Source organism: Sorex araneus, chromosome 1, assembly GCF_027595985.1.
Source record: "Sorex araneus isolate mSorAra2 chromosome 1, mSorAra2.pri, whole genome shotgun sequence".
In the NCBI taxonomy this organism is placed as follows: Eukaryota; Metazoa; Chordata; class Mammalia; order Eulipotyphla; family Soricidae; genus Sorex; species Sorex araneus.
Window position 1 is genome coordinate 427,130,252 of NC_073302.1, and position 60,948 is coordinate 427,191,199.

General features: G+C 56.3%; 3 protein-coding genes across 6 annotated transcripts in view; 1 reads left to right on the plus strand and 2 right to left on the minus strand.

Moving 5' to 3' along the window:
- The window catches only part of PRRT4 (proline rich transmembrane protein 4), an 11,708-nt gene extending 4,070 nt beyond the window's left edge, over positions 1 to 7,638 (minus strand). Inside the window, exons 1-4 of the mRNA XM_055123815.1 lie at positions 7,330 to 7,638; positions 5,406 to 6,131; positions 5,228 to 5,323; positions 4,286 to 4,405 (exon numbers count right to left, since the gene is read on the minus strand). Of these exons, the coding sequence (XP_054979790.1) occupies positions 4,286 to 4,405; positions 5,228 to 5,323; positions 5,406 to 6,042 (853 nt within the window). The 5' untranslated portion in view covers positions 6,043 to 6,131; positions 7,330 to 7,638. The remainder of the gene's footprint in view (positions 1 to 4,285; positions 4,406 to 5,227; positions 5,324 to 5,405; positions 6,132 to 7,329) is intronic.
- A 25,283-nt stretch (positions 7,639 to 32,921) lies between these two features.
- LOC129402485 (uncharacterized) lies at positions 32,922 to 38,860 on the plus strand. Its single transcript, XM_055129233.1, has 4 exons — positions 32,922 to 33,646; positions 34,154 to 34,703; positions 37,865 to 38,129; positions 38,839 to 38,860. The coding sequence occupies exons 2-4, from the start codon at positions 34,226 to 34,228 to the stop codon at positions 38,858 to 38,860; spliced, it is 765 nt and encodes a 254-aa protein (XP_054985208.1). The 5' UTR covers positions 32,922 to 33,646; positions 34,154 to 34,225.
- Positions 38,248 to 55,876, minus strand: IMPDH1 (inosine monophosphate dehydrogenase 1). 4 transcript variants are annotated; one of them, XM_055121937.1, is made up of 16 exons: positions 55,634 to 55,876; positions 51,611 to 51,709; positions 47,913 to 47,961; positions 45,002 to 45,103; positions 44,815 to 44,889; positions 44,444 to 44,650; positions 44,228 to 44,315; positions 43,198 to 43,397; positions 42,618 to 42,708; positions 42,319 to 42,414; positions 40,626 to 40,769; positions 40,362 to 40,506; positions 40,053 to 40,196; positions 39,878 to 39,961; positions 39,380 to 39,396; positions 38,248 to 38,990 (listed from the first exon to the last, which is right to left on the minus strand). In XM_055121937.1, the coding sequence occupies exons 1-16, from the start codon at positions 55,804 to 55,806 to the stop codon at positions 38,890 to 38,892; spliced, it is 1,815 nt and encodes a 604-aa protein (XP_054977912.1). In that variant the 5' UTR covers positions 55,807 to 55,876; the 3' UTR covers positions 38,248 to 38,889. The 4 variants fall into 4 exon arrangements, with proteins under 4 accessions (XP_054977912.1, XP_054977916.1, XP_054977922.1 ...); XM_055121941.1 differs by lacking the exon at positions 39,380 to 39,396 and having other exon boundaries at positions 55,634 to 55,874; XM_055121947.1 differs by lacking the exon at positions 55,634 to 55,876 and having other exon boundaries at positions 51,611 to 51,815.
- Between the last annotated feature and the right edge of the window lie 5,072 nt (positions 55,877 to 60,948).

Consider the following 60,948-nt stretch of genomic DNA (forward strand, 5'->3'; position numbering starts at 1 on the left):
CCAACCGTCACCCCGCAGGCTCAGCAGAACCACAGCTGCAAGCAGAGCCAGGATGGAGCGAGAGGAGGGTGGAGGAGGGACGCCTGGTGGGACCAGGCAGGGAGGTGCCCAGGAGGCAGAGGAAGAAAGAGGGGGAATGCTCAGAGGTAACGCGCACCTGGTGGTGCTCAAAGGGCTCCAGCATGCAATGCCTGCACTCCAACACCCCCCCCACCTCACCCTGAGACACACACACACACACACACACACACACACACACACACACACACAGAGTGTCTGTGTCTCCTGACAATCAGACATCTCTTGCCTAGCCCTGCCCTAGCCAGGCCCCATTTGGACAACACAACACAGGGAGCGCCCAGATCATCCTGCCCAGCAGTGCCCACTCATGCTGCGGCCACGTAAAACACATCAGTGCAGAGAACATGGGAAAGGAGGGGCAGAAAGCATTTCTGGAGAGAGGATTGGAAAGAGCTGGGCATTTAGGGAGGGCAAAGTGAGTACAGGCCAAAGCTTCAACATACAGAGCTCCCAGTGTCCCACGAACGGCAGTGAGCATCCTGACCCCGTGCCAGGGACTGCTCCCTGTGAAATGAGCCAGGATGCTTATAGCATAGGTCAGTCTTTGGGATAAATGCACAGTGTGGGCAGGAGATGTGGGGGCGGGGGGTGGTCTGCTGACTGAAGTGCAGGCATTGCACGCTAACCTTAAAGTCAATCCCAGGCAAGTGGGGCGGCGCCAGCCCAGCCTCCAAGTGGTCCCGGCCGCAGGAAGTCACGCCCTTGACCCACCCTCAGCGCCATCTTGCCACATTCAACAGAGAAGCAGCCAGGTATTCTGGTGAGCAACGCGGCCGGAGAATGCTCCGTACCCAAATCGGGGCCAGCAACACCGGGGATCCGGACGGAGGAGGTGCAGCCACCACACCTTCTCCAGATGGAGCCCTGGCGACACTGAGCAGCAACTAACACGGCTCCGGGATGCGGGACTGAGACACATCCGAACCGCGCGGCCGCTAATGCGGCTGCGCGACCTTTTCTAAAAACTGAAAACATACAATCTTTTAATGGAAAACTAATTATCAAATGCTTCCTTAGTAGGGCTGTCTTTCTTGGGGGGATACTCCAACAACAATAGTGAGTTTTGTGTTGAAATATGGAACATAATCAAGGTAAAGAGAAAATGAAGTGAAATTCATCAGTTATACAGTTGGGGGTGGGGGGCGGGGTATACTGGGGATTTTGGTGGTGGAATATGGGCACTGGTGAAGGGATGGTGTTTGAATATTGTATAACTGAGACATAAACCTGAGAACTTTGTAACTTTCCACATGGTGATAAAATAAAAATTTAAAAAAAAAAGTCAATCCCAGGCAGGCACCACACTGTCCTTTGAGTATCACCAGAAATGTATTATCCCTGAGCACTGAACTGGGAGTTGCCCTCCCTTGCCCCACCCTCGCCTAGTATTGCCAGGCGTGGCCATAAAACAATACAGAAAACAAAACTGGGGGCTGGAGGAAATAGTACATTAGATAGGGCACTTACATTGCACCTGGCCAACCTGATCCCCAACACCCCATATGATCCACCAAGCCCATCAGGATTGATCCCTAAACGCAGAGCCAGCAGTAACCCTTGGACACCACAGGGCATGGCCCACAGACAAACAAAAAGGTTGGTGAGAAAGCATGGCACTGCCCAGGTGCCAAAGGAGAGAGCCCCAAACAGGAAGCACCTACTATGCGGCAGAGCACCTAGGGGTACCCATGCTGGGCCAGGCGGTGAAGATCCAGCTTCCTCCTTTGAAAGACCTGCCGGAGCTCCTCCCCAGTCTTCCCCATTTGAGGCACCCAAAAGGAGCCCCAGAATAACTTCCCTGTCCCCCTCTCACACCAGTCTCCCTGATAAGGTGGTCCCTGCAGGCTTCCTGGCCCCTCCTTGACCTCCGAGCTCAGAGGTAAGCTCATCATCTTGAGTCGTGGGCCAGGGGAAGCCAGAGGGGGGCCAGGCTAGATTGATGGCAGAGTCAGGCTTGATTATCCTCCAGCTGCCCAGATCAAAGGGCCGAGGGATCGCCTGCTCAGTGCTCCCTGGCTGCACCCGCCCCACCTCCAGAATTCCTGGATGATCCATCTGGTTTGTAAAGGTGGCATCTGAAATATCTAACAACTGGAAATGTCACGGGTGCCTGCCGGAACCCATGCAAGGGATGCAGGGGGTGGGGGCGGCGGCAGGGAGAGACCCTCCGGGCTAGGGCAGTGGATCCCTAAAGGAGATGTAAGAAAGTCTTTTAGGACCACAAAGATAATGCACGGGCCAACCTGGATTTGATCCCTAGAATCCCATAAGATCCCCTGAGCACTGCTAGGAGTGATTTCTGAGTGCCGAGTCAGGAGTAATCCCTGAGCATCCCCAGCTGTGGCCCAAGAGCAAAAAAGAGAAAGGAAGGAAGGAAGGAAGGAAGGAAGGAAGGAAGGAAGGAAGGAAGGAAGGAAGGAAGGAAGGAAGGAAGGAAGGAAGGAAGGAAGGAAGGAAGGGAGGAAGAGAGGGAGGGAGGGAGGGAGGGAGGGAGGGAGGAAGGGAGGAAGGAAGGAAGGAAGGAAGGAAGGAAGGAAGGAAGGAAGGAAGGAAGGAAGGAAGGAAGGAAGGGAGGGAGGGAGGGAGGGAGGAAGAGAGGGAGGGAGGGAGGGAGGGAGGGAGGGAGAAAGAAAAAGAGAGGAAAGAAAAGAAAGAGAAAGAAAAAAGAAAGAAAGAAAGAAAGAAAGAAAGAAAGAAAGAAAGAAAGAAAGAAAGAAAGAAAGAGAGAGAGAGAGAGAGAGAGAGAGAGAGAGAAAGACCATCTTTCAGCCTGGTGATGACCATACCCCCGCCCTGGTGTATGCAATCTGTCTCAAGCTCTGTCGCCAGTGAAGGGGCCTCATGTAACAGAGGAAACGTCTAGGGTCAAAGGTGAGCCACATAAAGCAAGGGAGACCCTAGAGGAGACCCCAGAGAGACCTCAGCTGTCCCCAGACTGCCTGACACCTCTGCCTAGGTCAGAGCCAGGCCCTGTGCCTTCTCTCCAGGAGGCCTGTAGTTTCCTTGCATTATACCCCCCACACACACCCCACCCCAGGGAACAGCCAGGAAGAGGCTGGGTTCCTGCCATCAGAGCAGAGCCAGGCAGGGTTTCTCCTGACACTGTCCAGACTCATTAGCCTCCCAGCCCGCCCTCCAGCATCCTGCCTGAGCCCCGCCCACCCTCCAGAGCACCCAGGGCCACGGGAAGGAGAGGGCCGGTGGGTGAGTGAAAGCTGAGCCAGGTAAAGAGGGAGCACAGATAGCTAGAGGCCCCGCGGTTGCCAGTTGGTCCCAATGTGGGGGTGCCAAGAAGGAGGACGCCTCACCACAGGGACACTGTCCCAAACAAAACTGGGTCTGGAGAGTCCCCTCCCTGGCTCCCTGGACCTCACCTACCAGAACCTGGAGCAGCGTGCCCTCTGCTCTGGGACTTACCTGAATCCCACCCTTTCTGGGGTCCAGACTCACAGTATCTGCGCTGCTGCTTCATACCCTGGCCCCCCAGAAGCCCCCGCTATTATCTGGATGCTTCACTGTAACAAAACGGTCTCACGATTCCATTCTAGATACAGGAGAAAATTTAGCCTTGGAGAGTCCATCATGTGCCACTACCACCCAGCGGAGAGGTAAGTAGACTGCCCAGCCTCGGCTGACATAATCCCTGGGCTTTCCTCTGCAACACCAGTTGGCCTGGGTGCTTGTTCTAGAAAGTTCTCTTGAAGGAGGGAGGCGCCTGCCTGCTCCAAGTCTCCCCAGCAGGAGGCCCTGCTCTACCTGTTCTGTCAGATCAGGTGACACAAGAGAGCCCCTGAGGTTGGGGGACCGAGGGGGAGGGTGGGTGGGAAGGCCAAGGAGAATGTGGAGGAGGGGGGTGCCTAGGGGGAGGCTGTGGAAACACGAAGAATTTGTGACTGTCTGTCCCTGGGCCTGGCTCTGGCCTAGGCAGAAGTGTCAGGCAGTCTGGGGACAGCTGAAGTCTCTCTGGGTCTCCTCTAGGTCTCCCTTGCTTGCTGTGGCCCCCTTTGTCCACATCCTGCCCTGCCCATGACCACAAATGGCCCCGAAGACCCCCGGTCATCCACCAGGCAGAGCTGCCACCCTGAGGATAAGGAAGAGACTGAGCTCACAATGATGACAGCAAAACAAAAGCCTCCCAGCATGCCAGGGAGTGGCTGGCAGCGGGCGCCACCCATGACTGGCAGGTGCGAGTGGATCGACTCACCCAGGGCTGCAGCAGGATCCGAGACTGGGCGGGAGGAAGTGGCCAAGTCCAGGGGGCTTCCACTTGGAACCCTTCTCTCCCCGGAGAAAGGGGGCGGGGACAGAGTCGTGCCAAAGAATCCTGCAAAGAGAGCACATGGGGGCTCCACGGTCACCCTATCGGTCTGTTCCAGTGTCTGGGGCTCTGGACAAAACCTTAACCTCCCCCAGAGCACCCCGCAAAGGGAGCCTTGTCCCAGGATCTGCTGCCACAAGTAGCTCCGAGCTAAGCTTCGAGGACCAAACCAGACTCAGTGTGGACAAGAGGGAATCTTCCCACAAAGGCCATAGCCCGTATCCCAGCAGCAGTGCTAACCACCACCACCCCTCCCCCATCAATAAAGCAAGGGAGGGCCAGAGAGATAGCACAGTGGGTAGGGCACTGGCCTTACATGCTAGTAACCCTGGTTCAATCCCTGGCACCCCATATGATCTTCTGAGCCCCACTAGGAGTGATCCCTGAGCACAGAGCCAGGAGTAAGCCCTGAGCATACAAGGTGTGGCCCAAAAAAAAATAAGAAAGCAGGAAAGCAAGCAGGGAAGAAGAGAGAGAGAGAGAGAGAGAGAGAGAGAGAGAGAGAAGGATCAAAGCAATAGAAAGCAATAGTATAGCAGGTAGGGCGTGCTTTCCTTTTTATTTTTTTTTATTTTGGGGGGGGTGTGTGTGCTTTCATTGCACGCAGCCAATCTGGGTCCGATCCCCTGGCATCTCATATGGTCCCCGAGCAGTGCCAGGACTAATTCCTGAGTGCAGAGTAACCCCTGAGCTTCTCTGGGTGTGCCCCACCCCCCCCCCAAAAAAAAAGGAAGGAAAGAAATGGTTGAAGCTCAGACATATGGCCACGTGGCACCTGGCAGGTTGGCATGTGCCACCTGCCCTGGAGACCATGAACCCAACACTCACCTTGAGGATCTGAAACTGCAGAGGTAGAGCTCGGGGCAGTGGCTGGGCTGGGGCCTGGGAAGTCCCTGAGCGGGGACAGCGTGGTGCCAAAGAACCCTGCGAAAAGGAGGCAGATGTGTCCTCGGACCTGCCGGCACTGCCCAGCTCGGGCACTCCTCAAGTCGCGACAGGCACTCACCGAAGGGTCCCAGGCGCCCAGCGATCTCGGCCAGGCTCGCCCGCAGGCTGGGCAACAGGGGCAGCGTCCGGTGGCCCAGCGTGGGGGCTGCGCCTGCTCGCACGGCCACATCCAACTTCAGCTCCAGCTCGCTCTGCGGGGGCCTGGGAGCACTGGAAGGAGGCGCTGTGGCCGCAGCCAGGGCGGTGTCCCAGGGCCCTGTGATCCTCCGGGGCTGGGAGGTCGCGGCTGGCCAGTTGGTGGGCCCAGACAGGGGGGAGGTGGACTCTTGAGGCTGGGAGGGAGCCCCGGGAGTCGAGCTGCCCTCCGCAGAGCCCCACTCTGGGGGCGAGTTCCCAAGGGAACCCACCAGCAGCTCCCAGAAGGGGTCGGTCCGCAGTCCACTGGCCACCCCTTCCTCTGACTCCCAGCTGGGCCCCGGAGGAAGTGGCTGGTTCTCGGTGGCGGGGTTTCCCCAGGCAGCTGCAGGCCCCCGCAGGTGGAATTTGAAGTTCAGGCCCAGGTTGAGGGACAGCACGGAGGCCTCGCTCTGGGGCGGCGGGGTCAGTGTGGTGAGAGAGGCTGGCTGGGGCCCCACGGGCACAGCAAACAGGACCCAGCAGAACAGGCCCAGCCCCAGCCAGCCGGGCCCTGCCATGGCCCCCGCTGGCCTCAGGGAGCCTCCGGGGGCCTGGGGCGGGGTTGGGGCGGGGGTCTGTTCTTCAGCACCTTGTGAGCACAAAGGTCCTGGGGAGAGGAGAGGTGCTATGAGCTTCCGGAGCCACCTCTTTCCCATCTTGGGGGTCACACACCCAGGAGGCCTCGAACCCCAGAGATGCAGAGAAAAAGCAAGCCAGCAAGGAGGTGGCCATTCCATCAGGCCTCTCCCCTGAGGACCCCCTTCTCTGGAATTCCAGCTAAGGCCCACTCTCTCCCCACCGCCAGCTTAAGCTATCCGGGGGACTTGGCATTTGCCTGCAATCAGGCTTAACTGATAGCAGAGGGGCCGTTCTTACTCCCAGACCCCCAAGTCTCCCTCCTTCCCTCCTCTCTTCCATTTATTAAGGCCTGTGTGCCAGGCGCCCCCAGGATTCCACAACCGTGCCCAAGAGCTGAGCCTCACCCACCCGCCCCCGCCCCCAGCAGCCTGCAGCTATGTGGGTACCAGAGAGGGGGAAAGCCCTGGGGTCTGCAGAGATGCCAAAGGCAGCAGTTCCAGCGAGGGAAGCCAGGTGGTCCTGGTCCTGCAGAAACCCTTCAGCCTTTCCCCTCTCCTGGGGTTGGGCCTGCTCCCTTCCCTTTAATCCTACAAATGGGGCGAGGGGGTGGGAGCAGCTGGGCTGCCTCTGGCCTTCTGGGGTTTGGTCAGCAAACAGGGCAAGGGGCTGGCTTGGTAGATTTCTGGCCCCTCCACCACCGCCCCACCCTGCACACACATCTGGAAGGAGGAGGGAGGGCGAGCCCAGGACACACGTGCAGTCGACCCCCCTCTACACACACACACACACACACACACACACACACACACACAGAGTCACACCTCACTCCCGCCTCTGCACGCTCACCCACTCACCCTTCACACAGCCCTGCGCTCGCGGTCACACAGAGCCGTACCCTCGGCGCGCATTGGGTGCCTCCCTCCTCCACCGGCTCAGACCCGCCGATCTGGCACACACGCGCGCGCACACACGCACACGTAGTATACACAATCATACAGAGGCGCACACACACCCCTGCATCCACACATCATACACGATCATGCCCACTCACACCCCTACACACCCACCTACCCCTCGCAGGCGCGCGCACGCATATGCACACATGCACGCGCGTGCGTGCACATCACACACACACACACACACACACACACACACGCACGCACACACCACGCACGCACAAGCACGCCCGCACACACTCCCCCTCCGTCGCCCCAGGCCCCGCAGACCTGCTCCTCTCGCTCCCTCCCTCGGGGCTCTCCACCGCCAAGTGCTGGAGAAGGGGCTGCCCGGGAGCCCAGCGGGCCAACGCTTCGCGGACTCCGGCAGGTTCTCTGGATCGCACCCAACGTCCCCGCGGCTGGTCCCGGCGGCCGCGGCTCGGCCGATGCATGCGTGGCCCCGCAGCGGCGACCCCGGGCGGTCCTGCCCGGCCCGGCTTGGCGCTCTGCGTTCCCGCCCCGCGGCGACGCCTCCCGGCCGCGAACCGCGCTCCCCGGCCCCGCCGCCCGCGCCGGGCTCCGCGGCAACCGCGCACCGACCGCGCAGCGCCCGCCCCTGCGCCCCTCCCTCTTCCCCCCTTCCTCGGCTCCCCACCCAACGGGCCGCCGTCCGCCCCCCACCGCAGAGCCCCGCCGCCTCCGTGCCCGGCGCCCCGCGCGCGCTCATTCACCCCGCGCTGCCAACACGCCTCGTTCCCGGCCAAGCGCCCGCAGACACACGCCCCCAGGGCGGCCTCCGCACACACCCGACACACACATCCTCACGCACGCACGCACGCCTTCCCCGGCAAACAGCCGCCCGCCTGGCACTGCGCGCACACTCGTGGGCTCGCGCGCGCGCACGCACGCGCGCGCACACACACACACACACACACACACACACACACACACACACAAGCAGACACGTGCAGACGCCCCCTCCCCACAGGGGGAACCGCGGCTTTAAGTCCCCAACCCAGTGTAATAAGCATGTCTGCGCCTCTTCTCTCATTAGATCCTACTACAATTCCTGGCTGTCCATTTCACAGATGGGCCAATGAAGGCTTAGAAAAGTAACGGGTTTGGGGCTGGAGCGATAGTACAGCGGGTAGGGCATTTGCCTTGCACGCGGCCGACCCTGGTTCGATTCCCGGCATCCCATATGGTCCCCTGAGCACCGCCAGGGGTAATTCTTGCGCGCAGAGCCAGGAGTGACCCCTGTGCATCGCCGGGTGTGACCCAAAAAGCAAAATAAAAAAGAAAAGAAAAGTAACGGGTTTGCCCAAGACCACATACCTGAGCTCACATGAACCCAGTCTCTTCAACTGTCCTCTGCACAGTCTGTTGGGTTTTACCAGTTCAATGCCATGACCACTTCCCAGGGAACTGCGCTGTCAGCCTGTCTGTGCCATGTCCTTTCGCTACCACTGGTTTCTCTGAGAGATGGAATGCAACTTGTTTCCAACACTGAGAGCGAAGTTCCCGGTTCCTGGGTTGTGCCTGCTGGAGGCCTAGGTTTGACCCCCAGCACATGTGCTTCCCCAGAGCACCACAGAGAGTCACCACAAAAAGAGCCCCTGAGCACTACCAGCTGTGGCCCCAAATTAAAGAGAAATAGTCTCAGTGCTTAGTACAATAGCAAAGATATGGAAAGAGGGCTGGAGCTGCAGCACAGTGGGTGGGGCCTTTGCCTTGCATGCAGCTGACCTGGGTTTGATTCCCAGCATCCCAAATGGTCCCTTGAGCACCACTAGGAGTAACTCCTGAGTGCAGATCCAGGAGTAATCCCTGTGCATCGACATGTGTGACCCAAAAAGCAAAAACAAAACAAAACAAAACAAAAACAAAGGAAAGAGCTAGATGCCCAATCACTGATGAATGGATCAAAAGTTGTGGTGTACAAGTAAAATGTGGTTGGAGGGCACGCAGGGAAAGGGTGATGCACGTGCTGAGAGTAGACTAGAGACTTAACAGGATGGCCACTCGACACCCCTATTGCAAACCACAATGCCCAGTTGGAGATAGAGAACAAAAAGGGAATACCCTGCCACAGAGGCAGGTGGGGTGAGGGGAGATGGGATTGGGGGGTGGGAGGGATGCTGGGTTTATTGGTGGTGGAGAATGGGCACTGGTGAAGGGATGGGTTCTCGAACATTGTATGAGGGAAACATGAGCACAAAAATGTACACATCTGTAACTGTACCCTCACGGTGATTCACTAATAAATAAATAAATAAATAAATGTTTTTTAAAAGTTGTGGTGTAAAAAGAAAAAAAAAGTTGTGGTGTATATGCCCAACAGGGTGAATACTACGCTGCTCTAAGAAAGAACCAAACCATGCAGGGTGCCGTGAGGTAAATGGAACTAAAGGGTATCACAGTGAGTGAAGTCAGTCAGAAGGAGAGGGATAGATGCAGAATGAGCTCTCTCGTATGTGGGACTTAAAGACACACCGCAAGAGAGCAACAATGAGCCAATAGAAGAGCTGATCCACGGAACTGAGTTGGAGTGGGGGTATGGGAATGTGGGATGGGGGGAGTAGAAAGGGAGGGGCCCTCTGGACCTTGGGGGTGGGAGATGGGTACGGCAGTGATGGGTGTGGTGTTAGAATGATGTACACGCAGAAACCAGCATCAATAGTATTATGCATCATAGTACTTCAATCAATAAAGGTTTTTTTTTAATTAGAAGAAAAAAAATGTACTTCCAATAAGGGGAGTGGAGTGTCAAAGGAGCTTGAAGCCTCAGGACTCGACCCAGGTCCGCCCAGGCAAAGGTGGCCACTGTGACAAAGATGGCAAGCATAGGACAGTCTCTGCACGTGTCTAATGTACTCTGTTATGTTGTGGGAATAACTGATTTCATGAATGGGCTCCTTTACGTCATCTTGAGTCCTTAAACCCTCCCCACTCTTCGTCCCCAGATGCTGGTATTTAGAAGTGTCCGGAGACCATCCAACACAGAAGGTTCCTTGCAAAGCTGTCCCGGGGGGCGGGGCTAGCCGCTTAGTGAGCTGAGCGCAGGCTATCCAGGCTGGGGGTCTGGATTCAAATCCAGCACCACAGGGTCCCCCAAGCATGGCCACAGACCAAAACGAAACTGTCCCTTGACATCTAGGCATCCTAGAGAAACCTAGCAGAGCACTTTGCCCAGGGTAGGTGCTCAGTGAGTATTTAACTTGGTAAGTGAATTACAAATAAATGAATAAAGTCAATAGCTGACTCGCTTTCTTTTTTTTTTCTTTTCTGTTGTTGTTGTTTTAAGGTCACACCCAGCAATGCTCAGGGGTTGGTCCTGGCTCTGCACTCAGGAATTACTCCTGGTGGCACTGGGAGGACCATAAGGGATGTTGGGGACTGAATTCGGGTCAGCCACAAGCAAGGCAAATGCCCCCTCCCCCCGATGGACCTTTTGCTTCAGTCTCTTCTCTTACTTCTTATCACAACTTCCCCCCAACAGATCAAGCCAGAGGGTCCTTTTCTGGGATACGGCAAGCACAAAGTCTGGAAGTTTCTCTGGTTCCCTAAACAAGATACTGAACATAGTATCTTGAGATTCACCCTCAGGGACCATTTACAAGTTCCCTCCTCTTTTAAGAGACGCCCCCCACCCCCAAGTCTTCAGGGAATGCCTACTGGGAAGCCGCCTCTGATTTTCTCTCATATACTTAATAAAAGTTACCCACTAGACACATTTTCCTTGAATCCTTCTTATAGAAAGGCTCATTTCCTGCTAATCATGTTCACTTAAAGGCTTCTAAATAGAAGGACAGAAATAAACATACCCCAGCAATTCGAAATGAGCAATTCGCTATGCCCAAGAAGGGTTAGTCCCAGGAATGATAATTTTGAAGACATATTGAGAAGGGTAGCAAGGGTCCTGTGATAAGATGGCCATTTGCATGCATGTTATTAATTTCCCTCCCTCCGCAAACCCTGTGGAAAATCATAAAGAGGTTTTCTTTTTTAAACCAAGAAAGAAACTCACAAGGCTAGAGAGGCAGGAAAGAGACATCAGCCACAAAATGTTAGTAGCAGAATGGCAGACAGTCCCACGCTCACTGACTTATCAGCCCTGAGGGAAAGACACCTCTCCACTGGCAGTGGGGAAATAGAACCATGCCAACTTCATTTACATGTCAAGGTTCTCGGGAGTCACAGAAATTGACCTCAACTTCTAGGCTGCTAAACTAAGAACCAGAAGGGCCTGAACCATCATACCTCCTTGCACGTGGCTGACCTGGGTTCTATCCCCAGCATCCCACATAGCCCTGAGTGCCACTAGGAGTGATCCCTGAGTGCAGAGCCAGGAGTTAGTCCTGTGCATTGCCAGGTGTGTCCCAAAGACCAAAAATAAATTAATTAATAAGGACCGGAATGAGGAATTAGACCCCTAAATTTCTTCCTTGTGTCCAAACGCTGGGGTGATTCCCTGACATACCCCTCCCCCCTCAGCCCCCACCAGGATTTTCCGTGGAAGAGGGGAAGATAGAGGCTATCTGGACTAGAGAGTTTCAAGCACAGCTGCCAGGATAGATATGGTCCTGAAGGTCCCCAGAACAAAGGGAATTAAGCGTCTGTGTCATGTAGGATGCCAAATGCAGAGACCTTGAGACTGTTCTCCCTACTGGCCTCCTAAGTGCTCCAAACAAGACTCGAAGAATCTACTCTGAGCACTTCAGCAGCCCAAGAGGCAGGACCTAAAGATTCTGACCGTCCTCTAGACACAATACTCCTAGATCATGGTACCGTGGCAGACCCATTTCATGAGTCAAGTTTCTGACCTGCCTTTTCCTACTCTCTTGCACTCATCCTTAGAGCCAAGAATTACTGGAGAGACAGTTACGGTGCTTGGCTTGCAAGTGGCTGATCTCAGTTCCCTGAGCACACAGTCAGGAGGAAGCCCTAAGCGCAGTCAGGTGTGGCCCAATCATCTCGCACACAACACCCCCAAAATTACCAGGAATGCAGAATTTTTTCTAATTCAGAAGAGAAGCAAAACAATCATAAAAAAGAAACGTTGGGGAGACTGGTTATGCAGAAAAAAAATGGAAAGGGGAAATGACCATTGTTGGGGTTTGGATGCATCTTAATAGTAGAATTCATGCCTTGAACATGTGAGGCCCTGGGTTTGATCCCTCAAACCCAGGAGATTAAAGAAGACACTGAGTCCATGAAACAAGAACCAGATGCTGGGGGAGGCAAAAAGGAGTCTGGAAGTAACATGGGGGCAAGGGCCAGGAGCCTTGGCTCCCCTATGGTGTTGCCGTGAGGTAGCTGTACATCACTAAACCACAACACTACTGAAAAGCATGAGACCCAAGCCACAATGACTGAACTGAAAATATTTCTGTGAAGGAGCCAAGTTTGGGAGTGGGAAGAACTCTGGGATTATCAGTGGAGGAATGAGGTCATGGTGAAATTGAAGGTGGGAAGGTGGGAATATTGTATGCCTGAAATCCTATTGGAACCGCTTCGTAAATTTTGGGGTCTACAGGGAAAAACGTTGAGTAGAAAAGCAAGGTGCTGGGGCTGGAGTGATAGCACAGAGGGTAGGGCGTTTACCTTGCACGCGGCCGACCCGGGTTCGAATCCCAGCATCCCATATGGTCCCCTGAGCACGGCCAGGGGTAATTCCTGAGTGCAGAGCCAGGAGTAACCCCTGTGCATCGCCAGGTGTGACCCAAAAAGCAAAAAAAAAAAAAAAAAAAAAAAAAAGCAAGGTGCTGTAGAAAGAACAACCAATCGAGCATCAGCTTGGCAGTTGGGAGCCCTGGGGTTGACCCCCTGCTTGTATGGCCCCCAAGTCCTGCTGGGAGTGATTCCTGAGTACTGAGCTGGGAGTAGCTGCTGAGTAATGCTGGTTATGCCCCCCAAATAAGCAAACAACAGACAAAAAAAATACAAAGGGACATGCAGAGATAGCAATAACAATGGCCTTGACAAGTAAAACCATGGCAGCAGAAAGAAAAGCTTCACTAGAGAAATGGTTGGTTGGGGCTGGAGCAATAGCACAGCAGGTAGGGCCTTTGCCTTGCATGCGGCTGACCTGGGTTTGATTCCTCCACCCTTCTTAGAGAGCCTGGCAAGCTACCGAGAGTATCTCGCCCACACGGCAGAGCCTGGCAAGCTACCTGTGGCATATTTGGTATGCCAAAACCAGTAATCACAAATTTCACAATGAAGATGTTACTGGTGCCCGCTCAAGCAAATCAATGAGCAATGAGTCTTCCTAGGAAGTAGATAAACATACTAGAAGATAGAACACAGGAGAGTTTCAGAACACTAGGAGAACATCAATCCCAGGAGAACATCAAAATACTAGAAGTTCTCCAGAGGGAAAAAAAAAAGGAGAAATATGGAAGGGAAGATGCCCTCAACTAATTTGAAAACACTTTCCAGAGCAAAGTATGAGAGATTACATGTAGCTGTACCAGATCTATATACATACATACCATCTGCCCCCACCTCTGCCACTGGGAGTGATCGCTAACCCCTCCAGAATGATACAAATGTTCTGAATGTGATTTCACTGACCTTCACAGAAACCAGGACATTTTAACTAATCGTCCCATACCTTTTGAAGCAATAATTCATCTTCTAGACATCAATCCCATGCCTAAAATCAGATAGTCAAGAAAAAATAAATGCATAATGATATTAATAACAGCATTATTTATAATAAAAAAAACCGGACACTATCATCTAGCTTAACAATAAACAACCAATAAATGATGGTGTATCCCTAATGCAACTGTTAGAAAGTTTTAAAGAGTAATGAAATGGAAAAATACTTATGCTACAATGTTAATTTTTCAAATCAGGCAGAAATAAAATATTCACAGGGGCTGGAGCGAGAGTACAGCTGGTATAGCACTTGCCTTCCACATGGCCAATCCGGATTTGATCCTTTGCACCACATATGATTCCCCAAGCCCTGCCAAGATCTGTGTGAAAAACCAATCAATTAATCAATCAAAAAGGGGCTGAAGCAATAGTACAGAGGGTAGGGCATTTGCCTGGCATGCAGCCTCCACAGAGTCCATCCCAGGCACTCCATGTGGTCCTCCAAGCCAACCAGAAATGATCCCTGGGTGCAGAGCCAAGAGCAAGCCTCAAGCATGAGCAGGTGTGGCCAAGAAACAAACAACAAAAAACAAACGAAGAAAGGAGGATCAGAGTGACAGGTCAGCGGGTAGGGTGTTTGTCTTGCACACAACTTACCCGGGTTCAGTTTCCAATACTCTACATGGTCCCCTGCCAGGAGTGATCCCTGAGCACAGAGCCAGTAGTAAGCCCTGAGCATCATTAGGTGTGGTCCTCTTCCCCGCATAAAAAAGAAAAGAAAAAGTGGAAGAGATGCAGGAAGCAGGGGTAGGTGGGAAGGAGGAAGTTTTCCTTTGCTCTGGTCTCCATCCCCCTTCCCTCCTGTCCTGGCCTCGAGGGGCTTCCCAGGGTGTTCCCCCTCAGTGAGTGCCTGAAGTTCACCTCTTAAGAAAAGAAAAAGTATATATAGGCTTCTTTGGGTCACACCTAGTGATGCTCACAGGTTACTCCTGGCTCTGCACTCAGGAATTACTCCTGCCAGTGCTTGAGGTACCATATGGATGCAGGGATTGAACCCGGGTCAGTTCATGCAAGGCAAATGTCCTACTCGGGTATGTCAGGCAGTTAGTGAGGTCAGCTGCACCCATAACTCGGTGATAAGAACAAAAAACCAGGAAGCGCCAGAGAGATAGTACAGAGGGAAAGGCACTTACCTGGCTTGTGGCCAACCTAGATTTAATCTCTGGCACTGCATAGGGTCCCCTGAGCCCCAGAAGCAGTGATTCCTAAGCGCAGAGCCAGGAGTAAGGCCTGAGCACTGCTAGGTATGACCCCCAAGCCAAAACAAACAAATAAGTCCTTTGCTTAGGGACAACAGTTCCCAAATGTCTGTTTTGGGGGTCTCAAGCTACTGGTTTGGGTACTGAAGTTAGACTAATAACAGTGCTTCCTTGCTTGGGATGCAAAATAATAATAACAATAAGAAGAAAGTGCTTCCTTTATAGACTTCAGGGGACCACTCAACAACTTCATCTCTACACAGGGCTTTGGACACTTAGAAATGCTTCCTGAGCACCTCAAAAGAAACAGTGACCAAGATACAAAGACAGCCCATGGAACGGAAAAATTATTCACCCAATACCCATCTGATAAGGGATTAATATCAAAGATAATACAAGGAACTGGTAGAAATGTATGAGAAAAAAATCCAATCCCATCAAAAAATGGGGAGAAGAAATGAACAGAAACTTCCTCAAAGAAGAAATTTGAATGGCCAAAAGGCACATTAAAAAAATACTCTTCATCACTATTCTTTGGGGAGATGCAAATCAAAACAATAATGAGATAATTTCTCACACCACAGAGACTGGCACACATCCAAAAGAACAAGAACAACCAGTGCTGGTGCAGATGGGGGCAGAAAGGGACTCTCAATCATTGTTGGTGGGAATGCTGACTGGTCCAGCCTTTTTGGAAAACAATATGGACATTCCTCAAAAAACTAGAAATTGAGCTCCCATTTGACCCAGAAATACCACTACTTGGAATATACCCTGGGGAACCAAAAACACACAGCAGGCAACACTATCTGTACCCCTCTGTTCATTGCAGCACTACTCACAATAGCCAGAATCTGGAAACAACCTGAGTGCCCAAGAACACACGACTGGATAAAGAAACTATGGTACATCTACATAATGGAGTACTACACAGCTGTTAGGAAAAATGAAGTCATGAAATTTGCCTGTAAATGAATGGATATGGAGAGCATCATGCTGAGTGAAATGAGTCAGAAGGAAAGGGATGCTATAGAATGACTACATTCATTTGTGGGATTGAAAATAAAAGTAGTATGAGACTAATGACAATAATAGTTGGAAATGATCATGCTGGATAAGAACTGAGTGTTGAAAGTAGGTAACGAATTATAAATGATTACCTTTCAGTATCTATAATACAAACCATAGTGCCCAAAAAGGAGAGAGAGAGAGAGAGAGAGAGAGAAAAAGAGAGAGAGAGAGAGAGAGAGAGAGAGAGAGAGAAGAGGAGGCTGGGGGAGGAGGGGGGTGGGGAATGATGGGGGAGAACTGGGGTGGGGGGAAGAAAGAAAGAAAAAAGAAATGCTCCCTGAGGGTCTGCTTTTGTCTGTACCCCGGGTTCTGGTTCCACACTGGCCCAACAGAACCCAGGGGTGGTGAAGGAGATGAAAAACTGCGGGGGGTGGGCTAGAGAACTAGTCCAGCAAGTAGGGCATTTGCCTCGCACATGGCTGACCCAGGGTTGATCGCCAGCATCCATATGGTTCCCTGAGCACTGTCAGGAGTATTTCCTGAGCACAGTGACAAAAAATAGAGAAAAAAAATGAGAGAAAGAGAGAAAGAGAGAAAGAAAGAAAGAAAGAAAGAAAGAAAGAAAGAAAGAAAGAAAGAAAGAAAGAAAGAAAGAAAGAAAGAAAGAAAGAGAAAGAGAAGAGAGAGGAAGGGAGGGACGGGAGGGAGGGAGGAAGGAGAGAGAGAAAGAAAGAAAGAAAGAAAGAAAGAAAGAAAGAAAGGAAAGAGAAGAAAGAAGAGAAAGAAAGAAAGAAAGAAAGAAAGAAAGAAAGAAAGAAAGAAAGAAAGAAAGAAAGAAAGAAAGAGAGGGAGAGGAAAGAGAGAAAGAAAGAAAGAAAGAAAGAAAGAAAGAAAGAAAGAAAGAAAGAAAGAAAGAAGGAAGGAAGAAGGAAGGAAGGAAGGAAGGAAGGAAGGAGAGAGAGAGAAGAAGAAGAAAGAAAGAAAGAAAGGAAAGAAAGAAAGAAAGAAAGAAAGAAAGAAAAGAAAGAAAGAAAGGGAGAGGAAAGAAGAGAAAGAGAAGAAAGAAAGAAAGAAAGAAAGAAAGAAAGAAAGGAAAGAAAGAAAGAAAGAAAGAAAGAAAGAAAGAAAGAAAGAAAGATAGAAAGAGAGAGAGAGGAAAGAGAGAAGAGAAGAAAGAAAGAAAGAAAGAAAGAAAGAAAGAAAGAAAGAAAGAAAGAAAAGAAAGAAAGAAAGAGAGGGGAGAGGAAAGAGAGAAAGAGAAAGAAAGAAAGAAAGAAAGAAAGAAAGAAAGAAAGAAAGAAAGAAAGGAAGGAAGGAAGGAAGGAAGGAAGGAAGGAAGGAAGGAAGGAAGGAAGGAAGGAAGGAAGGAAGGAAGAGAAAGAAAGAAAGGAAAGAAAGAAAGAAAGAAAGAAAGAAAGAAAGAAAGAAAGAAAGAAAGAAAGAAAGAAAGAAAGAAAGAAAGAAAGAAAGAGAGGGAGAGGAAAGAGAGAAAGAGAAAGAAAGAAAGAAAGAAAGAAAGAAAGGAAGGAAGGAAGGAAGGAAGGAAGGAAGGAAGGAAGGAAGGAAGGAAGGAAGGAAGGAAGGAAGGAAGGAAGGAAGGAAGGAAGGAAGAGAAAGAAAGAAAGGAAAGAAAGAAAGAAAGAAAGAAAGAAAGAAAGAAAGAAAGAAAGAAAGAAAGAAAGAAAGAAAGAAAGAGAAAGAAAGAAAGAAGGAAGGAAGGAAGGAAGGAAGGAAAGAAAGAAAGGAAAACCTGGGGGCAAGAAGCAGGAGAGCGTGCGGCTGGTGGGGCTGCCAGGTGGCTGGAGTGGCGGGAACGCGGGGCGGGAGAGTAGAGGTCGATTCCTCCAGCGGGCGAGGTGGCTGGCGCCTGGCGCTGCGGTGATGGGGTGATGGTATCTGCGGGGGGAGCTGTAGAAGATTAGTAGGGCAGAGGAGGCCCAGGGGACAGTGGCCTGGTTCTCTCCCTGTGAACAAGCACGTCCTGCTTTGACAGGTCCCCTCCTCCCGCCCCTGCCTCGCAGCGCCCCGTCCCCCGACCACCCAGACACAGGGTCCTGGGGAACCCTGACAAATGGGGGAATACGGGGTGGGGGGTGGGTAGGTCTGAGCCCAGCCCCTCCCCCATACAAAAGGAGGCCGGAGCAAAGGCAGCTGCGCAGGCTGTGGACAGCTGCAGTCTCCCACCAGCGCCCCCCTCAGCTGTGACCCCTGTTCCTGGCCATGTCCCTGTCCTTCAGAAGAACAGAAGGAAGCAGCTGAGGGGTCAGCAGGGTGGGAGAGGGTGATCCGGATGCCCTGGAGGCAGGGGGGCGCTATGCAGGGTCAGCCACCTCCTTCCCTGTAGGCAGAGCCTGTCCCACCCCTTCTCAGCGACCCCTCCCCGCCCCCAACTCATTCCTGACACCTGTTATGCCAAAGGCAAGATGACCAGGACACCCGGATAGCCTGGGATCCCTCACCTGGAGATTGAGGGACAGGGAGGGCAGGGAGGAAACGAGGGGCCAGAAAGCAGAGAAAGAAGGCCTCTGCAGGGGCCTGAAGCAGCAGGGAAGAAGCACAGAACCTTCTGGGTGCCCGCCTTCCTCTGCCTCACTCCTGCCTTGCTTCCTGCAGGGGTGGGAAGTTTTGCTCTCTGGGCTGCGGTCTAGGCATCCAGTCTGCTCCTCACCAGCCTGGGTGCAGCCGTCTCCAGGAGGGCGGCTGGAAGAGCGTATGGAGCTGCTGGGTTGTAGCCAGCTCCGTGGCTAAAGCTTGGTGCCTGAGTTCAATTCCCACCACATGTGCCCAGGACGACCCTATCCTGGCAGCCCCCCTGCCTGGACCCCCAGAGCCATGGGGGACTTCTTTGGTTTGCTGTTTGTTTGCTTTGCTCTGTTTGGAGCCGTACCCCCAGCAGTGGTCAGGAATCGCTCGCGGCTCTGCATTCAGGAATTACTCCTGGTGGGCTCCGGGGACCCTCTGGAATGCTGGAAATCAAACCTAGGTTGGCCATGTGCAAGGCAAGCACCTTCCCTGCTGTACTGACTCTCCGACCCCTGATTTCTAGCCACGGTGAACCAGGCATGTGTGAGCCCTGTCCCTAAAGGGAACAACCCCAAGGAGCACCGCAACCAAAACACATAGAAGACACCTGAGTGTCACAAGCAGGAGTAGGGATCCCCACCCTGACCCCCTGAAATGAGCCTTGTGCAGGCCATAGCTACCTGTGCGACCCCAGGTGGCCCCACACCCAGACAGTGCACAGCTCCCTGGCGGGAGCACCATGAATGAACTCAAGGCTGGAGCCCCACAGAATGTGGAGTGTGGGAGCCCCACGGCCCCGTGTGTGAGCATCACAACAGGGTGGTGCCACCCGGGCTACTACTACAACATCAACAGAGAGGAGGAATGGAAGAGGGGGATAAAATAATAATAATAATAATAATAATAAGAAGAAGAAGAAGAAGAAGAAGAAGAAGAAGAAGAAGAAGAAGAAGAAGGAGGAGGAGGAGGAGGAGGAGGAGGAGGAGGAGAAGGAGAAGAAGGAGAAGAAAGAAGAAGAAGAAGAAGAAGAAGAAGAAGAAGAAGAGGAGGAGGAGGAGGAGGAGGAGGAGGAGGAGGAGGAGGAGGAGGAGGAGAAGGAGGAGGAGGAGGAGGAGAAGGAGAAGAAGAAGAAGAAGAAGAAGAAGAAGAAGAAGAAGAAGAAGAAGAAGAAGAAGAAGAAGAAGAAGAAGAAGAAGAAGAAGAAGAAGAAGAAGAAGAAGAAGAAGGAGGAAGTTTATTGTGGGGTTGGAAAGAGGATAGTGGATAAGGCACTGGCCTTGAATGCAGCGGACTCCAGTTCGATCCACAGTACCCCTATAGGGTCCTGTATGGTCCCCTGAGCACTGTTGGGAGCACAGAGCCAAGGATAGCCCCTGAGACCTGAGACCATAGGGTGTGCCCCCACCACCACCACCACTAAAGAACCCAGTTTGGGAAGAAGGGCACGGTGGGACAGAAGCGGGGATCCTACACCCTTGAGCCACAGAAGCAGATTTGCTGCAAACCCACTTCCTGCTTGCCGTGTGAACTGAGCTGGTCCGCCCTGCCCATGTCCTGATGTGCCCGTCAGCCCTCCTCAGATGTGTACTCTGCCGGGCCAGGCAGGGTGGCCCCCTCCTCTCGGGGTTACTGTGATAGTGAGGTGGTGTCCTGTCTGCCTGGGTGGGGACAGGAAAGACTGGGAGGGTTGGGACTCCGGAGACGCAGGCAGGCAGGGGCCTGGGAGGCGATAAAAGAACCCAGAGGAAGACATGGAGAATCAAGCAGAGGGGAGGCGAGGGGTGGGGGGTTGTCAGCTGGTTTCATGCTAGTCCACTGGGTTCTGCCCGCATGACAGGTTTCCTTGGACAGTGAGCTGTGAAAGCCCCCAAACACCGAATCCGACCAGAGCGATGGAGCCATAGGCTGCATGTGGCTTTGCATCAGGAGACCCGGAAGCAGAGAGTCCGTCTCCCAAGCACCACTGAGAGAGAAAGACCCCTGAGCACAGAATCAGGCATGGTCCCTAAGAGCACCTCTGGGTGTGGACCAAAAACAAATCAACAATTAAGGTCTGGGGAGTTAGCCCAGGAGGTAAGGCCTTTGCTTTATATGTGCCACCCCTGGTTTGGTCCCCAGCACAGCAGATGGCCTCCTGTACCCCTACCACGAGTCATTGCTGAGCACAGAGCCACAAGTCAGCCCTGAGCACTTTGGGGGTGTCCCCCCCACACCCCCGCAACAAAACACATAAATCACTAAATATTGTACAGGGCAAAGGGATCGAGGGAACTTATAGATCAATTTTTTTTTTTTTTTTTGCTTTTTGGGTCACACCAGGCAATGCTCAGGGGTTACTCCTGGCTCTGCACTCAGGAATTACTCCTGGCAGTGCCCAGGCGACCATATGGGATGCTGGGAAACCCAGGTTGGCCCCGTGCAAGGCAAACGCCCTAACCCGCTGTGCTATCTCTCCAGCCCCAGATCAATGGTTTTCAAACAGCAGGCATAAAACCGACCTGGGTTCTAAACATCCCATGAGCCCTGCCTGAGGGCAGAGCCAGGGATCTGCGCCTCTGGATATGATCCCAAAACAAAAACAAAACTTAAAAAAAATTCCTCAAGGAGACTGACACCCGACACCGACATGCATGAGGCTCTCCAGAGGAGGGCGTGGCACTGCCCTGCCCCTGCCCTCTCCGTTTCCCTCCAGACCTTGTAGAGCTGGTCTGGCTTGAATCAGGTCCCTGGGGCTACCCACCCCCCTCCTTCCAGGGCAGGGCAGGCATATCCTCAAGGTCCTTCCAAATATGCAAAATAATAGTGGGGTGTGGTGGCAGATGAGGGCAGCTTATCTCCTCCACCCCCCCATCACGGTTTCCTGGAGTTGAGTACACTGAGGTGACAGAGAACAGTGTCCAGGAATAGGGTGGGGGGCCTAGGGCCAAAGTAGCTCTTTGAAGATCAGGCCCCTAAGAGAAAAAGAGTTCTGCTGCCTGCCCCGAACGGCCAACTCACTTACACCGGCACACGCGCAGGGCACAGATCCTCCAGCAGAGGGCCCCCACGAGTTGTGGTCTACAGCACCCATCACTCCATCCTTCCCATCCTTGCCCTAGTCTCCACCAGGCCTCCTGGGGCTGAGACTTGTCTTCCTCCGGGAAATTAGAAGTTGCTGCCAGACAAGCTGCAAATCCAAAGGACCAGTATGGGGGTGGGGGGGAACCTTGTGGGGGTTGCCAGGAGGGAAGAATTCTTTCCAACGAGGGGGAGAGGGGTTGGGGGCAGGTGGTCTTGAGAGCTGGCAAAGCCCGAATCAGCCAGGCTGATATCCAGCGGGGTACTAGGACACCCCCCAGGGATGGCCATGAGATGCTGTCAAGGGTGACGCTTACAGCAAATGTGCCAGAGAGGCGCCCTCTAGTTCTGGAGAGGAAGCATCCTAGCTAGGTGCCGGGGGGGTGGGGGGGTGGTTAAAACGTGCACCCCTAAGTGTCCAGGTTGCCCTCCACAGCATCAACAGTGCCCACGTTCTAACCGGAGCCTGGGAAGCTGTTGTCTTACACAGCAGAAGGAACTTGGCGGAGGTGGCGGCGTCCGAGGCTTGCTTTTGAGCACCCGGCTCACTCCTGGGGACGTTTAGTCACACGTGCATGGTGGTTCTGGGTCAGGCCAGGCTGTGTGGGGTGGGGGGGCGGGGGGGCCCCGGGGAGGGGGCCACACGGAGCAGGGCGGGGCGCCCACATGCCAGGGATGGCACGCAAGACCTCTCATGATAAACATGAGCTCTCCTGTTTGAGCTACTGTCCCAGGCCCGACTCCAAGGGAGACATTATAATGGATTATGGGTCGAGACCTGATGGTGAGCACGAGAGTTCTCAGAGGAGGAAGCACATGTGAGAGTCAAAGTAGAAATTCTGCAAGTCTGAGGCGGCATGGCTGGCGCTGGGGATGGAGGAAGGAGCCAAGAGCCAAGGAAGCCTCTAGCAGCTGGGAAAAGGCAAGGAACAGGTTCTCCTGAGAGCCTCCAGAAAGAATAAAATGGGGGGGGGCGTGCTATTATAAATGTCTGAACTTCTTTGCCGCGGGGTGAGAGATGTGAGGGGCTGTACGTGGTCGGGCTTGGCGCTAAGGATGCCATAGGGCGCGCATCTCGCATATGTGAGGCCCCACCTGCAGCCCTGCTGAAGAAAGAAAAATCAAAACGGGCTGGAGAGACAGTGCTGGGGCTAAGATGCTCGCCTTGCATGCAGCTGACCCAGGTTAGAATCCCAGCACTGCCTAGGGTCCCCCATCCCCCACCCCCACCAGGAGGAGTGAGCACTGAGTGCAGAGCTGGGAGGAAGGCCTGTGCACTGCAGGATGCAGCCCAAAAACACAAAAAAAGAAAAGAAAAGTTAGGGACTGGAGCGATAATACAGCGGGTAGGGCGTTTGCCTCGAACCCTGATTCAAGCCAGGGCATCCCATACGGTACCCCGAATGCAGAGCCAGGAGTAAGTCCTGAGCACCACCAGGTGTGGCCCCAAAACTAACAAACAAATTCAAAATGCCACTCAGTGTGGGGAGATTTGTTACCGCCGTCGAGGGGAAACAGAGGTACCAGGACTGGCCTGAGGAGGCCAGGGCTGCAGGGCCCACTGCTCTGCGGGCTGCTCGGCCGGGCTTCTGCTTCTGGGGCGGCTGGATGCAGAGTGAGCCGTGAAGAGCCAAATATTCAGGAATGACATTGGTTTGGTTTGGAGCTACGCTCGGGGGTTCCGCTCAGGGCATGTGGGTGCTTCTGGCAGTGTCCTGGGAAACCCGAATAACGCTGGGGCTTGAACTCTCGCACACAGCATGCAAACTAGCCATTTGAGGTGTCTCCTGGGCGTCTGGCACTGGGTTGGTTGGGTTTGGGTTTGGGTGGTGCTCAGAGGCAACTGAGTGGTGCTCAGAGGCTCAAGAATGGCCCGTGGTGCACTTGAGGGAGCATATGCAGTGCCAGGGATCAAATTAGGCGTGGCCACATACAAGGCAAGTGCCTTCCCCCTGCACTCTCTCTCCAGGCTCAAGAAGGGGTAGATTTAAGAAGGGGCAGACTTGGTCTGGCTGGAGGGGAGCATGAGAGCCCATTTCATGCCCACCTAACAGGGCTAGGGTGCCAGATATTTGGCCCAGCACCGTAATGGGTGTTTCTGAACGGGACGAGCCTTTGGTGGGTGAGCAGATGGCACTCCCCAGTGCCGTGGATCTCAGTCTGCGGAAGTCCTGGATGGACAAAAGGGCTCAGCAGGGCCTGGGATGTGGCCGGAGGTCTTCGACAGACTTTGTGTATGTGAGGCTCTGGGTTTGGTGGTCCACACAGCAGGATGGTCCCTGGCCCCCCAGCAAGAATGGCTGTTGGCCAAGAGCTGCCCCTCACTGCCTCTCCCCTGCTAAGGAACACTGGCCTCTTGCTTTTGAAATGAGACGAGATGTACTCCCTGATCTCCGAGGATAAATATCATAGGCAGAAATTTGCATATGTTCTTCTGGTTTTTAGTTTTGGGGCTATACCCAGTGGTATTCAGAACTTACCTCTGGCTCTGCACTCAGGGATCTCTCCTGGCAATGCTCAGAGGACCTTATGAGGTATCGGGAAGTCAAACCCTGGTCAGGTGCATGCAAGCTAGCACTTACCTGCTCTACTATTTCTCCAGCCCCTAATTACATACATTCTATATAATACATGGTTCATGACGGTTTTTCAATATTATAAATATAGTACAATAGCCAGGATATGGAAACAACCCAAATGTCCAAACACAGTGGAACACTACGTAGCTGTAAGAAAATATGGAATTGTTCGGTTCACTGCAAAGTGGGTGGAAGTGGAGAGCACTGTAAGTGACAGAAGTCAGAGGGAGGAGAAATACCAGGTGAGCCCACTCATCTGTGGTACAGAGACAAAACAGGGGGACCGGCAGTTTCAGGTAATGACAAGCGCTTGGCTGTCCCGTCCCATGGGACCAGTAATTCAGGGTTTCGAGGAGGAGCTACCTGAAAAAGTCATGGGCAAGAGAGAAGAAGGAGACCAAGCAAGAAGCTGTTGTCAAGGTCTCATTTATTGAAGGCAGAAGCACAAAACATATAGGCTGTAGGGCAGGCCGGAACAGGGGTCCGGAGTGGGGCACGAGGGGTATTTGCATAAGGGGACATGACGGGCCGGAGCATGATTTGTCTGTGCTTTTTTGTCCCCCAGCACAAGAATGTCTGTCTCTGTAACAGTTCAACTATTATCTTATGACACATATATTTTCATAATATCCTGGTGGTTAATCTTTGCTTAGGGAACAGCCAAGTTCTCTTTCCCAAGGTTTCGGCCCCAACATCTCCCCCTGTGTTTTTATGTATGAAAAATTGAGGGCTACTGAGAGCCGCATGGGTTGGTGAGGCGCCATGTCTTAGGCTATGTAACGTGCCTCCAGACCCGGGGGGGCAGGGGCTCTGTCTTAGGCTATGTGAGGGGATTCTTACTCTTGCCATCACTGCTTCCATATGTAGTGCTTGGTTATTTTCCTGCCAGCCGCCCCCTAGGTGAAGCTAAGAGGTTGCACAGAGTAAGCGCTTACTGAGAATGTGATGGGGACCCAAGAGGTGAGGCCTCACACTACTTCCGTCACGGAGACCTCTTGCTGCTCCAACTCAGGTCTGGCATTACACTATATCCCCTCATAGGCTAACCTCACAGCTGACCCAGAGTGGGAGAGGGGATGTCAGGGTGCCGTGTTCTTGGGAAATGAGCCCAGAGCCTATGGTTCCAGGGAGACCCTAATCTCTCAGCTAATGGGGAGAAGTTGAGCCAGTCCGCCTCTGGGACTTGGTCGGGAACTCCCTCTTCAGGAGGCGGAATCGGTCCAAGGCGATGATAATGAACAGCAACCGTGCTTCTGGTAGCCAGGTCGATCTGCGACTTAATAAAAGAGGTTAATCTTTCGGCATGGGCAACTCCTCGCAGAATGTCTCCAGCCTGAGAACTAAGCTGCGGCCCTGTGCCCGACCAGGAGGGGAAAGGTATTTCTCTCTCTCGCCTCTTTCTCTCCGGGGATGAAGGGCGCGGTGACTGCCATATTATGACGACCACAGATGGGGTTTTCAAGCTTGCAATGATCCAATATCTGGAAGAAATCCCCCTGGACTTAGTTGTTAAAGTACAGAAATCCATGAGGTCGGCCGTGCGACCTCATTTTTCTTCACAATAGGTCTGACTCTAGTGGGGTACTCCTAACAATAATAGAGAGGTTTGTGTTGAAATATTGAATGTAACCAAAGTAAACAGAAAGTAAAGTGAAACTTATCAGTTACAAGGCAGGGGGTGGGTGGGATGGGAGGTGTACTGTGTGGGCTTTTTTTTTTTTGGTGGTGGTGGTGGTATATGGGCACTGGTGAAGGGATGGTTGTTTCAGCATTGGGCACTGGTGAAGGGATGGTTGTTTCAGCATTGTATAACTGAGACTTAAGCCTGAAAGCATTGTAATCTTCCACATGGTGATTTAATAAAATAAAATTTTTATTAAATAAATAAAAAATAAAAGAGGTTAAGCGACTAAAGGCCCAGGGGCCGAAGGACAGTAGTAGCAGGAGACCCACGAGAGGTCCCAAAAGACTGGGCAGTAACGTGGACAGCCAGGGTGAAGTGGAAAACCAATTTTGATACCATGACTCCTGTTTTTTTCTAGCCCTTTTCCTTTCTTCCAGGCTCTTTTTGACCTTATTGATGCTATCCTGTACTAGATCGGTCTTGTCTGCATAAAAACAGCATTCCTCTTTAAGGGCTACACAGAGTCCGCTCTCTTGTAAAAAAACCAAATCCAGACCTCTGCGGGTTTTGCAAGACTACCTCAGAGAGGGAAGTCAAGGAGTCTTTCAAATCCTGCAGCCCTTTCTGTAGTTCCTGAATGTCCCTGTCTATAGCCTGGCTGAGCTGATTGTACTGCCGTTGGAAAGTAATTAGGGAGGCAATGCCAGTGCCAGCGCCTGGAGCGCCAAGTCCTACACGGGGCTCCGGCGTACAGGGTGGGGTCAGGAAGTGCCAGTACTCAGAGGGGCTGAAGCCTGGGGGGCGTGATACAGTGATGAAGTCCCAGGAGAAGGAGGGGTTCCAGTACGTAGTGCCTGTGGTTTTGTAACCCCAAGAGACTCAAAAAATAGTCAGAGGCATGACCGCACTTATGTGAGAGTAAGCGGTCTCGATGGGGGCCGGGACACACATAAAAGTCAATGCTAGTAAGGACTGATCATCTACCGTTGCCGCTACAGCCTGGGTTTGTGTAATTCACCATCAGAAAGTTCAGGAGCCCTGTCCTGGGGCCAGAAAAGCTCATGGGTGCCCCAGTCAGAGATGGCTCCTAGGACCAGCTGACACAGGTCCACTCGAAGCTTGGGCCAGTGGGGTTGAGTGCCAATGGAGGAGGAGGCGCAGACATTATCGCCTGCTTCATTCACAACCAACCAAGTATAGTTAAAAAGTTGGTAAGGGGGCTAGGGGCGTGGGGGGGTTAGGGGTGTGAGGGGGTGGGGTGGAGCTATACTGGGATTCTTGGTGGTGGAATATGAGCACTGGTGAAGGGATGGGTATTCGAGCATTGTATAACTGAGATTTAAACCTGAAAACTTTGTAACTTTCCACATGGTGACTCAATAAAAAATTAAAAAATAAATAAATAAAAAAAATAAGAAAAAAAAAGTTGGTAGGGAGGGGCCGGAGGTGAGGCTGTAATCCGTAGAAGGCAGTGCAGCTCTAAATAAGCAGTTTCCAAGGCCGAAGCGTCGTCATCCTGAAAGAAAGCAGAGAGAAGCATCTCAGGGCTTAGGGTCCCTGGGTTGAGTGAATTGTTTTATCGGTCGTTCAGGGAGCCACCGGGCTCCCTGATTCTCAGAATCATATATGCAGGCGTGTCCTTTTCCCCAAATCAGTGCTGTATCAGGGCCTTTCCAGTCAGGGGGTCCTTCCAAAGGACTTGAGCGTAATTGTCCTGCGTGGACGGATGCCAGAGATGATCGGCGGCAGATCTGCCTTTAATGTCAAGCGTCAAGAAATTCAGGACAGGGGCTGGAGCGATAGCACAGCGGGTAGGGCGTTTGCCTTGCACGCGGCCGACCCAGGTTCGATTCCCAGCATCCCATATGGTTCCCTGCGCACTGCCAGGGATAATTCCTGAGTGCAGAGCCAGGAGTAACCCCTGTGCAGAGCCAGGTGTGACCCAAAAAGCAAAAAAAAAAAAAAGAAAGAAAGAAATTCAGGACAAACAGGGCGTGAGATAACAGGAGCTTAGAGTTCCCTTTATGTGGATATAAGGTTTCTTGGGTGTGTATTTTTTTATAATGTAATTATTTTTATTTTTATTTTTATTTATTTGTTTGTTTGTTTGTTTGTTTATTTATTTGCTTTTTGTGTCACACCCAGCGATGCTCAGGAGTTGCTCCTGGTTTTACACTCAGGAACTACCCATGGTGATGCTCAGGTGACCATATAGGATGCTGGGAATCAAACCCGGGTCAGCCTCGTGCAAGGCAAACGCCCTACCCGCTGTGCTATCACTCCAGCCCCGTTGGGTGCGTAATTTAAGGAGAGTATTTTTCAATGTTTGATGTGCCCTTTCCACAATCCCCTGACCTTGGGGGTTGTATGAAATGCCAGTCAGATGTTTAATGCCTAGTTGGCCACAGAATTTTTAAAAGCTCACACTAGTGTAGCCTGGGCCGTTGTCGGTTTTGATAGTCTTAGGTTGTCCCATGACGGAAAAGGAAGAAAGCAGATGGGCAATAACATGTTTGGTGGCTTCGCCAGCTTGGGATGTGGCATGCATGAATCCACTAAAGGTGTCTATAGTAACATGGAGAAATTTCAACTTGCCGAAGGATGGCATATGGGTGACATCCATCTGCCACAATTCACCAGGTATGAGACCACGGGGGTTGACTCCGGGATGCTGCTCAGGGAGGTGAGTTAGGCAATTTTTGCATTCCCGTACAATAGCTCTAGACTGTTCCTTAGTAAGTTTAAACATGAGGCGTAAGGTGTTGGAGCTGAGATGATGAAGCCTATGCGCTTCCTGGGCCTCTTTGACAGGATCTGGAGTTAGGGTAAGGGCTACAAGGCGGGTGGCTTGATCAGCTAGATCATTACCTTGTGTCAAGGGGCCAGGTAGCCCAGAGTGGGCACGTATGTGGCCAATAAAGAAAGGGTGAGATCGTGAGCGGATACATCTTTGAATCTCCGAAAATAATTGAAATGTGACAGAAGTGGGCTGGATAGACGGAACCATTTCCAAAACTTGTAGGGATCTGACAACATAATGACTATCGGACAAGAGATTAATAGCCTGTTGACTAAACACCTGGAGAACCTTAAGAGCTGCAGTCAACTCCACTAACTGGGCAGAGGAAAATGAAGTCTGAATCGTATAGGCCTTACCATGGACTACATAAGCAGCCCTACCGTTTTGAGAGCCATCAATGAACACAGTCAGGGCCCCTGGGATGGGGCTAGAGGCGGTATTTTTTACAAAAATAAAGGGTGTGACTTTAAGGAATTGCAACAGCTTATCTCCTGGCCAATGCATGTCAAATTGGCCTTGGTAATTGGATAACAGAATTGCCCAATTATCATGGCGATTTTGCAACTACCCAAGCTGCTCCTTAGAGTAAGGGGTGACAATGATGTCAGGATCCTTTCCAAAATACCCGACTGCTGTTTTTAAACCAGAAAAGAGTAGCTGTCCCACTAACGCAGGGTAAGGGGTAGAACTTTAGAGAGAGAGGCAGGCATGTGTATCCACATGAGGGGCTGTTTCTCTTGCCACAACAAGCCCGAGGGTGAATGAGGGGAGCTAAAGACAATAAGATATAAAAGCTTACTGGGACAAATACCCACAGGTCTGCAGGGTTACAGCAGTTTCTACTAACTTCAATGCTCCCTCGGCCTCCACTGTAAGAGCTCTAGGGGAGGCTGGATCAGGGTCACCGTGAAGTATGTCAAATAGAGGTTTAAGTTCTCCTGTGGTCAGTTTCAAATAGGGTCGCAGCCAGTTTATGTCCCCCAACAGTTTCTGAAAGTCATTTAGGGAAGTGAGAGAAGACTGCTTAATTTGAATTTTCTTGGGGTGTACTAGATTTGGATCTAACTGGAAGCCCAAAAAGAGGAATGGATACTGGGTCTGAATTTTATCTGGGGCGATGGCAAAACCGAGTTTTTGCAAAGCCAAGACTAGATCTTGGGCAACCTTTTGCACTTCCGACGGAGTTGGTGCATCAAGCAGCAAATCATCCATATAATGTATAATGGAATGGAAACTTAAATCTGAATGGATCTATTGTCTGAGCAACATAACACTGGCATAAAGTAGGACTATTTGCCATGCCCTGGGGAAGAACCTTCCATTGAAATCAAGGGTTAGGGCCCCCGTGATTAGTGATGGGGATAGAGAAAGCGAAGCGCTTGCAGTCCTCGGGATGTAGGGGGATGGAAAAAAAGCAGTTTTTTATATCTATCACCAACTTATAAAAGCCTAAGGGTATAGCCACTGGGTTGCAAGGCCCCCATGGGTTGCATGGTTTTGTTAACACTCCGAAGGTCCTGCAATAATCTCCATGACCCATTTTTATTTTTGATAACAAATATGGGGGTGTTCCAGGGGGAGCTGGAGGGTTCAAGGTGGCCTAAGCATAATTGCTCCTGCACTAGCTCACAGGTGGCCTTGACCTTCTCTAGAAGCATGGACCACTGATCAATCCAAACCGGTTCATCAGATTTCCAAGTTATTTTATCCGCCTGGAGTGCAGGAGGGTCAGTGGTCCTTACGAAGAAAGGTTAGGGTTCGATCTCAACCCGGCTCTCCCGGTCACCGGGGTGAGCTCAATAGGTTCTTTGATATCTTGTTCCTCTTTTCCCAGCCCCTTTCCAGGGAGGAAGCCTTGCTGTAACATTTGCCTAGTGACTACTTCACTCGGACTGCACATCATGAATCCTATCTTGCTCAGGATATCTCGACCCCAGAGGTTAATGGGAAGGTTTTCAACAACATCTGGTTGAACTGAGCCAGTGTTACCATCCTCATCCTTCCAGGTCAATATTTTAGCACTCTGCAAAGTACTTTGTGTCTGACCAATTCCCTGTAAGTGAGTGGCAGTAGGACTCAAAGGCCATGCTAAAGGCCAGAAGCTTCGTGAGAGAACCGTGGCATCTGCTCCAGTGTCAATTAGACCACGGAAGGGCTTCCCGTCTAGCCAAAGTGTCATCATGGGTCTCGAGTTGGTTAATTGCTGGACCCACAGAATATGGGGGGTCTCCTGGGTGTCCGGGGCCTCTTTCCTTGGCCTGCTATAACCTTGCGAACCAATATCCAATAGCTGAAGATAGAGTCAGGAATAGAGGAACCATGGCCATGGGCCTCTGATAGTTCTTTTCCAACCTTGTCCCATGACCGAGGATGGATAGCCGGGCCGGTCAGGACCAGCCAAGGGCAACGAGCATCAATATAACTAAAAAATTTAACCAGATCCTTCTTCTTAACTCTTACTCCCCTCTCTCTGAATGAAGACTTGAATTCCTCAATAAACTGCTGTTCCTTAGACAAACAATGGCCCATGACAAATGGGACGACAATGAGGAAGGTGCCAACTTACCTCCCTCCTGGAAAGAGCGCAAGTCAAGCAATGCAATAGGAGGGCCACAACCGATGATCTGCCGGCAATGAACGTCGTCCGGTAGTCGACCGTGCCTCGATAACCTGTTCGGGCGCCACTTGTCCTTTTGCCTTGTGCTTTTTTGTCCCCAGCACGGGACGTCTGTCTCTGTAACAGTTCAACTATTATCTTGTGACGCGTATATTTTCACAATATCCTGGTGGTTAATCTCTGCTTAGGGAACGGCCAAGTTCTCTTTCCCAAGGTTTCGGCCCCCAACACTTGGCCTTGGATTCTTGAGTTATGAAATGGACTAACAAGCAGTGGGGTGAGGCGGGGCTAAGGGAGGGAGCAGAGTGATATAACTGTAGGGATACGGGCACATCGAAGGTGGTGGAAATTATAATCTTACACCCAGAGACCGTAAACTTTAACACTATTGTAACAAATTAAAATAAAAGAAATTAAAAATAAATAAATAAAAATAAAAGAAATTTAAAGAGCCCAACTATTTGAATCATTTTGCATCAGTTGTTTCCCTGGAGGAGCTGGGCCCAGGGGAATCAGAAGCACTCACGGATGGTCAACTGTGTCCAGTCTGGTACCAGCAATGAACAGGGAGTGGGAAGGCTGAGCATGGTCGGATCAAGCTCAACCCTCCCTGTCCTTGGGCCTGGACTAGGCTGGCTTGGTTTGGGGCCCACGCTCAGGGCTGCTCCCGCTCAGGGCATGGGGGTGCCGTGGGAAACCCAAAGTGCTGAGACTTCACACCACATCAGGGCTGACATGAAAATCTTACCCCCTTCTCCCCGCAACAGTCCTAGGTTCTCCTGGGTCAGCCCTCCTGCCCTCGGCTCTGCTGGAAGCTTCCCCTCCCCTCCAGAAACCCCAGGTCCCTTGCAATCCTGTGCTTGGAGAGAGGGGAGAGCCTTGCACACGGCCCACTTGAATCCCATGCCCGCCACCCCCCAGCCCACCAGGAGTGATCCCTGAGCACAGAGCCAGGAGTAAGTTCTGAGCACCACCATTGTGGTCCTTCCAGAAAGAGGAGGAGGAGGAGGAAGAGGAAGAGGGGGGGGAGGAGGAGGAGGAGGAGGAGGAGGAGGAGGAGGAGGAGAAGAAGAAGAAGAAGAAGAAGAAGAAGAAGAAGAAGAAGAACAAGAACAAGAACAAGAACAAGAACAAGAACAAGAAGAACAAGAACAAGAACAAGAACAAGAACAAGAAAGAAGAAGAAGAAGGAGAAGAGGAGGAGGAGGAGGAGGAAGAGGAGAGAGCCAAGCAGGAGTCACCCCATGACCCAGACCTAGAGATCTGTGCTGCAAGGGGTGCTCCCACAGTGCCCCTCATCAACTGTGCCCCATCTCTCCTCACCCTCTCATCCCTGTGCTGCTAGAGAAGGGGCTGAGGATGAGACACCCCCAACAGTGATAGGGGTTTGAGTAAGAAAGGCATTAGAGACCAGCCATTCTTCTGACTCCTGTCCTCTCCCCAGCCAGCCTGCCTCGCTCCTTTCTCAGGTCCTTTCCCCTGCGCTGAGCCTGGGGAAGACCTGGAAGCAGGCCTGTTGCCTAGGAAACAGCCCCACTCATGTTCCCCGGGGTCCCGCCGGTGAGGAATCCCTGCGCCACCTGCTGGATGCAGCAACAGCAGCTAGGGGTGGGGGCATCAATCCCCTGTCTCTGCCTCGCCACCCTTAAGCATCCTCCCTCCTCCTCGCCCCTGGATCCCTACAGAGCACTGTCTAGCATGGAGGAGTGTGGCAGCGGGAGGAAGAGGGGGGACACGGGGAGGACCACCCCCCCCACTCCTAGCTTGGGAGTTGCAGAGGAAACCCTTGATTTCCTGCGGCCCCGAGTCTAAAGCGCAGGGCACCCATCTGGCTTCCCATCAGCCAGGGGATTCTGCAGGAGGGAAGCCCGGGGAGGAAAAGGTTAAGTTGGGGTGGGTGGGAGAGTGACGTGTGGGGTCACAGGAAGGGCCCTACGCCACATCCCTCCTGGATCCCTCCTCTTCCCTGGCCCCTGGCGCCCCGGACTTCCCTTTCCTCCCCGCCCACCTGGAAAACTTAGCCTCTTGGAGCCGAGACTGTCGTGCCTCCAAGGAAAGCCCAGGAAGGGGTCCCAGGAGAGGGCAAGGCTGAGAGCAGGTCTCCTAGGGTACCACCCCCTCAGTCCCCCTTCCCAACACCCGCCTCCATCCCCAGCTGGGCCTCCCTGACCTGAGCCTGACCCCTAAGGTGAAGTGGAGCCTCTGGTGCATGAGGGGTGGGCTGGGAGTTCTTCTTTCCCCATTGGGATCACAGATAGAGAAACTGAGGCACAGGGGTGTGGGGGAGAGAGAAGGTTCCTACCTGTTCAGCGCCCGCCCCCTCCCGACCCCCCCCTCCATGGGTCTGCTCTGGCCCTGGCTCCCGGCCCGGGCTGGCAGCCCAGAGCGAGGAGCTTATGAGGGGGCGGGGCAGGCTGGGGACCTTGGTCTCCCGGGGCCCCTCACCCCGCCCACCGGCCCTCCTGAACCCAGCTGGGAGATAAAGGAGGCGGGCAGCTGGGCTGGCAGGCTGGCTCTGGTGCCCTGCAGGTGAGGGCCCCCCGTCCTGAGGTCTGCATGAGGCCGGAGAATGGGAGGTAGGGGGTGCTGGGTGGGGGGTGATGGGCGCTTTGACTCCGGGCCACCGTCTGCCGGGACTCCCCGTCCAAATTCTGCTCGGCGGCAGGCAGAGCGGCTGAGTGCGCGCGCGTGCGTGCGTGCGTGTGCGTGTGCGTGTGCGCGTGGGTAGGGACTAGGGGCAGCTCCCCGGACCCCTAAGGGGGAGTCGGGGGCGTGTCCGGTAGGCGGGGCCCGGCGAGACTGGGATTGGGGTACAGTGCTTCCCAACAGGGGCAGCAGCAGGAACAAAGGACCTGGTGTGAGGGGTGGAAGGCGGGGCCCGCTGGCCTGGAGGACACAGCCGCCGGGTCGCTGACCCCCGCCCCTCCGGGCTGGCTGCCCACTTCCCGATTGGCACCGGGACCGCAGGAGCTGAAAGGGCCCTCAGAGGGCCGGGACACTGCCCCCATCATGCCATCTGAGCGGTCCCGTTCTCAGCCCGCGGGTGCGGACGGCGAGGGGGCGCCTCCCAGCGCCCCTGCCACGTCCCTCCCCGAGGGAGCGCCAGCCATGGTCCCGCTGCTGCCCGCTGCCCACGACGACGACGACGTGACGGTGACGCGGCTGTCGCGCTCCATCCACCTCTACTGCAAGCAGCCGGGGCCCCCAGGGGCCCCGGGGCCGCCCCGCCCGCTGCTCCTGCTGCTGCCCTGGCTGGGGGCGCCGCAGGGCGCCCAGGCCAAGTACCTGCAGCTCTACCTGGCCAGCGGCTTCGACGTGCTGGCCGTGGAGAGCTCACTGAGGCACTTCCTGTGCCCGCGCCTGGGCTTGGGCCGCGCGGCGCGCCTGCTGGAGCTGTTGCAGGGGCCCGGGGTGCTGGCCGGCCGCCCCCTGGTCGTGCACGCCCTCTCCCTGGGGGGCTACACCTTCGCTCAGATGCTGCTGCTCATCCACCGCCAGCCCGGGCGCTACAGCGCCGTGGCCCAGCGCCTCTGGGGACATGTCTTCGACAGCCTGGTGGTGGGCAGCCTGGACCGCATGGCGCTGGGTGAGTGCCGGGGGGCGTGGGCAGGAGGGGGTGGGGTGGGGGCTGCGGCTGGACTCCAGGCGGGCAGGGCTCTGTGATCCACCTGCGTCCACGTGACTGCTCAGCCCCCCTGTCCTCGAGGTACCACGTGGAGCATCCATCTGCCCCTTTGTCCTACCCGCACCTTCCCTCTGATCCCTGGCGAGTGAGCCCTGCCAGTCTGACCCCACACAAGCTCACCTCCGCCTCATCCCTCTGGAGACTGTCCCAGGACCCGGCCACCTTCAGTAACCCTCTGCCCTGGGGCCCTCTGTGCACAGGGTTCGGAAGAGCCTCAGAAATCAATTGATCATGTGGTAGCACCCTTAGGTCTTCTCTACAACCATGACTCTTGGGGGAGCAGGTTGAAGCCCTCTGTCCTACACACACACACACACACACACACACACACACACACACACATCCGGCCCTCTGTCCTACACACACACACACACACACATCCGGCCCTCTGTCCTACACACACACAACCATGACTCTTGGGGGAGCAGGTTGAAGCCCTCTGTCCTACACACACACACACACACACATCCGGCCCTCTGTCCTAAACACACACAACCATGACTCTTGGGGGAGCAGGTTGAAGCCCTCTGTCCTACACACACACATACATCCGGCCCTCTGTCCTACACACACACACACACACACACACACACACACACACATCCGGCCCTCTGTCCTACACACACACAACCATGACTCTTGGGGGAGCAGGTTGAAGCCCTCTGTCCTACACACACACACACATCCGGCCCTCTGTCCTACACACACACACACACACACATCCGGCCCTCTGTCCTACACACACACACACACACATCCGGCCCTCTGTCCTACACACACACACACACACACATCCGGCCCTCTGTCCTACACACACACACACACACACACACATCCGGCCCTCTGTCCTACACACACACAACCATGACTCTTGGGGGAGCAGGTTGAAGCCCTCTGTCCTACACACACACACACACACACACACACACACACACACATTCGGCCCTCTGTCCTACACACACACACACACACACACACGGCCCTCTGTCCTACACACACACAACCATGACTCTTGGGGGAGCAGGTTGAAGCCCTCTGTCCTACACACACACACATATCCGGCCCTCTGTCCTACACACACACACACACACACACACACATCCGGCCCTCTGTCCTACACACACACAACCATGACTCTTGGGGGAGCAGGTTGAAGCCCTCTGTCCTACACACACACACACATCCGGCCCTCTGTCCTACACACACACACACACACACACACACACATCCGGCCCTTGTCCTACACACACACATCCGGCCCTCTGTCCTACACACACACACACACACACACACACACACACACACATCCGGCCCTCTGTCCTACACACACACACACACATCCGGCCCTCTGTCCTACACACACACACACACACACACACACACATCCGGCCCTCTGTCCTACACACACACAACCATGACTCTTGGGGGAGCAGGTTGAAGCCCTCTGTCCTACACACACACACACACACACACACACACACACACACACACATCCGGCCCTCTGTCCTACACACACACACACACACACATCCGGCCCTCTGTCCTACACACACACAACCATGACTCTTGGGGGAGCAGGTTGAAGCCCTCTGTCCTACACACACACACACACACACACACACACACACACACGGCCCTCTGTCCTACACACACACACACACACACACACACACGGCCCTCTGTCCTACACACACACAACCATGACTCTTGGGGGAGCAGGTTGAAGCCCTCTGTCCTACACACACACACACATCCGGCCCTCTGTCCTACACACACACACACACACACACACACACACATCCGGCCCTCTGTCCTACACACACACACACACACACATCCGGCCCTCTGTCCTACACACACACACACACACACACATCCGGCCCTCTGTCCTACACACACACAACCATGACTCTTGGGGGAGCAGGTTGAAGCCCTCTGTCCTACACACACACACACACACACACACACACACACACACACGGCCCTCTGTCCTACACACACACAACCATGACTCTTGGGGGAGCAGGTTGAAGCCCTCTGTCCTACACACACACACACACACACACACGGCCCTCTGTCCTACACACACACACACACACACACACACACACATCCGGCCCTCTGTCCTACACACACACAACCATGACTCTTGGGGGAGCAGGGAGCAGGTTGAAGCCCTCTGTCCTACACACACACACACACACACACACACACACAGACACACACACACACACACATCCGGCCCTGTCCTACACACACACACCGCATCCCAAAAGCCCTGTCCTGCACCTGTACACACACCCCCTCTGGATCCACAAGCCCTCTGTCCCCCAAGCCCTCTGTCCCGCACAGCTGGACATCTCTAGGAGTGGTTCTGGGGCCCCTGGACAGTGCCTGGGAGGGCTCCTAAAAAATAAGGGGGCATGTCACTGACCCAACTTCAATTCCCGGCACCTTATATGGTCCCCTAAGTCCTGCCAGGCGTGATCCCTGAAAGTGAAGTTACAAAGTGACCCTGCCACTTAGGTTCGGCGGCCACACCTGGCTGTGCTCCGCCAGGGGCGACTCCCATCTCCATGCTGGGGTGGGGCGGCTGGGGGTCCTCGTGGTGGTGCCAGGGATAGAACCAGGCCCCCTTGCCAGCCTTCAAAGTCATTCTCCGGAGGCCGCTCACGGACAGGAGGGTATGCGTGTCCCTCACAAGTCCCCGGTTTGATCCCTGGCACTGCATGGCCGGGGAGAGGCAGAGCTGTGGGGCCACGTGTCGGCGTAACTGGAGCCTGGAGCCCCAGAATGTCTCTAGCTCTTCGCTACCCATAAGCCGGGGCTCAGCACCCCCCTTCCTGCCTGCAGAGCTCTCCTGGCCCACCTTCCTTTATCCGCCCCTCCCTGCTGTGGCACCTGTGCCCCAGAGGGACAGCAGGGGGCCCTTGGCCCAACCCGGAACAGGAGTCACTGCAGGTGTCTCAAGAGCCCCCAACTCTGGGCTGGGCTGCCCCCCACACCCGCGGGGTGGAGGTGGAAGGCCGGCCCCAGCTAACCCTCCTGCCTGGCACACACAGGCGTGTCTCAGCTGATCCGGCCACAGGCGCTGGGCCCGGTCATCAAGGCCACGGCCACACTCTACTTCCACCTGTGCCCGGGCTGCACCGTGCGGCACTACGAGGCAGCGGTGGGCGCCTTCCAGCAGCCCCCCGTGCGGCCCCCGACACTCGTCTTCTACAGCCACGACGACCCGCTCTGCGATGTGGAGCGCCTGGGGCAGCTGCTGGCAGGCTGGCGGCAGGAGGGCATGGCTGTGTGGACGCAGGCCTGGGAGACCTCCTGGCCAGGCTGGGCCTGGCAATGCCGCCCGCCCGGCTCTGAGGGACACAACCCCCCGGCCAGTGGCCGGAAGGTGCCAGGGAGCGGGGACGGGGCGGAGGGAAGGACCAGAGACAAGGGGTGGAGGCCCGGAGACCTCGGGTTTATTCACTTATTTAATATACAATGATGCAACTGTGACTCCCAAGTGTGCAAAGTTAAAGCCTTCGACTGCAGCTGGGTGGGGTGGGGGCAGGGCAGGACACCTGGGGACACCCAGGGGCAGTGGGCAGCCTTCTTCCCAGGGCCGGGGCCCAAGGAGCAGCTCCCTAGGGCTGGGGAAGGGGGCAGAGACCTCCCTGTGACCTAGGTCAGGAGCCCAGACGTGCCACATGGCTGGAGGGGCAGAGGCCGGGCCGGGAGAGCACCATTTCCGGGGTGAGGAGGGGGGCCCCCCCGCAGACGCCAGGAGGGCCCGCCTGGCCCGGAGGTGGGAGCCGGCTGAGCAGGCTGCAGCGAGAGAAACCTGAGACGGGCACGAGGGGCCTGAGAGCCCAGGCGGGCTGGGCTGGGCTGGCTCCCGGGGGGGTCCAGGGGTCCCCCGGGGAGTGGCGAGCAGGCCCGGGGAGCCATTCAGACTATGTGTGAGTGGTGGGGCGGTGGGGGTGCCCTCGGAGAGGCCACAGACCCCTCGGACCTCCCTTCCTCTCCCCGCCGCCCCCCCCCCCCCCAGGGAGGAGCTGGGGATCCCGTAGTGCAAATCCGCAGACCGGCCACTGCTCGCTCAGTTCCGGAGGGAGGCGGTGCCCGGGGAGGGCCCCTGGGGTGCGCCCGCGCCCCCGCCTCGGCCTCCGCCAGCGTCCTCAGTACAGCCGCTTCTCGTAACTGTGGGGGCAAGGGGAGAGGGGACCCGGACTGGGTGGGCGGCCCCCCTCGCCCGGCCCGGCCCGGATCCCCGGGTGTGGGGGCAGAGGAGGCCCACGGAGCTCAAACCAGGCCCAGTCCTGGCCAGCCAGCGCAGCAGGGCAGCCCCGGCCCCTTGTGGCCACAGGGTCCCTTTCCAGACAGTCTCAGGGCGGGGGCTGGGCCCAGCGCTGCACCCCGTTATGGGAGGACGAGTGTTTCCTCCAGAGAAGGCCACTCCAGGCATGTGCTGATCAGGGTCCAGGCCCCACCCGTGCCCGCCCCATCTCACCCCCGCCCCCCGGGCCCAGGCCACCCCCAGGCTGCCCCTGCTCTAGTCTACACCTGGCCCCGGCAGCGCGGTTACTTACACGGCACAAAGGTATAGCTACGGGAGATGGGGCAGAAAGAGACACAGATTAGACACCCGCGGGATGGGGCGGGGCCGCGTGCGTGTGTGTGTGTGTGTGTGTGTGTGTGTGTGTGTGTGTACACATGGACTTGTATGTGTGCAGGACATGTGTGAGCTTATTTGTGTGTGTGTGTGTGTGTGTGTCTCCGTTATGCTGCCAGCTAGCCCTGCCCCCACCCTCAGGCCCCACGCAGGCCCCCACATCTGTCTCTCTGCCTCTGTCCCGGCAGAGAGCCGGGTCCCCACCTCCATCTGTGGGCTGGCCACCGCCGGCACCACAGCCCAGCGCTGCCAGCCCCGAACACCGGCCACCAAGCGTCTGAGAGGCTGGTGCCCCACTCAAGGCCATGCCCAAAGGAAGCGGTGGGGGGGGGGCTGCGGGGACAACAGGGCCCAGGGGAGGGGCTGGGCTGGACGGTGGGGTCTCTGAGACCTGAGCAACGCCGCACACACTTACGAGTGCAGCCCGTGCACGCCGCCCTCGATCTGCGCCGACATGGTCCGCTTCTCGAACTTGAGCTCCCCTGAGTACATCATGGACCTGCGGGCCGGGAGGGGGCCGGCTCAGGAGCAGGGCCGGGGTGGGGGTGGGATGGAGGGGGCAGTCCCGAGCCCCAGGCGTCCCCACTCACCGCAGGACCGACAGGCTCCGGGCACCGATGTCCTGGCAGCCGTGCTGGATGCCCGCGATGAGGTAGGGCACGAACTTCTGGATGGAGCCTTTGTCCTGGATGGAGCCCGACACGCCCTGGGCAATCTTCACCTTGTCCCCCTCGCTGCATGGGGGGCCGGAGGGGTGGGGCACTGAGTCCAGCGGAGCTTGGGGACCCCACCCCACCCCAGACCTTCAGGTCTGGGGGGGGGACACAGATGTCCCAGACCTAGGACAGGCACCGTGGGTGGTCCTGACGGGCCCGTGGGGGGGCGGGAGGGGGCCGTACCTGAAGTATCGCTTCTGGCTGCTGCTGCTCTTCTCCATGGCGTCCAGCGAGCCCATGCCACGGTACTTCTTGAGCCGAACCCCATCGGAGAAGAAGTACTCGCCGGGGGCCTCAGTAGTGGCGGCCAGCAGCGAGCCCATCATCACTGGGGGCCGGGGGGAGGGGGCGTGTCAGGGCCCCTGCGCCCCTGTCCCCCTTCATCCCCTGCCACTCCCTGGCCCAGCGCCTGCCCTCCCCCCACCGCCACCTCCCAGGCCCCGTCACCTGTGGAGGCCCCCAGGGCCAAGGCCTTGACCACGTGTCCCACCGTCTGGATGCCGCCGTCAGCGATGACGGGCACCCCGAAGCGCCGGGCGTACTCGGCCACCTTGTACACGGCAGTGCCCTGGGGGCGACCACAGGCCATCACTGGGGGAGGGCAGACAAAGGCGTCAGCTGCCACCACGGGCGAGGACACACAGGGGCGGGACCCATGAGCCGAAGGTGGCAGACAATGCCCAAGTAAGCGTGGCACCAAAGGTCACCCCACCCAGGTCTGCATGGCAGGCAGCTGTTCTGCGGGCAAAGGGACTGAGCACAGCACCTCAGGCCGCTACCCCCAGTCTCAGGCCCATGCTCCCCTTTCTGCAAGGCCTGTCACTCGGGCTAGTACCTCCTCCGGGGAGACAGGTTGGGTGTTATCTTGGGGAGTGCCAGGAACCCAGCTCAGCATCTCGTACACAGAAGCACGCGCCCTGCCCGTGAGAGCCACACCAGCCCTGGGCTGCTTTCTGTTTTGTTTCGAGGCCACACCCAGGCCTTAGCTCCTAACTGGGCTCAGGAAACAGGAAGTGGTGACGACACAAGGGTCAGCGGCGTGCAAGGCAGGCACCTCAACTCCTGGGCTGTCTCCCGGGCACTTGCCTTTCTTTTCAACTGGCCCCGGTCCTTAATGTCCAGTGTTAACTGGGCCTTCTAAAGCAGCAGCTCCGTCTGGGGCAGAGCTAAGTGTGGCTGGAGCAGGGGAGGGCTGTCTCCCTTGTGGGGATTTTTTTTTGGGGGGGGGACATACTCAGGGGTGCTCAGGGCTCACTCTGGCTCTGCACTCAGGGCTCACTCCTGGCGTGGCTCAGGGGACCAAATGAGGAGCCAGGAATTGAACAGGGACAGTCACATAAAAGCAAGTGCCCTGTCTGCTGTGCTCTCTCTCCAGCCCCCAGACCTGGTGTTCGTTCTGCCTGGGCAGTGCTTACATCTCGCTCATGGGCCCAGCTGGGGAGAAAGTGCAGGTGGCTAACAGATACAGGGCCCTGAACTTGACCCCTGGCACCACTGGGAGTATCATCAGGAGTGGCCTCGGCCCTCCCTGCTACCAGCACTGGCTGGACACAGCCCCTGTAAAAAAGACGAATGCTCTGACCACATTTCTAGCCGCATCTCAGATGGTAGCCAGCAATAGGCAGGGGTGAAACTCCTCTGGTGTCCTGGGAAAAAGGACCCTCCCCAGAGGGGTCCCTCACACTCCTGAGGAAAGCCTGTGTCCATAAGTGAGACGGCTGCATGGGACACGTGGGAGCACACATCAGGGTCTGGCCAATCCCCACCAACTCTTCAGAGCACCTCGTGACTGTGGAGGTGCCCGCCACCCTGGCCATGGCCCCACGGGACACAAGCCTGCAGCCTCTGACGGTCAGGGCCTCGCTGTCCCCCGTGCCTGAAGCACCTGCCTCGTCCCAGAGCTCATTCAAACCGGAAACAATTTCACAAGAAACTCACGGGACTTCCCTGGCACCAACCAGGGCTCTCCACCGAGCGCCTCCCCCTCCCCCGCCAAACTCGGCATCCTCATCCTTGAGGTCACACCTGCCTCCCCAGGGCAGTGGGGGTCTGAAATGCGCCCCATGAACCCCCCAGACCTGCACGGGGTGAAGGGACCGAGCCGAGCACCCTGGGGCGCCCCACCGGGACAGTCGCTCACCTTCCTGGGTGATGCAGATGGAGCCGCAGCCCATGCCCACGCGCAGCCCGTCCACGCCAGCGTCAATCAGGTTCTTGGCCTGCGCGGCCGTCACCACTGCGGGGAGAGGGTGAGGAGGTGGGACGCCCCGGCCCCATCCCCCAGGCCTCCCGGAACCCCAGCCTAGGCACCCACCCCACCTTGCAGAGATCAAACCCCCACCCCTTCAGCCCTCTGGCTGTGCCACCCCCCCCCCACCACCACGGGTGAAGGAGGGAGAAGGGATAGACAAGGAGGGGCCGGGGACCCCCCACACTCACCATTCCCCCCAATCACCTGGAGGTGGGGGTACTTCTGCTTAATGTAATGCACCATGGCGATCTGGTACACGGAGTTCCCTTGGGATGAGTCCTGGGGGTGCGGGGGTGGGGGAAGGTAAGAGATTAAAGCTTAAAGGGACATATACCGGGACCCCAAGAAGTGTCAGGAAAATGCTCTTTGGGTCTTTCCTGGCTCCGAGGGGGCTGCTTTACCCACAGGACTGAGTATCAGGAGGGCACAGCGTCAGCGCAGACACAGCCCGCGGGCACCCACAGTTGGGCCTGGTCCTCACCCATGTGCCATATCAACATGTGATATGATTTCACCTCCGTGGCCTGGGACCAGCCTGCCGAGAGCCGGCTTCAGAGAAGGGACCCCAGAAATCACATGACGTGGGGGCAGGATCTCTTGGTGGCACTGGGAAGGACGTTGTAGAACAGGGCCCGGCCAGAGGGAGGCACTCACTGAAAGTGACTTACAAACTGCTCACGAGAGGGGTGTTGGGGACCCTCCGGACACTGGCTGTGGGCTTCATCCAAAGGCACCCCAGACCTTCACCCCTGGCGCAGGGCCCCGTACCAGCACTATGACGTCGGCCCCCGCCTGGGTGAGCAGATCCAGGCGGTACTTGTCATCCTCACGGGTGCCCACGGCCGCCCCACACAGCAGCTGCTTGTGGGCATCCTTGGAGGCCAGTGGGTAGTCCCGGTTCTTCTTGAGGTCCGTGCGGGCGATGATGGCCACGAGCTCGTCCCGATCATTGACGATGGGCAGCTTCCCTGGCAAGGCATGCAGGGGTGACACGTAGGAGCAGGCTCCTGGGGACAGGGTGGCCCCCAGGAGGTGGACAGAGGTGGGGGTTGGGGTGGGGAGTGGGGACGCTGGAGGATGAAAACGGACCAGGCCCGAATCCTCTGCAGTGCCCGACCCGGCCGCGAGGTGGCAGCACCCGCCCAGGAAGAGCACCCGGGCACCTGGCCCCCTTCCCAAGGAAACGGAAGCAAAGAAACCTCTACGCCAAGAGCATTCCTGGAGCTCTTCCTGCCCTGCGGCCTCGCCAGACTGGGGTGGGCAGCCCCGGAGCACTGGCAGCCTTTCACCTGCTGGGCCACAGGCCACAGTGGCAGAAAACTCCTGCCACAGCACACCCGGGGCCGTCTTGCAGATGGGACACGTGCCTTGCGGCCGGAGGGCAGCCCTTTCTGGGTGGGCCCCAGTGGGTCCCAGGGGGGCCTCGTGAACATCATGTCAACAGCCCCAATGTCAGATATATTTAGCCGCAGGGGACTTCTCAGGGTCATTAGCACACTTGAGTCCAGCTCTTTGGGCCAAAGAAGGAACCAGGAAATCGCAGTTTTTTCGGACTCCTAAGACCACAGAGTTCTTGGGGGGTGGGGAGCAACGCTTAGGTCTGCTAAGAGCTGGCTTCGAAGAAGGACCCCCCGGGAAATCAACCTCTCCGGCCTGGGCTTAGTCAAACCTTCCCCCAAGGACTGGTCCGGCTCCTGCCAGGGGCTGGGAAGGGGGAATTTGGGGCAGAGGGAGCCAGATCAGGGACGGAGGGGAGGGAGGCCTGAGGATGCTCGCCCCACCCCCAACTCCCGGGTACCTTTCTTGCTGCGCTGCAGAATCTCATTGGCCTCTTTCAACGTCACACCTGCCGGGGCCACCACCAGCTCGGTCCGCAGCGTCATTACCTGCAGGGCCAGGGACATCGGCCTGCAGATTGGCTGGGGAAGGGGCCGACCTGGCCCCCCTCACCCCCAACCCCCGAACACACACACACACACACACACACACACCCCACCCCCCCGCCCCAGGCTACCTCGCTGAGGAGGGTGGTGTGGTCCTTCTCGGCCAGGAAGTCAATGTCCCGGGAGGTGACGATGCCCACCAGCTTGCTGCCCATGGTGCCCCTCTCGGTGACGGGAATGCCCGAGAAGCCGTGGCGCAGCTTGGCCTCCAGCACATCGCCCACTGTGTGCGAGGGACTCAGCACCACGGGGTCCGTGATGAAGCCCTGCTCGAACTTCTGCCGGCACACGGAGGGTGGGGGGAGAGGGAAAGGCTGGAGGCAGCAGCCCACGGGAGCCCTGGCACACGGGCCCAGGACAGGGAAGGGCTGCTGGGAGGAGGGGTTGGGGGGGTGGTTAGGGGAGAGCACCCCGGTACTTGCAGCTTCTTTCTGGTACTTGCCTTAACCTTGCGCACCTCGTTGGCCTGGAACTCCGGGGTGCAGTTGTGGTGGATGAATCCGATGCCGCCCATCAGCTGGGGTGGCGGGAAGCACAATCAGGCTCAGCACGGCCCTGAGCCTCGGGCAGCCCCGGCCCTGGTCCACATCCTCCCGGCACCACCCCCGCCAGGGCCAGCCGCCACTTACGGCCATGGCGATGGCCATGTCAGCCTCTGTCACAGTGTCCATGGGGGAGGAGATGAGAGGCGTCTTCAGCGTGATCTTCCGGGTCAGGGCCGAGGTCAGATCCTACGGGAGAGAGACAGGGGGTGGGGGGTGGGGTCTGTGGGAAGAGCTGGCTCCTTGACCCTGCGGCCACCCCTCTGCCTGCCAGGACGGGCCCAGAAGCAAAGCCCAGATGCCTGGATTCCCCCACCGACCCCTGGTAACACAGGCATCACCCCCATCCCAGGGGAAAGCCCCAAAGCACCACCAGGAAGCCACATCTGGGGGGGGGCAGGGAACGGGAAGGAGCACCAAGAGCCCACCAAGGCAAAGCCAAGGACAGATCCCCAGGAAAGCAAGGGTGGGGCTCCCCTTCTCTGAGGCTGAAGAAGTCATAGTTGACGAAACCAAGGCTGGGACCGGGGGGGCAGACTCAGGGATTGAGGGACCAAGGCAGTGTCAGCCCCAGTCATCATGGCCATGACCACGACCCCCAGAGGGGAAAGAAAGTGGGGGGTGTGGGGCAGGCCACGGAGACTAGGGAGGGAAAGGCAGAGGCCAACGGTGTGGGGGGGGGCCAGGCTGGGAGTGTTTCAAAGCCAGAGAGCGGCTGGATTCGACTCTGGGATGAGCAGAGAGAGACGCCGGGACCCGTGATGGGCTCCTGAGGCCCTATGGGCGGGGCTGAGCCCGCCAGGCAGTGCTCCAGGGCGACTCCCAGCGGGGACACCGGGGGTCACTCCTGATGGTGCTCGGGAACGTGCAGGGCTGGGGGAATTGAACCGGGGGCTCCAGCCCTTTGTCCTTGCTGCCACACCCCCTTTTCCACATCAAGGAGGTCCTGGGGGCGCCAGTGGACCCTGGCTGCTCCCTGAGGCAGGAAGGTGTCTCCCCCTTCGGGGCGGCAGACAGGTCCAGGCAGAGGCGCTGTTCCCGGCGGGGTGTGGGGGAAGGCACGGGAGGAGCCCCGGAGACAGCCAGGAAAGGAGGTGACAAAGGCTGCCAAGCTCAGGGAGGGGGCGGGACTGCAGTTATCCATGTGGGGGTGTCTGACTGTGCACAGCAGGTAAGGCACAGCACCGCCCCCACCAAGAGACAGGCCCCCCCCAAAACCGCAGACACAGGCCTTGGTGCCCGTAAGTCCTCCCAAAGTCCAGGGCCCGCCCCCTGCCCCCCAGAGAAGCCCCCGTATTTCCCCTCTCTCCCCCTCGAAGAAGCACAGCCTTCAGGGGAGACCCAGAGAGCTGGGGGTGGGGGGCGGGGATGCTCGGGCACAAAGCCAGGCATCACCGGGAGGCTGGGTGGGGCAGCACCGCTGAACCCAGGCGACTTCCTGAAGGCCATCAGGGGACTCTCCAGCACGAACCCGAAATTTCCCTCTAAAGATCTGTCCAGTCAGCACTGCTGGGCACAGGCCCTGGGACCATTCACAGGCGCCGACAGCTCAGGCAAGAAACTGGGTCCCGGGCGCGTGCGAGCGCTCTCACAGCAGGAGGAACTGCCTTCCCGGGGGGGTGACTCACACACACTGGCCCAGCTCGCTGGGTTCCGGCACGCACGTCCTCTGCGAACCGCCCAGCCTGGGGCTTCTGACTCGTTGCCCACTGGGACCCCCTTTTTTATTTTGGGTCCCAGAATAGCAACATGGGCCAGCGCTGCCAGAAAACACCTCCAATTCCCAACGCGGTTGACTAGGAATTAACGCTCAGCCGTTGGGCATTCAGAGACTTTTGACCATTGGAAAATTTTTCGTGATGATTTTACACGTGTTGATCCAAGAAGCTAGGAGGGGCCAGAGAGATCGGACAGCGGGAAGGACACTTGGCCTTGCGTGCAGCTGCTCTGGGCTTGATCCCTGGCACCACATACGGTCTCCTGAGCTCTGCCCGGAGTGATCCCTGAGCACCACCGAAGAGTGGTTCAAAATTCAAAACAACAACTAAACGCTAGGAGAAGCCGCAGCTGGCGGAGCACTGGCTTTGACTGCAAGAGGTTTAGGTTCGATTCCTGGCACTGCATGATTCTTCGGAGTATGAACCAATACCTACACCTCCCCAATCCTGCGCAACCCCCCCAAAAAAAAAGGATGGGGGAGGCAGGTAGGGACTAAGGGACACTGCGCACTCATCTGGCACATGGCCAAGCCCCTCGGGTAAAGCAGGCGCTGTTTACTGGCAAGTGCCTCAGACCAAACCCCTCGGAGCCCTCTTGCCAGCTCCAGGACATTCTGGACATTGTGGGTCCCCAAGCAGGCCTGTCCACCTCACTCACCTCCATGAATCTGGGCTGCAGGGACAGTACAAGTCAAACACGCACCTTTATGCAGCTATGCTGGCCACAAACTGGGGTTCGAATCCCCAACACCATCTATGGTCCCCTGAGCACAGAGCCAGGAATAGTTCCCAGGCCTCTCGGGGACCCACACACAACCCCCCCTTCCCCAGGAAGACAGACAAAGTCTCCATGAATCTGCCGGTGTCTCTCTTGTCCTGACTCGGCCATTCATTTTATTCATTTCTCAGTGCCGGAGACCAAACCCAGAGCCCTCCACAGGCAGGGCGACCGCGATGCCGCATCCCGGGCCCTCTTCTTTCCTTGCCCGGCATTTCGAACGGGTTCTGGGCCCTGCAGTCTGAGCACGAGGTTGCCACTCCCTCACCCACAGCCCTTTGGCATCTGCCCTCTGCCCTGGGCCAGGTCAGGCCCAGCCCTCGGGAGCCCCCCCACCCCCGAGGCCCTCAACAGCTCCTTCGAGGCCCTCGGTCATGGCCGGCTGCCCTGGCCAGCGTTTCCCGGGACCATCATCGCTACTGCACATGCCCTCGGGTCAGGAGTCAGCCTCGACCACCTCAAACACACCTGGCGGGGCGGTGGGCCAGGCAGGGGGACTCACCACCTCGTCAGCCACAAAGTCGATGAAGCCTGGGAGAATCAGGAAGTCGCTGCGGGGAGAGAAAAAGGAGGGTGAGGGGCTGGAGAGATAGCACAGTGGATAGGGCACTTGCTTTGCGTGTGGCTGACCCAGGTTCGATCCCTGGCACCCCAGATGGTCCTCTGAGCACCCGCCAGCAGTAATTCCTGGGTGCAGAGCCAGCAGTCATCCCTGAGCATCGTCAGGTGTGACAGCCAAAAAAAGATAGTCAATAGCCAAAAAGAAAAGGGGTGTGAGAGCTCTGGGTACTCAGGGAGCAGAAAGGGGCAGTGCCAGGGAGCACCACCTGAGCAGATTCCCCCCCTCACCTCTAGAGCCTCCCGCCGCCTCCAGCCTAGGGGCAACCGAAAGGCGGCAGATAGCCTGGGGAGGGGGACCCGGAAAGAGCAGAGTACTCAGCCCCAAGGCTCCCGCCCAGGCCTTCAGGGCTAAAAGTTCCTCAAGCAGACACAGAGGGGGGCCAGAGTGATAGTACAGCAAGTAGGGTGTTTGCTTGGACACGGCAGACCAGGGGTCGATCCCTGGCCAGGTGTGACCAAAAAGAGCCCCCCCACCCCCCAAAAAGTTCTAAAGTTCCCGTCACCCCCACATGGCTGATGCAGAGCCGGTTCTTAGGGATGCCCCACTGTGTTGGGGGAGAGTGGTCGGCAAGGCAGCGTACACCTGAGAACACAGTTTGCCCAGAGGAGCTGGGCCTCGTGGGCGGGGCTGGCCTGAGCACCTCCCAGCCCAGGATGGTGGCACGCACAGGCCGGCCTGTGGCCCTGGAGAGCTGCTGAGTGCCAGGGGGTGGAGAGGCAGGAGGGACCCCGGGGCGGGAGGCCAAGCATGAGGTGTGTTTTGATAGCTCAGGTCCTAGGTAAAACACTGGCCTGGTTGCACCGGAGCAGCCAACAGACAGCCGCGGGGAGGGAGGATGCGCCGCCCAGTTAGGACCCAGACACACACCCACTATGTGCTTCCCCGTCTCCCCTAAAAAGCGGGGCAGCTATAAACGCTGACATCACAGACAGGCCCTGTGGCCGTTGGCAGGCAAACCCAAAGATCCATGTCCTACCCTTTAGGAATATTCCAACCCAGTTGAGTTAGATGTCAGGTACCTTGGAACAGGGCAGGGGAAACAAGAGACTGCATGGAGGGGGGCGGGTTGTGTGTGTGTGTGTGTGTGTGTGTGTGTGTGTGTGTGTGTGTGTGTCTTTGAGTGTGAATGTGTGTGTATGAGAAGGGGTGCTGCTTCAACCAGCCCACCTCCAGAAACACCTATTCCCTAATCAGGGTCCTAAGAGCTGGAAATCAGAGTTAAGATGCAGCACTCAGGCCCTGAGTTCAATCCCAGACACCGCAAGCACCATCCACTCAGCACTGCCGGGCAGGGCCCCAATATATAACAGTTATGGTATTAATGGCAGCACACACTCTCTCACACGCACAAAGTATCGTCTTTCCCCATGTATCAAAATCCACAGAAAGGACCAGGGAGTGAACTTCAAAGGACGGAGCAACACATGACTCAAGGCTCTGAGTCTGCTCCCGACACCCTGCTGCTGGTGTGCCAGACCAGCCCTGGGGGTCCTCAGCACCCCACCACTGAGCACCAGGTTGCTGGCCCGAGCAATGCATAGCCAGACCCACACCACTAGGCCATATGGTCAGCCCTGCTCTGAGCACAGCTGGGGAGGCCCAACTTAAAAATATCCAGATAGGTCTATCTCATGGTGATTCAATTAAAAAAAAGGGGGGGAGGGGGGCTAAAGCGATAGCACAGCAGGTAGAGCATTTGCCTTGCGTGCGGCTGACCCTGGTACAATTCCCAGCATCCCATATGGTCCCCTGAGCACCACCAGGAGTAATTCCTAAGTGCAAAGCCAGGAGTAGCCCCTGTGCATCACCGGGTATGACCCAATAAAAATAAAAATAAAAAAAAGTCCAGATAGGAGCCAGAGGATAGATAGTACAGTGGGTAGGGCACTTGACTGCACCTAGAGGATGCTGATGCCGATTCAATCCCCGGCATCCCATATGGTCCCCGAAGTCCTGTCAGGAGTGATTCCTGAGCGCAGAGCCAGGAGTAACCCCTGAGCGTTGCTGAGTGTGGTCGTGTGGTCACACAAAACAAAACAAAAAGTCAGATCTTGGTCAGCCCTGGCCCTGGGCACTGCTGGGAATGGCCAATTAAAAACTGCCCAGGTAGTGGCTGGAGAAATGGTACAGAGGGTAAGGAGTAAGCCCTGAGCACCATCAGGCGTGGCCCCCAAACAAAAAAAAAACTGGGAGGGAGTTCAACAGGCTGAGCACATGCTCTGCATCAAGGAGGCCCAACTGGATCCCGGACCAGAACGGAGTCCCGAGCACAGCCAGGAGCATCCCCTGAGCACAGAGTCACAGCCCAAAACCAAACCAATCAACCCAAAGGACTGCTACAGGCAGGAGCATCTGCTTTGCATACTGGAATGTGCTTTGCATGCTAGAGGCTTGGGTTCACCACATGGTCCCCACCCAAGCACCAGGCAGAAAGTAACACCTGAGCAATTCCCAGTGTGGCTGAAACCCCCCAACCACCCTCCATCCCCCCCTCTCCTCCCCCCCCCCACAGAGAAAACTCTTAACTGCCCCTTGGCAGTCCTCTGTACAGTGACAGGGCCCCTGTGATACATTTGGAGGTCACAGAAGAAATGTGGGAGCTTGTAGGGTCCCTTGGCATTCCTGGGGTATTACCTACACCCCTTCTCTGGCCCTTGCCCCAGGCACTGTCAAATCCCAGGACAGGAAATCGGAAGGGCTACCTGGTACCCAGGACACTGCCCGCTAGGCAGGGGCTGGCAAGGCAGGGGGCAGGGATGCACTGGGCCTGCCCCCATCCCCATTCTGCCCCACCCCTGGCTGCTCTTCCTCCCTGGCAGGAGCACAGTCCTGCAGCCAGAAGGCACGGTTGGTGCCAGGCCTGCAGTGGCAGGACAACTAACTGGCCACGGGCCTGCAGAAAAGCCAGCTGAGCTGGCGATGCCCCGCAGATGTCACCTCCTCCCAAAGTCCACGTGGGGTGGGCTTGGGAGGTGGCAGTGTCCGAAAGCTCCAGGGGGTGGGGGGAGGGGAGCACTACTGCTGGACTGGGGAGCAGGCAGGGGTACATGTGGAAGGAGGTCTCGGTCAGGACTAAGGTGGGACTACAGGACCCAGTCAGGACTAAGGTGGGACTACGGGACCCTCCCAATGGCCTCCAGCTGGGCTTCTTCCTCTCAAGCCTAGGGCGGCCCCAGCTGGCCTGCAGGACCCCACCCCGCCCCGTCCTCGTGGTCACCTGCGCCGTGTAAGAGGACCACAAAGTCTCTGCCAACTCCCACGCCTCTGCCCCTCGGAGAAGGGTGGGGATTGCCCAGGAAAGAAGGGTCGGGCAGGCCGGGGCTGGAGCTGGACGGATCCCGGCGCGGGCCGCGCGGTGGCCGTGCCACGTCCATCTGCTCCGGCCGCGGGCCCGCCCCACACCCTCCCCGGCCTCCCCACGCCGCCGCCGCAGCAGCAGCAGCCCCCGCAGGGGGGTCGCGGGGGGGGGCGGCGGCGCACGTGCGGGGCCGGGGAGGGTGTGGGGCGGGCGGGCGCGCGCGGCCAGCTGCGCCGAGGGTCCCCCACCGCCCGCCCCCGCCCCCACGCCGGCCGCTTACTTGTAGGTGAGGCCGTCGGCGTTGGCGAAGAGCTGCTGCGCGGTGAGCCCGTCCTCGGGCACGTAGCCGGTGCCGCCGCTGATCAGGTAGTCCGCCATGCTGCTGGGAGACGCGGCGCCCCGACATAAACCCCCGCGCGGGCCGCCCCGCCGCCGCCGCCGCCGCCGCCGCTGACGCCGCACCGCGGCCACGCCGCCGCCGGGGGGCCGGGCGGGCCGGGGGCGGGGGCTGCGGCGCCGAGGGCGGGCCGGGACACCGCCCTCTCCCGGGACCCCGCCGCCTCCGCCCCGCGCGCCGCACAAAGAGCCGGGACCAGTGCGGGCGTGGGGGGGCACCGCCGCCACCGCCGCCGCGCACGCGGGAGCCCCGCTACCCGCCGCACCGGCGCGCGCGGGGAAGGGGCGGGGCCGATGAGGGCGGGGCCAGAGTGGACACGCCCCCTCCGCAGCTCCGGTCCCGCCCCCGGACGCGCGCCCACCCCACCCCACCCCCTCCCGCAGCTCACCCGAGGCGGCCTCGGGCTCCCGTAAGCCTGTTCCCAACCACGCCAGGGGGAGTGCCAACCTAAGCTTTGCCTTTTCCCGGATAAGACTAACCGCTCCCCCCACCCGCACACACCCCTCCTCCAGGCTGCTGAGGACCCGCAGCCCTGGGTTTCCACCCCGCCCTCCACGCGCGCGCACACACACACCCAGGAGTTTCAGGTGCTTCTCTTGCCCCAAGCCTGATATCATTCCTAGGGGGCAGCGTTCGCAATCCTGCCACTCGCTCGCTGACCTCTGGCTGGCCTTGGAGCCCTCTGCGGTTTACCAGGCATTTTTCATAAATGATGACATTTACTCTATTGCCGAATAACGGACAGTGCCCACTTTACAGATGTAAAACCTACCGCCCCAAAGGTCTCTCCTGGCATACCTACCGACCCCAGATCCCCCCCCAACACACACACACACACACACACACACACACACACCAGCTGGAAAAGCCCAGGCTAATACCCTGCAAAGAAAGGAAAGTCCGGTTTTCATTTAGGAGGGTCCTGTGGTGGGGAGAGGAGGACCACAGGCGTGGTCTAGGCTAGAAGGCCTGCAGGCATCCCCAGGAGGCAGAGAGATTTGAACATTTCCCCCAGCAAAACTTGGGTAGATCCCTGAGACCCAGATTTCTAGGAGGGTCAGATTAGGTAAGACTGGGTAGCGTGAGGATTCACGTGGGGGTGGGGCGGGGTGACTGAGGCCAGAACTGTTCAAGTCCCACAGCCAGAGAGCTAATAAGCATCCATTCCTCATCCCTCGGTCTCCGCCATCATCCTCCCGCGGTCCCCAGAATAAGGCAGGGACTCAGTCCTCTACCTGGCACAGGGCTTGTCTGTGTAGCTGGCTCCTGCCAGCCCCAACCTTGGGCTGGGTTTGTTTACCTCTTTGCTGTGTGGTGGCAGCTGGGCCCAGGAGACACTTGGCCTCCAAGCCTCAGGGCTCCCTGGGATGCCCAGCCTCCCCCAGTGACGCCCCGGGGACCCTGCTAGGAAAACAGACTGTTCCATCTCTGAGCAGAGGCCAGGGGAGGTTTTCCCCGAGCAGAGGCCACATGCCAGAGGGACACCCTCCGAAGTCCAGTCCTCCCCTTACCCCAGGGGACAGGAATGTCGCGCATGCTCCCCCTCTCCCCATAAATGTGCCTCCAGACCAGTGGAACTCAGAGGGCAACTTGTGAGAGAGGCACTGATGGGTGGGGGGGGAGGGAGGGCAGGTTGTGCTGGGCTCACTTCTGTGATAAGGCTGGGGCCAGCTCCTGTGGGTGCACACAGAGGCCATGAACGCTCTCCAAGGGGACCTACACTGGGACTGGTGGCCCACTGGTGGCTAAGGCCAGGGCCAGCTAAAGAAATCCACCCCCCAGCCCCTGCCAGGCAGAGCGAGCCCTGGAAGGATAGAGTGATGATGCTGGCACTTCACCTGGGTCCGTCCATCTTGTGGTTCCCCTGCATTTCTGAGAGTTCCACTCTGGGTCAGGAAGGGCCAGGCCACTCTAAAGGGCCCCTCTGGGGCTGGAGCCTAGGAGAACAGCTGGAATCGGCCATCTCAGGGGACCTGGCTATGACATCTGCCCCAGGCCCAAGGGAGGAGGAGGCAGCCAGGCTGAGTTATGGGGAGGGTCACCTTTGCAGTGGCTTCAGCGGGCGGGGGGGGGGCAGGGGCTGCTCTGACCTGTGTCAGGGCTCCTCATTACTCTAAGCTGCCAAGCTCAGCCCTGGGTGAGGTCGTCCTTTCCCAGAGATTGTTAATCCATCCCCCTTCCTCCTCCCTCTTCCTGATCTTCCCAGCTGCTTCCTCCCTGGGGAGGAGACGCCGAGGCAACCAGGGGGCCTCCTCAGCCCCAGGAAGGACCACTGGGTCCCCTGAGACCCTCCACCTAGCAGCTGTGAGGCCAGCAGGGTATAAGCCAGCCCGAGCCCCTTGCAACCCCTTCCGCTGGGTAAAGGGGAGAGAGCATGCCCAGGTGGGCACCCAGCCAGGCAGAGCGCTGGTCTCTAACCGCTCCAGGCCTGTCTGAAGGGACCAGACTTCAAAAGGCGTTTGAAGGGAGGCGAGGGACAGGGGGCGTGGCTTGCTCAAGTTCAAGTCAGAGAACTTGACCTCAAATCCTGGCCTTCTCGGGGACGCCCATCCTTGTACCCCACCCCACACCCCCACTCCGGCCCTAAGCAGGAGAAGGCAGTTAGAGGCCCAGGAGTGCTGTGACTGACTCCCGTTACACCACCTTTCGGGCTCAGGTTTTATGCAGGCTCTTGAGAGCTGGACGTGGGGATGGGGACAGCGCCTCCCTGCAGAAGGGCAGTCTGGAGAAAGGGGTGCTCCTGTATGCTGTGGGGTGTAGACACCTGCTCTACCCAAAACATCATCCCCATCAGTCTGCTCGCTCACCTCCCGAACCCGGTCCCTTCTGCCCATTGCCCACAGCCTCCATAAGCTGGGTTCTAGGACGGGAGGGGTCAGGGTAGACATAGCCTAACCCGAGTCCATTCTAGAGAAGCAGCTTGGGTTGGGAGGAGTGGCCAGGCTTCACCAGGCAGCCCCTTAAGCCCTTAATAGTTCTTACATAAGCCACCGCCCGTGGTCCCCCCCACCCCACACATAGCAGCTGTGGGGCTAGTTCCCCAGCACCTCTCTCCTGAATGAGCACCCGGGTCACCTCCCCAAGCTGCAGAGCACCAACAGATGGGGCAGCGACCGAAGTCCAAATCCTCTGGACCAGAAAGACAGTAGCAGTGTATTTCTAGCATAGATACAGTCCAGAGATTAGCCAGTGTCCCCTATTCCTTCAGTCAGCGCCTGCTGGGGCCCATCTCCACAGCCAGACTTTTCCTCCGGTGACCCTTCCTGGACTCCAGTAAGGTCGGGTCAGGAGGAGGTCCTGGATCTTAGGAGAAAGCCCAAGGGAGTGTGTGTGTGGAGGTGGGGGGTGGGGGGGACGGGGGATGTCTCACTGACCACCTCATCAGACTGCCAGTGAATAGGGTGGGGGCAGAGGGGGGTTCTGCACCCTACTCTGACCAGGGGCTCCCTCTGGACACCTGCCGCTAAGTCTGAAGGTAGTTCTAGGGAGACATCGCTGAGGAGGCGCACGCAATGCTGGACCGGGGGGGGGGGGGCTCCCCAAGCATAGTTTACACCCGGGGAGTTGGAGCCCCTGGGACCAGTGCCGTCGGGTGGGGGAACACCGGAGGCCTGATGCTGGTTAAGACCTCGGGGCTGCAGGGTTCACACCGAAACCTTCACACAGCGCCCACCTGCACGCCCCTAACCAACGCCAGCTGCGTGGCGTCTGAACCCACACTCGGGAAGTTAGAGGCTGAAAGCGTGAGAAGCCAACGTGGTGAATGAACTCTGTCCGGCCGTGCCCGCGTCGCCCAAGCCCCGCCGCCCCCCACCCCCAGACCCGCGCGTCCCCTCCCGAGCTCCGCCGCCGCCGCGCCCATCCCGGGGACGCCCCGCGCGCCCAAGCCCCTGAGCTGGGCGTCACCTCTCGGGCTCGTAGCCGGCCTGCAGCAGGCGGGCGCTGTACCGCTGCGCCGCCGTCTCGTGTCCCGGGTGTTGCCGGGCTCCGGGCTCGGGAACCGCGGCGGCTCCGCCTCCCTGCGGCGGTGGCGGAAACCGCCCCGACCCCGGCGGCGGCGGCGTGAGGGGCCCCTCCATGCGGAGGCCGCAGCTCAGGGTGGGCGGGAGCCTCACCACCTGGAGGCTCCCCGGGCCCCCACTGGGGAGTGAGCGCAGCCCGGTCGGGTCCCGGGGAGGGGGCGGGGCCTCCGGGGCGGGGCCTGCGAGCGGGGGCGTGGCGTGTGCTGGTTGGGGCGGGGCCTTCTCCGGGGGCGGGGCGTGGGCGGGGCGTGGGCGGGTGGGTGGGGCCTGGTGCCCCTGGCCCCGCCCCTGGACTCCGGGCTCTGGCTCCAGGCTCTGGCCCCGGGCGAGGAGCTCTGTTAACGCGAGCCCCGCGGTGCGTGGAACTCTATGGATCCCCGCCCTTTTTCTCCGACTCCCATATCTTTCTGGGCCTCCTGGTCCTTTTGGTTAAAGAAACCAAAAGAGAGGGAACAGTGTCTCTAGAGGCGGCCTCCTCCACTGCCTCCCTCAAATCAATCGCCTCAAGATCTTTTGGAGCATCTCGGTCCGGGCAGGATTAGGCTTCAGAGAGGACCCGTCTCATCTCCCTTGGCCTGCGGTTCCCTCTGTTCAACAGGCTGCTCTAGGGGCTGGAGAAATAGTACAGCAATGTAAGGCGCTTGCTTGCCTTGCACAGGCCGACCTGGGCTTGGTCTTCCGCACCACATATGGTCCCCCGAGTCCCACCCAGAGTGATCCCTGAATGCAGAGCCAGGAATTAAATCCTGAGCATTGCTGGTTATGGCCCCCACACCGCGCCCCCAGAAACACAAGCTGCTTGAAAAGGAGGAAAATAGGGGCTGGAGAGATAGTGCTGTGGGTAGTGCATTTGCCTTGCTCTTGGTCAACCAGGCTCAATCTGCAGCATTCTATATGGTTTCCCAAGCCCTGCCAGGAATAATTCCTGAGTGCTGGACCAGGAGTTAGCCCCCGTGCACTGCCGAGTGTGTCTCCCAAACAAACACAAAGCAAAACAGGTGAGGAAAATGGATTTTTCTCAGCTCTTTTCAGTGTCTGAGGAAGGAACAGATAAACCTGCAGAGTACTTATGTACCTTTCCTCATTTGGAGTACCGGGTAAACAGCTAGCTGGCTTAGTACACAGATGTTCAGGCTTGCTCATTACTACTAGAAAGCACATACCTTTTCTGATTCCATCATTGTTGTCAATGATTGAGCACCTCATACAGGTGGCAAGGACAAGTAAGAGTCCTTATCCCCAGGTAATTGTTGTTGTTGTTGTTGTTGTTGTTTGGGGCCCACAAACAACACCTGGAGGGGCTCAGGGATTGAACCCAGGTTGGCTGGATGCAGTTAAGTGCTATCACCTGCTATTACTATCACGCTGCCACGCCCCTTCCAGGCAATTTCTTTGAGGATATGGAGTAGATAGAGAATATAAACAGACAAATTCTTATACCATATGGCTTTCAAAGAAAAATCTGACAATATGAGGGAGCAAAAGGCAAACACGGCAATGACTAGGCTTCATTTCAAGGAGATAGACTTAAGGGGCAAAATTATGAACTCAGCAACTAGTTCAAAGAAATTGGATTATGCGAGGTGTAATCTTGGATCTTATCCTACCGGGTTAATTTTCCCTAAACATATGTACCTTCGTTGCCCATATTTTGGATTAAAACATTGTCTCTGACTCTTGGCTACATGGAAAATCTAGTTCTAGTAAACCCATGTTCAATAGATGGAATGTTGTGTCCCCTTGAAATTCACAAACTGGGGCTGGAGCAATAGCACAGCGGGTAGGGCGTTTGCTTTGCATGCGGCCGACCTGGGTTTGATTCCCAGCATCCCATATGGTCCCCCGAGCATGGCCAGGGGTAATTCCTGAGTGCAGAGCCAGGAGTGACCCCTGAGCATCGCTGGGTGTGACCCAAAAAGCAAAAAAACAAAACAAAACAAAACAAAAAGAAATTCACAAACTGAGGCCAGAGAGATAGTACATTGGATAAGAAGCTTTTCTTGCAGGTGACTGTCCCAGGTTCAGTCCCCAGCACCCCATGTGGTCCACCGAGAGTGAGGAGTAAGCCTTGAGCACTGCTGGGTGTGGCCCCAAAACATCAACAACAAAATCTTGGGGCTGGAGAGATAGCACAGCGGGTAGGGCGTTTGCCTTGCACGTGGCCGACCCGGGTTCAAATCCCAGCATCCCATATGGTCCCCTGAGCACGGCCAGGGGTAATTCCTGAGTGCAGAGCCAGGAGTAACCCCTGTGCATTGCCAGGTGTGACCCAAAAAGCAAAAAAAAAAAAAATGATAAAACAAAATCTTGTACTGAAGGACCAGGTTTGGTTCCCGCCTCCACATACCTCACCCCAGCATCACCATGCATAGTCCCAGAGGCTCTTAGACAGTATAGAGGTGGCCCTGGTGGTCCCCAGCAGTAGCAGTTCTGTGCAGCACCACATCTCCAGACCCTGCATTCAACTGTCCAGCCACACTGGCCAAAAACCACCAGGTGTTGACCCTGCGTTCCTTGAACACTGCTTAGGAAGCCCCCCCCCCACCCCTATTAAATCGTATGCTGAAATCTGAGCCCCAAAGTGGTGGTCTTAGCGGAGAGGGACTTGGAAACTGATTAGAATAGATCACAAGGCAAGTCCTTATGAATGGGATTAGGGGGCCGGAGCGATAGCACAGTGGGTAGGGCGGCCGACCCGGGTTCGATCCTCGGCATCCCATATGGTCCCCCAAGCACTGCCAGGAGTAATTCCTGAGTGCAAAGCCAGGAGTAACCCCTGAGCATTGCTGGGTGTGACCCAAAAAGCAAAAAATAAAATAAAATAAATGAATGGGATTAGATCTCTTATTGGAAAGAAACCAAGGTGCCAATTTGGGTATCTCATGAGGGGATGGAAATTTCTGTTTTGTCAGAGCGCTAAAATTTCATACCCCAGCAAGTGGGGCACTTAGACAATGAGGATGGGATTTGAACCCACGTGTGCAGAGCACCATGGATTAGCAGTCCATCACCTTAACCACTCCAGTCTCAGTGGTAGAGCCCCTGCCTTTCATATGTGTGTCCCTGTGTTCAAACCCTGGCACAGAGAGAGAGAGAGAGAGAGAGAGAGAGAGACTAAACCCAGCTTAGAGAGTTCCTTCCTATCTCTGCCTTGGGAGATCCAGTGACTGTGAACCAGCAAACGAGTTCTCCCCAGATCTCAGATCTGCTGCTGGCCCTGGGTCTTGGACTTCTGAGCCTCCAGACTGAGAAATAAGTGATTTCTGTGTAAACATTAATTCCTTTGTTTGGGGCTGGGGGTTTACATCTGGCAGTGCTTAGGAACAATTTCCTGTGCTGTTCTTGGAGGTTGTGCAAGACTTGGGCTCGAACCCAGGCCTCCAGGGTACAAAGCCTCTGCTCTGCTCAAGTCCAAATAGTCTGAGGCCTCATTCTTGAAGATTAATTCTGTGTTCCTGCAGGTGTCTACAGGGATACGGGTGGACTGGTCTAATTTTGTACACGATGATAAAGTGATTTCCCTGTTTGCTATTCATGAGTCAATTACTCACTACACAGGAATAGTCAACATACAGGTTTATGGCCATGGACAGGAACAGGAATATCACAAAGGATCTAGACCCCCCCTCCTGTATAGCTGAGTCCTGAACTTGGAGCCTCGAGTTCCTCATTACAAATGAAAGGGATAATATCCATCTTAAAAAGTTATGGGGGCTAGGGGCTGGAGCAATAGTACAGTGGGTAGGGCATTTGCCTTGCACATGGCCAACCCGGGTTGAAGTCCCAGCATCCCATATGGTCCTCTGAGCACTGCCAGGGGTGATTCCTGAGTGCAGAGCCAGGAGTAACCCCTGTGCATTGCCAGGTGTGACCCAAAAATAAAAAAAAAAAGTTATGGGGACTTGCATGCAGCTCACCCAGGTTCAATCCCTAGAACCCCACATGGTCCCTTAAGCCCCATCAGGAGAGATCCCTGAGCACAAAGCCAGGAGTAAGACCTGAGAACTTCCAGATGTGGCCCAGAAATCAAAAACTTTTAAATGAAAAAATGTAAAGGTTACTTTGTCCTTACTTGGATAATACTTGTGAAGTTCCTAACTTCAAGATGACTCTTACTAAACAGAAGCAGAGGGGCTGGAGAGATGATACAGTGGACAGGGCACTTGCCTTGCATGTAGCCTACTTTGGGTTCAATCCCTGGCATCCTATACGGTCCCTCAAGCACCACCAGGAATAACTACTGAGTGTAGAGCCAGGACTAACCCTTGAGCATTGCTGAATGTCACACAAACACACACATACACACACACACACACACACACACACACATAAGTAGAAGCCAAAGAGGAGGTTCGATCCTGGCACCATATAGTCCTCTGGCACCACTGAGTGTGACCTCCCCCTTAAGACAAAAAAAAATAATAATAATGGCTTTTATTTCTTTCTCTTTGTCTTGGGGCGACGCCTTGGGCTGCTCAGGGGTGCATGCAGTGCCGGGAATGGGCCCTGGGCCTCCTGCGTGCATGCATGTGCTCAACCTTTGAGCCATGGCCTGCATTCGTGCTCATTGTTTTAAAGCAGCAGCTAAGTTCTGCAATTTAAGTCCACAGCTAGAGGCAATATGCTTTCATTTCTCTTACGTGTCCACTTAACAAGTACTTACTGGGCACCTCCCATGTGCCAACTGGATGCTGGGAGTGCCACACTGGAAAAACCAGCTGTTGGTCAGCTCTGTGGGCATTAATAGTCCACTGAGGAGGGAGAGAAGAGCAGGGCTCAAGATGCAGGGAGAAGGCCTTGAACCAAGGGAACATGGCTCTGACAGCCTGTGCTCCCCAACAGGTGGCAAAACACAGCTCATTGTTCTGAGAAGAGACAGGACCCATGTCACATCGGAGAGCAGTTGCCTTGCCTTGCCAGAGAGCAGGTTCGATCCTGGGGCCCCTGGGTTTGATCCCAGGCACATTTCTTAAAGAAGGAGGAGGAAGAGGAGGAGGGGAAGGAGAAAAAGGAGAAGAAGAAGAAGAAGGAAGAGGAGGAGGAGGAGGAGGAGGAGGAGGAGGAGGAGGAGGAGGAGGAGGGAGAAAAGGAGGAGGGGGAAGACAAGAAGAAGGAGGAGGAGGAGGAAGAGGAAGAGAAGAAGGGGAAGAAGAAAAGGAAGAAGAGGAAAAGAAGACTGGGAGGAAGAAGACAAGGAGG

Coding starts and splice junctions, on each gene's coding strand:
- LOC129402485 (XM_055129233.1), top strand. CDS start 34,226: ATGGTCCCGCTGCTGCCCGCTGCCCACGACGACGACGACGTGACGGTG. Junction 34,704..37,864: donor CCTGGACCGCATGGCGCTGG/GTGAGTGCCGGG, acceptor TGGCACACACAG/GCGTGTCTCAGCTGATCCGG. Junction 38,130..38,838: donor CAGGCCTGGGAGACCTCCTG/GCCAGGCTGGGC, acceptor CCCCCCCCCCAG/GGAGGAGCTGGGGATCCCGT.
- IMPDH1 (XM_055121937.1), bottom strand. CDS start 55,806: ATGGAGGGGCCCCTCACGCCGCCGCCGCCGGGGTCGGGGCGGTTTCCG. Junction 45,104..47,912: donor ACTTTGTGGCTGACGAGGTG/GTGAGTCCCCCT, acceptor TCTCTCCCGTAG/GATCTGACCTCGGCCCTGAC. Junction 40,770..42,318: donor CATCTGCATCACCCAGGAAG/GTGAGCGACTGT, acceptor GCCCTCCCCCAG/TGATGGCCTGTGGTCGCCCC.